The following is a 72,089-nucleotide window of genomic DNA, read 5'->3' as shown; positions in this document are numbered from 1 at the left end:
CCTGAGTCAGTTTGAGAACTGGAGCAGGATCATCAGGAAGGGGGGCATAAATTGTGGCTACAGTCAATCTACAATTATTAACCAACCCACTAATAAGAGCCCATTGTGAGATATTGGAGATAGGACAACCTGCAACAGGAAGAACTTATTCACATAAATTGCCACCCCCTTATGAGCGGCATTCGCTGACAATATACATTGATGACCAGTCCATCGCTCTAAAAAGGTTATATTTTGGTACCCTTTTATCTTGAAAATGTGTCTCCTGAATAAGGACAACATCAGGTGAATTACCTTTTATCCAATCTTCAATCACCAGGACTTTACGTTTATTGTTTAAACCGTTAACATTAAATGTAATAATACGAAGCCACATCTTATGGGATGTCATGATACATTTCCAATCTGCCTTGCAAAATAGGCCACTTTATTTAATGTGGGTAGGTATTAAAAATGTTCACAGTTCTAATGCATCCCTTAACTGTAGCCATTCCACCATGCCCTTCCTCCCTTGAGTAGCAGTATGTTGGAGATGTAAAACGTGCTTGACAGAGTGCAAATGAGTTGGAATTAAATTTTTGTAGGAACATCTACCGCTCCCACACACCGCAGTTCCTTCTGTTTGCAACTTTATAACCCCCACCCTAAAGTGCACCTAGAGTGCATTGTGCTGTGCTAACATATTATTCCTTAAAGTGCAGTGCAACCGCAAACATACCACACTGTGAGCACCCAACTATGCTCCTACCTATTCTCCCACCACGGCTACAGATCTTGCGTGCATCCTCACAGAGCCAAACCACTTTTCACCCCTGGGTGCTGATTCCTTTCTGTTTCTACCATGGTTCCAAATTTTCCCGACTCTATCTATCGTTATTTGAAATCACTTCCTGTTCAAGTCCAGTAGTCTTAGCAAATGCTGAATTGAACTCTCCCATTTTCCCCAATGCAGAGACCCTCCCTAACCCAACCACAACCTGTCCCTTCCCACCCAACCCCCACACCGACCCACAGACCTCTGGAGAAGTGTACATTGATCTGCACCTCCTCCTACATCCCCCTTTCACCCTAGGTGCCATGACACTGCACCCGAACAAACTCTGGCCCCCAAGGGTTCCGTAGGAACCCTGTACCACACACCCCAAACCACACATCTGTATACATCAGTAGCACCTCATTTTGTGGCCTTCTGCCTCTGAAATGTGAAACCGTACATTGTATATATACTTCTACTACTTTTGTATCACGTCTCAAATCTTAATCCCAGCCCAAATTGGTAACCTGAAGGGACAGCCTAACTAGATAGGTTCTGCAATAGGGCCTGAGCCTCATCAGTGCCAGTAAAAAGTTGGATCTGGGCCTTCACCAGTACTTTAAGTTTTGAATGCTGAAAGATTGATGCTTGCGCACCCTTAAACTTAAACAAATCAATCATTTTGATGAACTATCTGCGTCTGCATGTGGCCAATGCTGACATATCAGAGAAACCTTGAACTGGGGCACCTCTGGGGTGGACAATGTTCTTTTCTCTATAGCGCACAATAGAATGCAATCTTTAACTTGAAAGTCGATGAAATTCACAGTATTGTGCACGGGGACTTAGAATTTGGAAAGTGTTGAGCAGGTACCCGATGTGCCTGAGTTATTGTCAGATCACCCGTTAACTCAGAAATAGCTTTTTTTCAATTGAGTGCCAACCCAATCCGACATCTCTTGCCTTCTACCCCTTCTGGCACCCCAATGATCCTAAGGTTAGAGCACCTATTATAGTTTTCTAAGTCCTGTAGTTTATCCTCTAGTAGACATTCACTTTTTCTCAGCTGGGTGACTTCCCATTGCATATTCTCCACCTTGTCCTCCAGATTGGAAATTCTAACATCAGCTTCCTTAAGCCTTCTGGGAACCTGGCCCATCACGTCCTCAATTCTGGCCAAGCAATTATGGAGAGCCGCCATTTCCTGTGCCTGCATAGCTTTCAATTTTTTTATTTCAGCTAAAACAAGCTCAAACATCTTTCTAGTGGACTGTGTAATGTCGTGCGGTAAGGGACCAACCCGACAAAGCGGCGTAACGGCGCTTGATAAATAATGTAGGCAGACACCGGCTTGGTTGTAATTGCGGCCGCGTGGTCAGGTTCGGCCTAGGCGCATGCATCAGCGGCTCAGCGTGATGCTTTCCGACCGCCGTGCCGCTTCCTCTGCCCGCTCTGACCACGCCTCTTTTATTTTATACCCCTGGACCGGAGACCTCGGGGGAAACCATAAACAGTGAAAGCAGAGGTAATTTCTACCTTATACATCCGGGAACTACCTAAGCTGAATACACCTGGGTACTACGCCATTGCCAGAAGGTATCGGATGGTCGGTTACGTCAACGACCAGCGTCACCACATTCCTCCAAAAATTTCTAAACAACAAACGATACATAGTGGAATAGTAAAGCTTCACCCTTCACAAAAGTGATCACGCAAACATGTGGAAGGGCAGGGGTTGTTACGCAAATTGTATTTAGTGACCCCTGACCGGCCATGGGTGGAACCCAAGTCTGATGGGGCTCTTGGCAGTTCAGCTGGCGTCTGGTCTGGGGGCTCTTCTCGTCAACTCGCGGGTGACGAGTCAGGGTCGTAATCCTCGACCGGTGACGATGATGAGTCCTCATCATCATTGCTACGAAACTCTCCTGTGCGACTCTCGCCTGGCTGGTAAAACCTTTTGAAAAACAATATGTTTCGGGTAACAGTCTCGCTCCCACGCTGAGCGACAACAGCAGACCCCTTTCGGCAAATGATCGTCCAAGGGGCAGTGTCGAAAGGTGTGCAGAATTTACTCCCTGGCAGGGCGTGCTTCAGCAACACCTGGTCCCCGATGGTGAGGTCAGACGGAGTGGCATTCCTGCTCTGGCTGGCACGTTGGTTGGCTGCACGCCGCTTCTCTTGAGCTTGGTCCTGACCCAGGGCGGGAGGGTTCCACGAGGGGTGGTGGGGAATGGTGTCCACGGACGCCCTCCCAAATGCAATGTGACTAAGTGCCCTGTTTGTAGTGGAGTGGGGCGTTTGTCGATAATTGCGTAGAAATTAGAAGATGGCATAGTCAACCGCCTGATCGCCCGCAACAGCAATGCGAATTACTTTATTCAGCGTGCGCATAAACCTCTCGACCTCGCCGTTGGCCTGAGGCCACTGGGGTGTGATTCGTCGATGACGAGTGCCAGTGACTCTCAGGTATTCCGCTAGCTCACAGCTTTGGAAGGGTGGCCCACTGTCTGTCTTTATTTCGGATATCAAGCCATGAGTGGCCATGGCTTTCTCCAGACCCGATATCACCACGTCCGCCGTGAGGGCCGGAATGATTTCCACCTCGTGGTACTTGGAGAAATCGTCGATGAGAACCATGGTGTGGCGGCCATCCGGTAAGCTCCCGAAATCAAGGCTAGCGGACATCCATGGCCTTTCTGGGGATGACTCAGTCTCAATAGGGGCAGGCTTGCTGGGCTCCCCAGTGACCTGACACCACACACACGATCTCACCAGGTTCTCAACTTGTTCGTCCATGAGGGGAAACCACACCTTTGACCGCAGGCGCCCTTTTGTTTTGACCATGCCTTGGTGACAATTGTGTGCCAGCTCGATGGCTCGGGTGGTAAGGGAGGACTGAAGAACCAGCCTGTTCCCTCTCAGTATGCACCCTTCTGCATCTGTTGTGAGCTCATCTCTGACATTGTACAGACTGCTTATGACGCACTGGGATTCTGAGGTCAACAACGGTAGTTGTTTTTTTAAGACATGCCAGTGATTGCTCCTCATTGCTACCAGGACCTTTTGTGGGCACTCATCATCTCAAGTGGCTTGCACAATTTCGTCCATTGACATGGGCATTGGTCTGGACTGATCTGTGACGTCCCTGACATACTCTTCGGTCTCTCGTGCCTCATCAACCTCTGTGTCTGAAGCCCACTCGTGGATGTCTTGACAGGTAGTCTGCAGGGTTCTCAGACCCTGGCCAGTACTCCAGTTGGTAGCGATAGTCCTGCAGTTGCAACATCCACTTCTCGATTCTCGGTGGAGGTTTTGAGGCGGTGCCGTTGAAGAGAGGGAGTAAAGGCTTGTGGTCGGTGGTCACAATGAATGGGCTGCCATAGACATAGATATGATAGTGCTTACAGCCCCAGTGCACGGCAATGGCCTCCTTCTCTATCTGAGAGTATCTCTGCTCAGTTTCGGTAAGTGACCTGCTAGCGTAGGTAACTGGGGACCACATTCCTTCTGCTTGTTCCTGTAGCAATACGGCGCCTAACCCCTTTGGTCCGACATCGACGGTGATCTTTGTGCCCCTCTTTGGGTCAAAGTATTTCAGAGGGGTTTCGCTGGACAGAGCCTCCTTGATGGCTTCAAAGGTCGTTTGTTCCGCGGATTCCCACCTCCATGGTTCAGAGGCTTTTGTTAACCTCCGAAGTGGTTGGGTGAGGTTGGACAGGTCTTTGATAAAACGGCTGCACTAATTGACCATTCCGAGGAAGCTCTGTACCTCCGTGGTGCTAGTGGGAGGGGTTGCACTCCTGATATCATTCACCTTGGCCGGATCTGCGGCAACGCCACTTGCTGAGAAGGTGTAGCCGAAGAATTGTATCCTGTCCTTGAGGAACTCGCACTTCCGACGGTGCAGGGTGAGTCCAGAATCCTGGATGCGCTGTAGGACATTCTGGAGCCGAGAGTGGTGTTCCACAATGGTGGGCGCGTGGACGAGGATATCATCTCTGACGTTGATGGTTCCGGGCAGGTCAGCTAGCAGTTCTTGGATGACGTTTTGGAACACCTCTGCGGCACTAGATATCCCGAAGTTTAATCGCTTGTACCTCCTTAGTCCGACGTGTGTGGAGAACATTGTGATGTAGCTTGAGTCTTTCGCTAACACCAGCTGGTGGTACCCGGATCGGAGGTCTAGCTTTAAAAACCACTGAGATTCACTGAGCTCTCCTAAGATGTCGTCAATTGTGGGAGTCAGATGCTTCTCTCGTTTGATGGCGGCATTGGGGAGGTGCATGTCCACACGTATGCGGACCTCCCCTGGTTGTTTAGGTTTGCGTGCTACCACGAGGGTTGAGACCCACGGTGTGGGTCCGGAGACTTTTTCGATGATACCTGCTTTTTCGAGGTGGTCTAGTTATCTTTCCACTTGGGGCCGGAGGTGGAATGTGACTCGCAGGTGCCGGAGGGCTACTGGCTGTACCGTCTCGTCAATATGGAGTTTGATCTCACGGTCTCGGAGGTAGCCGATCTCTTTGAATATTCCTTTATACCTCACTAACAGGTCAGTTATGGATTCCTGATGGATGATGAGTGCAAAAGTAACTATCGCTAGTTCTTTGGCTGCTTTGCAGCCCAGCAGCATCCCTCTGTCATGTCGCGGCTGCGGGCTCAGGTTGCCGCGGCGCGGCACGTTAATTCTGCCGCGGCCGGTGCCCGGTTCGCGGTAGACGCCGCGGCGGACGCCCAGGTCGCGGGGGTTGCCGCGGCTCCGACGAGAGCCATGGAGGCTCCAGGGAGCCGGTCTGGGGGCCGCGGCGCTCGCCGCTTCCCTTCCTTCAAATTCTGCCATAAACGCAGACGCGGCAGAGCCTGAAACCCCGAGGGGGTTTCAGGCATGGCCGCACACAGCGCATCATGCGCTTAACATTTACTTTTCCTGCATGTCATTCCTGCCCACCACTTACCAATGTTCCTAGTACAAACCGAACCCTTACACTTGGGGTTTTTTATACTCACCTTTTTCTCTTCCCAGCATGCTTACCACTTCCTCTCTGCCCAGCATGCATTGTTAAACACACATACCTAATTCTTTATTGTTTTCTTTTTCCCAATCCAAGATGGTGGTGTTCTACTTCCTGTTTTCTATTTCCTGTCCAGGGGTATATAAGGGGATTCCAACTGCTTGTCCATTGCGTTGCAACACTTCTTGGTGGTAGTCACGCTCCTATTTGATTTCCTTCTGCGAATCCTGTCTGTTCCTGATCTGCCTTGTTTCCCTGCCTTCCTGATCTACGCTCCTAATACCCTGGTGTCCTCCTTTTCGTTTCAGGGAGTTCCTGTGGAGGTTTTTTACCCTACTGGGGATTTTCCTCTGGGACTCCTTCTGGAGGGCACGGACTGTAGTGGTTCGCTCATACCAAACAGCACCGTGGCTACCGGAAGGGGTCGCCCTTACCTCGGCCAGAGCAGAACCCGTCGGAACAAGGACCGTTCCCCTACACCTCTCAGCTGCGACGGTAAGACCATTGAAAACCGCGACAGATTGCAACGCCAAAAATTCCAGTTGCTGTCCGGAACTATGGATAACCCAGTGGCAAACACGGAACCTACTAACCAGGACCTAATGGCGACAATACAACAACAGGCTCAAGAACTCCAGCAATTACGTACTGAGAATACTGTTTATCGACAAGCCTTTGCCTCCCGGACCACAGATGTCCCTGCAGTAGCCGCCTCTACACCTCGATTTTCCGGGGATCCCACCACATTAAAAGAATTCCTGGATGCCTTGACGGTGTACTTTGCCTTCCGCCCCTCGCAATTTGTACAAGATAAGACCAAGGTGGGGTATTTGATTAGTGCCTTATCAGGACCAGCCTTGGCCTGGGCCACACCGCTAGTAACCAGAAACGATCCCTGTCTATCTAATTATTCCACCTTTATCACTACTTTTAAACAGATGTTTGAACGCCCTGGACTCGAGGCGTCAGCAGAAGAGGCTCTTTGCGAAGTCCAACAAGGGAGTCAAGATGTATTACAATACATCACCCGTTTCAGACAATTAGCTGCAGAAACAACCTGGGTGGAACGTACCTTAGTGACACTCTTCCGTAGAGGTCTCAGAGAGGACATCAAAGATGAACTAGTACATTCTGCCAGGATAGAAAACCTCAAAGGATTGATGGACCAGGCACTAACGATAGAATATCGGTTGAATGAGCGAAGAATGGAGAAAAAGAAGAGTCGTTTGCCTTCTCACTCAGTGCCATCTCGTCCCTTCGCCCATCGTACCGAGGAAGTCCGTCCCGAATCCAAAGGGAATACCGAGGAAGAGCCCATGCAGATTGACACAGCTCGCGGGCCTCTATCCGCCAGTGAAAGGGAACATAGACGAAGGAAGGGGCTTTGCCTATATTGTGGTGCAGCTGGCCACCTAATTCGTGCCTGCCCCATTCGTCCAACCAAACACTTGGGAAACGCCAACTCCCGTCCCCAGTAAGAAGGGTGAGGACGGGATATTGCGATATACCTTCTATTTGCTCTTCCAGGGAGGAAGGAACTGCTCTTTTTCTCTTACCAGTTACCCTCCATTTAACTGATGGCCGCGAAGCAAGAACTTTGGCCTTATTGGACTGCGGAGCCAGTGGCCTCTATTTAGATGAAACCTGGGCCAAAGAACGACAGATAACACAAATACCCAAAGAAGTACCAGAACAGGTACATACCGTTGATGGGTCACTCTTGGCCTCTGGACCTGTACAATACACCACCCCTACCTTCTGTTTACAGTTTGGTAAACATCAGGAAATTCTCTCGTTTGACTTAATCTCATCACCACACCATGTCATGATCCTGGGAATTCCATGGCTTATACGGCACAATCCTTACATCAACTGGGAAACAAAAACCATTTCGTTATCCTCCCATTTTTGTCAACACCACTGCTATCCGGCCGGGGATTACTGGTCCCCAAAAAGTCTCTCAACAGCACCTTCTCAGGTGGGAGGATCCATTAATGTCCTACAGGGAGTTCCCAGACATTATCAGGACTATATCGATGTATTTCAGAAGCCAGAAAAACCTGAACTGCCACCCCACAGAGAATACGACTGTGCCATTCCTTTAGAACCAGACACCGTAGTTCCTTTTGGGCGGATGTACTCCCTCACAGAACCAGAGAAACAAGTTTTAAAGGAGTACCTAGATGAGAATCTACAAAGTGGGTTGATAACTCCCTCCTCTTCACCCGCCGGGGCTCCTCTTTTCTTTGTACCAAAGAAAACCAAAGATCTGCGTCCCTGTATCGATTTCAGAGGGTTAAACAGGATCACTATCAAAGACCGGTATTCGTTACCCCTCATCAAGGACATCTTAGAAGCAGTCAGAGGAGCCAAGAGATTCACCAAACTGGATCTCCGAGGAGCCTATCATCTACTAAGAGTCAGAGAGGGTGATGAGTGGAAGACCGCCTTTAGAACACCTTTTGGTCACTACGAATATAGAGTAATGCCCTTCGGACTCACTAATGCCCCGTCCATCTTTCAAAGATTCATGGATTCTATCTTTTCTGATCTTTTGCAACAAACAGTGGTAGTGTATCTTGACGATATCCTAATTTATTCGGTTCATCCAGAGGAACATTCCAAGCACGTTCGCCAAGTCTTAGAGAGACTCCGACAACATCATTTGTTCTGTAAGCCTGAAAAATGCGAGTTTGATCAGATAGAAGTAAAATACTTGGGATACTGTATAGACCAAACCGGAGTTGCCATGGACTCAGACAAAGTACAGGCTATATTGAATTGGCCATCTCCTTCTTCCATCAAGGAGACTCAATGTTTTCTGGGACTAGCCAACTTCTACCGACAGTTCATAGCAGACTTTGCCCAGAGAACCAGCTTCATTACTCAAACCCTCAAAAAGGAACATCTAAAGAAGGGTTTTTGTTGGACACCAGGCGCTGAGTCAGCTTTTCAGGACTTAAAGAAAGCTTTTATTCAAGCCCCTATTCTTCGACACCCAGACACCAGCAAACAATTCATTGTTGTCACAGACGCCTCAGAAAGAGCCATTGGGGCTGCCTTGTTACAAAAACAAGACGATGATGACCTAGAACACCCTGTATTTTATCTATCACACATTCTATCTGATTCTGAGCGAAACTATTCCGTGCTAGAACGCGAATTACTCGCCTTAAAGGTCGCGTGCACCGAATGGAGACACTTTTTGATGGGATCAAAGGAGCCCTTTGAAGCCCGGACCGATCACAGAAATCTACAGTGCTTAAGAAATTTCCAGTGCCAAAATAGCCGGCAGGCTCGATGGACCTTCTTCTTCAGCCAATATGATTTCTATATCACCTACATCCCTGGTTCTCAGAACATCTTGGCGGATGCCCTGTCCCGACGTTATCCTGGGTGCGGTGATTCCGCGGTTCAAAATTTATTTGACAACAATAAAATCATAGGGGTAGCACAGACTTTTTTAGATCAAGTCAAGTCCGAATATGCCCGTCTACACGAGACAGAACTAAAAAAGTTACGTCCACAGCTGCACATAGATCATGACTACTATTATCATGATAAGGCCCTGTTTTTACCCACTAAAACAGTGCAAATCGAAGCTTTATGCATGTGCCATGATTCCCCCATTGCAGGTCATCGAGGAATGAAAGCGACTCAAGATCTTTTGCTTCGCTCTTTCTGGTGGCCAACTCTCAAAGCTGACACTGAGGCATATGTGTTATCCTGTCCTACATGTGCTCAAGCCAAGACACCCCGAACCAGACCTGTGGGGTTACTCCGCCCATTACCTGTTCCCCCAGGCCCATGGCATACCATATCCACCGATTTTATGTGCGCATTACCTTCCTCAATGGGAAACCACGTCATAATGGTAACTGTGGACTCCTTCACCAAAATGGCCCACTTCACAGCCTTGAGAAAGTTACCTACGGCAAAGGAGTTAAGTCAGATCTTTACGCAAGAAATCTTCAGGCTACATGGGTTACCCCAAGTTATTATATCGGACAGGGGTCCTCAATATGTCTTCCGTTTCTGGAATCAATTCTGCAAGACCTTGGGGATCCAGGTGGCCTTATCATCCGGGTTCCACCCTCAAACCAATGGACAAACGGAACGACTCAAACAGGGTCTCGAACAGTACTTACGTAGCTTCTGTAACGCTACACAAAGTAATTGGGCTTCCTACTTACCGCTTGCGGAATTTTCCTATAATAACTCTCTACACAGTGCCTCTAAAGTCTCTCCTTTCAATGGCTCTTATGGTTTCCATCCCAGGGCCTTCCCAACTCCCCTGAGAGACAACTCCAATCTTCCCGCCATCTCCTCCTTCGTTCGACAACTACGGGGTATACAACAAATTATCCATTCCAACCTTGTGTCCACAAAGTCCCGCATGAAGAAGATGGCAGATAGGAGACGCTGTGCGGCTCCTCTATATCAGGTCCATGATAAGGTCTGGATCTCCTCTAGATTCCTACCTCTCCGACTCACCCAAAACAAATTCAAACCCCGCTTTTATGGTCCCTTTCTCATTCTCAAGAAAATCAACCCAGTGTCTATGCGTCTTCGCCTACCCCGGACATGGAAGATCCACCCAGTATTCCATGTCTCACAACTGAAACCTTACCGTCCTGATCTTTTTCATAGGCAGTTGCCCTGTCCCCCTCCTCTGTTGGTTGACAATGTGCCTGAGTACGAAGTGCAGGAAGTCTGTGACTCTCGGTTTTTCCATGGTCACCTCCAATACCTTATTCATTGGAAGGGATACCCTTTGAGTGAGTGTTCCTGGGAGGATGCCTCTTCAGTCCATGCCCCCCTTTTGATCCGCCGCTTTTTTCGGCTCTTCCCTCACAAACCCGGGGCCTCGGGGGGGGCATACTGTCATGCCGCGGCGCTCGCCGCGGCCGCGGGCTCAGGTTGCCGCGGCGCGGCACGTTACGTTAATTCTGCCGCGGCCGGCGCCCGGGTCGCGGTAGACGCCGCGGCGGACGCCCAGGTCGCGGGGGTTGCCGCGGCTCCGACGAGAGCCATGGAGGCTCCAGGGAGCCGGTCTGGGGGCCGCGGCGCTCGCCGCTTCCCTTCCTTCAAATTCTGCCATAAAGGCAGACGCGGCAGAGCCTGAAACCCCGAGGGGGTTTCAGGCATGGCCGCACACAGCGCATCATGCGCTTAACATTTACTTTTCCTGCATGTCATTCCTGCCCACCACTTACCAATGTTCCTAGGACAAACCGAACCCTTACACTTGGGGTTTTTTATACTCACCTTTTTCTCTTCCCAGCATGCTTACCACTTCCTCTCTGCCCAGCATGCATTGTTAAACACACATACCTAATTCTTTATTGTTTTATTTTTCCCAATCCAAGATGGTGGTGTTCTACTTCCTGTTTTCTATTTCCTGTCCAGGGGTATATAAGGGGATTCCAACTGCTTGTCCATTGCGTTGCAACACTTCTTGGTGGTAGTCACGCTCCTATTTGATTTCCTTCTGCGAATCCTGTCTGTTCCTGATCTGCCTTGTTTCCCTGCCTTCCTGATCTACGGTCCCAATACCCTGGTGTCCTCCTTTTCGTTTCAGGGAGTTCCTGTGGAGGTTTTTTACCCTACTGGGGTTTTTCCTCTGGGACTCCTTCTGGAGGGCACGGACTGTAGTGGTTCGCTCATACCAAACAGCACCGTGGCTACCGGAAGGGGTCGCCCTTACCTCGGCCAGAGCAGAACCCGTCGGAACAAGGACCGTTCCCCTACACCTCTCAGCTGCGACGGTAAGACCATTGAAAACCGCGACACCCTCGTCCTTCTTCGGTCACGTAGACCTTCGCTGGGGTGGACCGAGATCCATGGGTGAGGGTGGTTCGGAACATGCCCTTCAGGGCTAGTGGAGTGCTCGGCCCATACGCGTAGACCTTCACATTTGCCTTGGTTAGCGTTGGGATTGGTATCATCCTGCAGTGTTCTTCTGCTGCTAGGAGGTTGATGGATGCTCCAGTGTCCACTACTGCAATTGTCTTGTGTGTACCCATTTGGATCTGACACATTGGCAGTGTTGCTTGACGAGAGTGGGTGTTTTTGACTGTGAAAAGGGAGTGAACTACGTGTACCGTGGCCTCGTCATCGTCCATGTCACTCCCAGGCTCTGACTTCTTTGATGCAGCACTTCCTGCCGCAGTGTTGACTGAGGCATTTCCAGTCCTGGTTCTTTTGGATCTGCAGACTTTTGCGAAGTGGTTTATCTTTCCACAGTTGGAGCATATCCTGCATCTCGCTGGGCACTCCGATGGTTTGTGTGGGACTCCACCACAATACCTGCATTGCCTTGCTTGAGTACTATTCGGCCATTGTCTGGATTAGCTCGTAGGTGCTGTGACCGTGTTGGCCATCTCTTCTTTTATGGGTCGCTGTAGGGCCGCCTCCATGTGAGATGTGCAGGCTCGTGATAGCTCTTTCGTGCGCCCCATTTGCAGGATATCCGGTAGAGACTTTCCGGATTCTTCTAAGATGCGCTCTCTGAGCTTTAAGGAGGCACACCCCTGGATAAGTTGTCCTCTCACTTCTTCTGTCTCATCATTGAACCAGCAGGTGCTGGCTAACTCTCTCAGCCTCATGTGAAATGCGTCCAGTGACTCTTCTACTTGTTGTCTGGCCTGCCTGAATATGAATCTCTCATAGTCGGTGTTGACCATGGGCTTGAAGTGCCTGTTTAATGCAGCTATGAGCGTCGTGTGTGTTTTTGGGGCGTCTTCCGCAAGATTTTGGGATATTTTATTTATGTCTCTCCCTCCTATGTGGATGAGCATGGCACGCTTCTTGTCATTCGCTACCTTGGTGGCTTCGAAGAAGAGGAGTACTCTTTTCACCCATTCCTTCCATTTAGGGGCTTGAGCAGAAGGGGCCCCTTCAACAATGAATGGCTCTACCGGAGGTATGGCAGACATAATGGTAGTTAGACCGGGGTAATACTACGGCGCCAGACAGGTATATTTCGTAGGTATTTGCAGTGCTGTAAGGTGGTGCTGAGAGGTCTTATACCACTGGCACGGGGTGCAGGGGCATCAACGTACTCACTGTTGTTTTACGTGCATCAATCTGTGAGGGGCGGGCGTCGGCTGCGAGAGGGCTGGCCTTGTAGCTGGGATCCTGTGGTTTAAGAAGTTCAGGATCCTTCACCAGTGTTTAGATGCCTCAGAGGGTAGATTACCAGGCTTGTTCTTGAAAACGGCACGAGCTCCGCGTGGTAGGCGGCCGCCGCTTTGAAGTCCCTGGAATGTGCTAGTGATTGCACCCGCCGCACGAGCACCGCATTGTATGAGGCAGCTACGGGGCAATCCTTGTGGCATGGAGCTGCCCCCTTTGTCGCTAATGTAATGTCGGGCGGTCAGGGACTGACCCGACAAAGCGGCGTAACGGCGCATCATAAATAATGTAGGCAGACACCGGCTTGGTTGTAATTGCGACTGCGTGGTTGGGTCCGGCCTAGGCGCATGCATCAGCAGCTCAGCGTGATGCTTTCCGACCGCCGTGCCGCTTCCTCTGCCCGCTCCGACCACGCCTCTTTTATTATATACCCCCGGGCCGGAGACCTCGGGGGAAACCATAAACAGTGAAAGCAGAGGTAATTTCTTTTTATCTTTAACATCTGGGAACTACCCAAGCTGAATATGCCTGGGTACTTCCCCATTCCCAGAAGGTGTCGGATGGTCGGTTACGTCACCGACCAGCGACACCACAGACTGCTCAAGTTTGTCCTGGACATTACTGAGAGTGCAGTTATCTTTTGGGGCGAACTGTGGTGAGGGGTCTGTGCTTTCATCAATTGCCTCTGTGCTCTGAGGCACAAGTAGCAGAGTACTCGCAGAGGGCATCTTCTTGAGAAGCAAGATGGATGGGCCCCTATTAGCATTCCCCCATCTATGGAAGAAGTTAAATCCTCAGTTTGTGTAGAGCCCCTCGGTAGTTTCGAAAATAAGGGATACTGTTTGAATAGAGCAGACATATCAAGGCCTTCCCCTGTAGTGGGAACTCTTTCCTCGACATCAGAAATGAGTGGCTCCAGATTGTCCCCTATTTTCCCACTCTCACCATTCTGTTTTACCTCAATCTTCTGCAGAGTTTCTGCTTGCTCGACTTTGCCACACTTCAAGGAGTTCTCTGACTTCCAACTCCATCTCCTGCTGTGAGCTGCGGCTGACCCGGGAATTGATTGGCTTTGTGGGGCCCCCTCTAAACTTTAGCTTCTGCGATGAAATAGATTATGCAGGTGCAGTTGTTAAGCCAGCCCGTTACATTGAAATGTTCTCATGTTCACTGACTAAGCTCGTAAACCAGGATTCATTCAGGTCGACGCCACAAGCAGCTAAATTTTCAGTCTATCAGTCTTATCCATGTGCAGTTCATATTGACAAATAGACGAGGCAGGAAAGAGAGAGGGGGGCCTCTATACTTTGAACTAGCCTCGACGAAAGCAGTGATTCTTGATATTAATCAAGTCCACACATTGGTTCTTTTTGTGATTCAGTATTTTATTTGTTACTGCTAAAAGCCATGCAACTAATAAAAATAGACAACTTCGCGTAAAACAGCCCTCTCCAAAATCCAATAATTAATTATTTCAGTGTAAAGGTCTTCAGTCAATTTCAAGTTAAAAAGTAAAAAAAAAATAGGTCAGCCTGGAGGCACACCATTATAGCTTTGCTTCAGAATCTTATGCTTGTGCTTTAGAAAGAGAGTAGGAGATGCTTCCTTGTCAATATAGTGTTAGTTCACAGAAACATAAAGTGTTGCAGTGTCTCTCGCTCCCTAATTCATGTTTACAGTGCTTCGAACATTCCTCATTGGTGGGCCATTTTTTTACTCATGTTCAAACCTGTAGAATTCCTAGTCCAAATATGATCTAGAGACTTCTCTTTAACTCTGGTTGTAACTGGTCCGTATTGGATTCAAATAATCTGGAAGATTACAGTTCCAGATTGGACGATATCACCCTCCATTTTCCAGGCGGTTTTTGGCATGAGAATAGTATTTTCTCATACTTTTTAAAATACTGGATTTGTTCATCAAACGTGGGCTGCCCCAATAATCCGCACATCTAATTTCTTTTAAAGTTTGTTTGATGTGCTGCAATCATTGACTTTTTTAAGAGTCTTTCTTGGCTGAGACATGCATAAGTGATTGGCCGAGATATGCATACGTGATTTTCAGTAGAGGTGTGGTGCAAATTTCTGGCCCAATAGGTTCATAGTCTGGCCCAACAGGTTTTAGATAAATTGCATTCTCGATATTGGTTATGCTATGCTCTAATTTAAATGCATCCCTAGGTATGCCCTGGACCATGTACCTTTTTGAAGCCCCAGAGTTCAGCAACATACATAGTAATGGCCATTGTTTTCATTTTGAAGATTTGCACAATAAGAATTTTAGACTCTTCACTTAAGGTATTTATGGAGTGCTTCTGTATTCTGGCTCATTGTAGTCACCTTTTTCCCCATTTGCTTCACCAAGGACAGTTTTGTGGTCAAATTGAATTCCCAGGTAGTTAAAAGTGTGAACTCGCTCCAGGGCATTTTCTGTGTCTTCAAATGGTTTTGTCAGGGTGGCTTTCGGATTTAAAACCATACGGTGTGTTTTGTTAATAACAATTAAAGTTGTTGATATCATAGAAACATTCAGAACCTCTCAGCAGTCGGTGTATAGCAAATATGTTTCATGCCAGAGGGAAAGCGTTGTCTGAAAAGAGTGGAACTTTCTTACCTCCAATCATTGGGACATGAATTTTCAGGCCAATGAGGAACCTTCCAATGTCATTAATATGGAAAGGAAAAAATGTTGGTGCTAATTTAGAGCCGCGTGGGGGCCCTAGTTGAACTGAGCAGGGGCAGCTCCTTTGCAATGGCGAAGAAGTGTCGCTCCACAGGCTAAGAGACAGCAGCTGAAAAATAAAAATTTAGATTTTCGTTTTATTTTTCAGCTGCTGGCTGAGCCAGCATGTGCAGGGGGGGCAGGCTGGGCCATGGAAGGGGGAGGAGGAGGGGAGGGCACTTAATTGCACATGTCAGATTGTCCGGCCATCTTAAGCCGACTAAACAGACATGGATACTTAGGTTTCTCCATCCCGGCTGCGTTGTACAGCCGGGTTGGAGAAACAGCACAGACTCCAGTGCACTGTCTGCGTAGCAGACCAACCCACTCAGACCAATCTTGGTGCTGTTCTCATGCTAGCTATAGCATGAGAGCAGCACCATGATTGTGGGGGGGGAGAGCCTGTGATGGTGAGAAGAGGAGGAAGGCGGGCGGCAGCGTGAGGACAGGTATGTTGTTTTTAAAAAAAATGTTATTGTTTCCCTGCCTCCCTGTGCCAGCCCTACCCCTCCCCTTACCCCTGCCCTTCCCTTACCCCTGCCCTTCCCTTGAGATTTGAGGCACCCGAGAAGCCTTTTGTGCCACGTACATTCCCTCTGTGTTCCATATCTTACCCAGACAAGAGAAAGAAGACTTCTGTCAATCAAGTCAAATGTTGGTTTTAGGTTTATGAATACTATGAATATAGTGGATTTCCTCAACTTAGTATATTTGATACACGTGAGATAAAGTTTCATAAATTGAACCATAATTTCCCACTCCTTTCTTAAACCTCGCTTGAAGTTTGAAAAAAATCCGTCCACTGTTGGATGCTTTTAACAAGCGAGGACCACACAATGCCATCATCGAAGCACATAGTAGCCCTTCTTTGGTACATTTGAAGTTATCTGATGAGAACTCTAGTACTCCCCTCACAGTTTCCTTATCAGTGAGATCTGACTCAATGCACACACTAAAAAAAATTGTTTTCCTTTTAGTTGTTGACCGTTTTTTAATGATTAAAAATTCTAAGAGCTTCAATAATATCCACCTACTGTCAATTTTCTCAGGAGGGATGAACACACTGAAAATGTCAATAATTGTAATGTCGCCTTCCAGTCTTGAATGATGCATTTTGTATTGGTTTGTACCTCACTTGGCCTTAACTAGGTTACTGTTAAGACTGTTGATAGCCAGCCTAAATCATCACTGTTTAGCCCACCTTTGCCAGTTGGACTGTTGTCATTTGTTATAAGCAGAATTTGTTTTGCTTCAATCTGTTGGTGAAATTTAACATTCAAATTTGTCATCTACAGATGCGTAGTTTGTTCAGTCCCATATAGATGTGTAGGCAACGTTAGCATTACATGTTTAGGTTTTCCCTTCTCTCCTTGTTTCATTATCTTGTGATAGGGCTCAGTTGTACTGGGGGAAGTTTTCATACCACAATTTGCTTGCCAGGGTTTCATTATTTGCCAGTGTTGTTTGTATCAAGTTGCAGCCGGGTCATGGAGTCTCTGTTGACTTTCTCTCCTCTCTCATGGTACTGTCCAGACACTTAACTATTATTATACCGTTTGAAGATTCTTGATCCAAGTATGGCAGAGCTTTGATTACTTTAAATCTATTGTTGTGAAAATTATTGTATTGATGTGTTCATTTTCATCTGTGACTCTGTCAATTATATACACCTTGATGGCCTGCAGAAATGAATACCTAGATCTTTCCTAAGGGGCATGCTGGTATTTCTCATTATGCGGGCATTTTAAACATAGTCATTCAAAAAAGATAATGTCCTTTTCTCTTTTGTATCTCCTTTATGTACTCTGACCCCTGTATATCAAAGCTAGAAAATCAAGGTTCACAAATATTGAGGGCAATATATTGGATCAAAAATATTAAAAGGAAAGTAAGTATAGACTTTCTAGACCTAACTTCACTTATATGCACTGTTAAACTTGTCCCTCTATGCAAGGTCTCTCTAGGTTTTGCCTTCCTCTGCCTTCCTTTGCTGAACCCATTTTTGTTGATTTTTAGGACTCTGTGTACTTTTTCCATGCAAAATGTGTTCTCTCTCTTAAACATGGTAAAATTGGCCTACTCCTAATTGGTACATTTAATTTACCAATGAGTCCCCTGTATATAGTATTACATATAACTAGGGCCTGAAAATGAAATGCTACTAGTGGGGATCAGCACTCATTGTGCCACTCACTAAAGTAGCCATTCAAAACATGTCTCAGGCCTGCCGCTACAGCCTGCAGTGCAGTTTCAAAACTGTCATTTCATCCTGACAATATAATTCTTTTGACAAGCCTAAACTGTCAATTTTAATATTTATACATCATCCTTAAAGTAGCCCATAATGGCTCCTGTGGAAGGGAGTATGGTAGTTAAAAATGAGTACATGCGTAGTGAAGTTTTGCATGTCCTTGCAGTGAAAAAGCCGAAGTCCTTTTTCACTGTTATAAGGTTGTCTCTCCCATTGACTAACACTGAGTTACCTTATAACATCTAATGAGTGCTAACTTCAAATTTGGAACAGCCTGAGACTCAAATAAATTGTAATTTAAAGTCCTCTTTGATGGTAAAGGTGGAATCTAAGTTATTATTCTAAAAAGGCCACTTTTGGAAAGTTGACATTTTTTTCCTAAACTTAATGCACCTTTTTGCCTTTTCCAGGATCACATGACTGTGTGTGCTGCAGGCAGGGTTCTTTGGAGAGTAATCAGGGCAGGACACAGCTCCTCCCAGCCATCTTGTCAGGAAGACCACTTCCCTCACACCTAGGTCTTCTTTATTCCCATTGCTGGAAGCAATACACAAAACCACCACAGCAGAGTCATTTGCAAAGGAACTTGACACCAGGCCTGCCCTTGCCTTTGTAACCCCAGGCAATCTGGAGCCAAATCCAGGGAAAGGGGAAAAATTTAACAGAACCAGGTTTGGAGGTGGGTCAGGTAGTTCCCCCACCAGAAAGGCTGACATCAGGCATAAAAGTGGAACCTTAAGAATCTTTCATCATAACACTCCTGGACCTGTCAAAGATTCAACAGAAAGACTTTCCTGTTGTCTGACAAAGAGGAACTGCCTTGCTTACTGAAGAAGGAAGATTGGACCTGCTTGTCTTGAACAAAGTCTGCCCAGACTGGCTCCAAAGGTCAGTTGACTGAAAGCTTGTTTTGTCCCTCCAACTCACACGAGGTCAGAGGCCTCCTTGCAATTGCCCAGCTGACAAGCACCAACTGACCCTACCTGGACCTGCCTTAGACCTGCTTGTGCCCTCTGCTAGAGAGAGTCCTGATTCCCAAGAGGTGCCTCCCAGGTCCTGGACCCTTGGCTGGCATTAGTGAGAACTACTCATGAATAAAAGGTGAAAACACAGTGTTTGGGCTCCATGACTGCAAAGTGATCTCTTTTTTCTGAGAATCGACAGCCCACGACAACCGCTATTGCACGACTTGCACTTCACGACAACAGCGATGCGCACCGCAAGACCTGCACTTTGAATCAACATTGATGGTCTGCAATGATCAACCAATGTGAAATTCCAGTGACAACTAGCTCTTCGTGTTACTGCAGCGACCATCCACAATACTTAACCTGCTCCTCTCCATTGTCAGCCTCTTCCTCGCAGCCCCCATCAATGACAAATCTGAACTCTTTGCGCATGGGCGGGCACAGAATTCTTTTTGGGAGGGGTGGTCCATGGCATCCCGGACTGTTTTGGTGGGGGCCCGGCCATACTAGTGCAGGCAGCATAACACTTTGGAGGCCGTGGTGTTATGCTGCACTGCGAGCCTGCACACCAGGCTGTACCTAAGTCCAGCGGGGCATGCACCCCCCTTCTTGTTCACCCCTGCATATGCCCAAGTCTTTGCGCCAAACTTGGGAAGATATCTCTTCAGCAGGACTAATTGCTCCTTGTATCTGACCCAGGTTCCATTGCGGGTTGGCCTGAACTTCTTGCTTTACCCGTTCTAGAGTGACCGGACAGCCATAATTGGTGCTTTGAGCTTCGTCGCGCCATTTTCACCTAAAACTTAAAAAAATCATAGTGGTGGTTCTACTAATTGGATTTATGTCATTTTGTGTAATTTTTGTTATTATAATTTACTGTATTTTACTAAATTGGTTTGGGATTTTAGTTGTGTTGTGTTCTTACTTATTACTGTTTGAGTGCTGTCGAAACACTTAACCATTTGGCATAAAGCAGTTAGGCTTAACTTAGAGGCAATGTGTAAAGTACAGGTTAATTTAGTGACTTTTATGGCTTGCCTTGAAAAGGACTGTTTCAATTATTTGATTGGGGCTACTGATGTTCGAGCGTGATGCTGGTCACAATCCTACTCACTTGGACTGTTTAATTTAAGATTGAGAGACACACCCTGCCTTGTTGGAGTCCCTAAGATGTTTTGACTGTGCTGCCTGCATAGAAAAAACTTATGCTGAGGGGGGCAAGGCAGGTCACCTGTTGGTGTGGCAAATGATTCCGCCCTCCCCACAAATCCCCACCACTCTTATTAGAACTCGGAAAGGGACTGAAGTCCACAGGCAGAAGCAAGTGAATGAATCCTTTAGGGATACTTATTTATATTCTACGCCACCTGATAGACTGGCCACTACCTCTGACGACATCTAGGACACTATTGCCATCCATTAGGTACCACAAAAGGTGGTGGAGTGTTTGGCAGCTCCTATATCAGCACAGGAAATCCAGCAAGCGAACCACACCCTCGCTAGTAATAGGACACCTGGTATTGATGTTTGCTCGTAGAATTACGTGCCACACTTGAAACTCTTTCCATACCCAGACTGCTTGAATTTCACAATGCGACAAAGGCCCTGGGCACCTCTCAAACACAACCAATATAGCAGTGATTGTCTCCATTCCTAAACCTGGACACAACCAGTTAAAGTTTATCTTCCCACAGACCACTCTCAATTTTGAATGTGGATAATACAATTCTAAATTAAATCTTAGCAGTTAGGATATTCCCCTTACTGCCTTTGCTTTCCACAACAATCAAAATGTTTTTATTCCATGCTGGAACACATCTCTCAACTTTAGATGATTCTATCAGATTTTTGAAAAAGCTTCTGAGGACTGGCCTCATTCAACTTGTACTGCTCTTTGATCTCCAACAAGCCTTCGACACGTTGGGCATACCTAATAAGGGTCTTCCAAGCCTTTGGTATTAGCAGGCAGTTAACTGACTGGATTCAGCTCCTATACACTGCGCCATTAGCCAGAGCAAAACCTGGGAGACATATCTCTGGTAGCTATGCTCTGGCCAGCAGCATGAGACAAGGATGCCCACTGTCCAAACTATTATTTACATTGGCCGTGCAGCACCTGGCTATACGGAAAGGGAAAAGGGGCATGTCAGGGGTATACCTGGAGTTCCGGAGGTACATGTAAAATCCATTTGTGAACGATATGCTCCTCTGTGTTTGAGATGTATCTGTAGACCTTAGCCCACAAGTGGATGCACAGGGCATGTGTTATAGAATAATTGGCCTGTGTGTCAATCCCACAAAGAAATCACATGCATTTTCTCTTCGGTGCATGTCCCCTACTAGAGAGATAGTCCTTGGAGGCATTTGGGGGAAAAAAGGTGCAGAGTGAGCTGAGCTAAACGGAAATTGCCACCAGACAGGGGAGGGCTGGGAGCTCCTGACTTCCTTGGCTAATTTTTTGCAGCCCAGCTTGAATGTGTGGCCTGCTGGATGGTGAGTCATCATTTGAGTGAGACTGCATTGAATAGGAAGCATATCCAAAATTGCAATTTATATAGCAGTTTATTTCTGGGATTTATAACCCCAAATGTATCTCCCTTCCCTGGTCCAAATGGTGGTTCTAACACTGAGGTGCTGTCTACACACACTCAGTGCTCCCATATAGGCCATTGCTTCCATGGAGGGTCAATACCCACTGAAACAAAAGCACTAGCTGCCATGGGATTTACTCATTAGGAGGAAGTAGGAATTCATTATGTAGGGGACCTGTATGACAATCAGATCATTTCAGACTTCCAGAAATTGATTGAGGTATATTCACTATGGGGTGTAGGGCACAGTTTTTACTGTTTAGAAAAATCACATGTGTGCTGAGAATGCTGTAGAGCACGGATCGTTCGGTGCCATGCACGTATACTGTTCTACAAATGCTGCACACTATCGGGAAGTGGCCACTGCCACAAATCTCAAGGGGAGTGGAGGGGGCTGGGAATGAAAATAAATAATACATTTATTAAAAAATTTACCTCTTCCCGTCACCGCTGTTTCCTGTCACCTTGCTCATTGTTGCTCTTCTTCTGGTGTCCCAGCATTCACTGAGACACCTGCAAAGGTTCCCCAGCAATCCTGGTGCTGCCTTCATGCTAAACCTAGCATGAAAGTAGTGCCAGGATTGGTCTGAGCGGCTTGGATTGCCGCTCAGACACAACACTGGGGTAAGTGCAGTTTCTCCAGCCAAGCTGTTCAACACAGCCGGGCTGGAGAAACCGAAGTGCGCATGTGTGTTTGGCCTGCCTGAGACTGCCGGCCAAACACACATGTGCAGTTAGGTGCATTCTCTCCTCATCCCACCTCCCGTGGCCCAGCTCGTCCGTCCCTGAACATGCTGCTGGCTGAACCAGCAGCTGAAAAATAAAACAACAATTATAGTTTCACCTTCAGCTCCTGCCTTTGCCAGGGAGGTAACTCTCCTTCGCAAATGCGAAAGAGCCACCCCTTTTATTGGGAATGGTTACAGATTGATCACATGTCTTTACAAGCTGGAGTGTCTCCTCTTTACTTTGTTTTATTTATATTTGTTTGCAAATAAATTTTAATAGGAAGGTTGGAGGTTTTCTGAATTCAACTGATGCCATACATCGTCCATACTATTTTCTGTTTAATGCACTTGCACTGCTCCCATTAATCCATCTGAGGATACTAATTTATTTTTAGCCTCCAAATTCTAATTCCTTGACATTTATAGTATCTTTTAAAATTTGAAATTGTACATTTAACCATTTTATTTATATACACTTTATTAATCTGTTAATATTATTTAATTTTCTAAGCAGTCGCGGATCGCCAGTGGAGGCTTCACGGACCCCCAAGCGTCCCCAGACCTCAGTTTGGGAACCACTGTCCTAGAATACCAATGGATAGTATCCAGGAATGCTCTTTTTCAATGTATTGCATTTCGCATACTGCACAAAGCCTACCTCACACTCCATAAAATGCATTCTATATTCCGAGGAGCGTCTGCAGCCTGTCCTAGCTGTAACAATACACCAACTGCCTTATGACACATGTTATGATCTTGTCATAAGTTCTACCAGTTCTGATAAGAGGTCAATTGCTGCATTGTCACAATAAGCAGTAAGCCATGTCTTAAAATCAGAGAAGCCTGCTTACTTGGCATCTACTCCCGGCACAAAAAGGTCAGTATGAAATTCATTGATGTGTCCCTTGTTCTTGCCAAGCTGGTGATCACTGTCAGATGGAAATCCCGCTTACCCCATAGGGATCATGTGGCATAGACACCTAGAATACTGGGCCAAAGCTGAAAGAAGAGGGCTTCATAGGGAAGAAGTGTGTGAAATGAGGAGGCACCCAACCGCAGAGCATTGGGACGCATCTTACAGACTCTTAAAGACGATGGAAAGGATAACAGCCAATCGCCATAAAATATATCCCTCTCTTCAAGGGGCCTCTTCATTTGGACCCTCTACTGTACAGTGTGAGCAGCATACGTTCCTTAGGGTCGCCTAGTGGCCCATTTGCTGATAGCCCATCCTGAACGCCTACAGTTATTAGTCACTGAATGCCAAAAACTTTGCAACAGTTCTTCCTTGCTAGTCTTCCTTTAGGGCACTACTATCCCGTATCGGTATCTACCTATCTTTGAAGCAGTTTTGCATTAGCCCTTGATGTATTATCAGGACTTTCCTAGGATGGCGGAGGAAAGAGGGACAAAAAGGGAGGTTGGGGAGGGGTGGAAAGTTCACTTTTTTTAGTACCCTTGTTACTTCTATTCTGAAATTGTCATACTACCTGACCATAATTTGACATTATAGTGTGAAACCTGAAGGAGTGATATTGCAGTACCTATACCTGTTTGCAAATAATACTGGGATACATACAATAGAATAACAGGTTTGAAAAAAATATTTGAGCGGGGCTTTCACGTCTCTCAAATAATAACTCAATTTGGTACATGTACCTTGAATATAAATTTACATACATCTTCAAGGTATCGTCAAGGTATACAAGTGTGGAGTTAGCAATAGTGGATCTATGCTTCCTCTATAGGCAGTTATTTTCTAATAGTTTGGACTTTGGTATTTTGCCCACAATATTCTTGTATCTCAATATTCTTAGCCTTATACTCAGTAGTATAGTTTTTTGCGGTTAGTGGGGACTGATTTTCCCCGTTTTGGATGCCCCATATTTTTGCCTAGCTGTTGATGAAAAGTACAGTCTGGCTGAGAGACTTCTGCATCTGGCCTTTGAGATGATATTGATATCATTATACCATTCCCTTCAGTTTGTTCAGCTTCTTCTGGAGGTTGCGATATCGTTCTGCCACACGCTGCTCTGTCCTCCAGAGCCTAGTAGAACTAGTGGTGACTCCTGCTTGTGGTTTGACTGAAGTCTTTTCCAGACAGGGTTTCAGAGTCTAGATCTTTACTAAGGGGCATATAAACAAATACTCATGCAACGCAAAGCAGTAAACCACCACACTGCGCGGCGTGAAGGGGCAGGAATGCGCTGTATTTAACATTCTACTGTGCATTACTGCTCTCCACCTGCTCTGGTGCACAACCTGCTGCCTAACACCAATGCAGGCATCCTTGCACCACTGCCCAAGAGTGCCTGTATTGTAGGCAGGATTGTTTTTGTGCGATAGGGGCACTTTCCTGCGCAAAAACAATCCTAATAGGCATTTTTCTCTTTCCACGTTTGCTGCACAATGCAGCACTCTTAGAAAGAGGAAACAATGAGGAGAACTCAAGCTATTTTTCCTTGTTGTGCCTCTGGTCAGGAGGAGTACAATTCTGATGTATTCCCAGGTCTACAAGTATTAGTAAATCTGGAAATGAGTCAGAATGCATGGTTGGGGACAAGGTGGCCTTATGTGGTGTGGTAAATCTCATTTTAGGTTTTGCGTAACCCTGAATCCCGTTGGCGAGGGCAACATAAAACCTTTCATAAATGAAGGCCCTAATTTTCATGCCTATTCCTAGACATGGCTGTATGGTCAATTGGAATTCTCTATATTTGTATGTGCTGATTGCACTTCTTGTCCAGTAGTAGCCCAGGGTCAGTGTTCACAAAGTCATTGCATTCCTTTCCCATTGTCAGCTTCTGGATGACTAAGATTTCCGATGGCTATGACTCTACAATCTCTGGCCTACTTGTCTTCACTTGCCTGTGCAAGAATGTTGCCGCTCAGATTATTTAGTGATGTTGACATATTTTTCTTAGATGTGGGCCATACTCATGTGGGGAATTTCTGTGTGCTCCAACTTCCAGAGCTCCGGGGTATCACTTTCTGTAGGATCTGGTTCCTCTTTTGGTCCTAGGTGTAGGAAGAGAGATGTATTATGGCCATTACTCTCAATGACTGCTTTATTTAAAGGTATTTAAACCCGTCTTGCAAACCTCTAGTATTGTTTGTATTACTTCTGGGTCTTCACCCATTTTGGATAGGATTTCTGACCAGCTACAGCAATCATCTTCGATGCCATAATTTTTCAGTATATCCACCACAGCATCATTCATCATTCCCATTATCTTTTTGTAAGGAAATGCCTCCTTGGCAAGGTTACCCCCTAACTTTTTGCCTTTGCTGATGCTAAGTTATGATTTGAAAGTGTGCTGGGACCCTGCTAACCAGGCCTCAGCACCAGTGTTCTTTCCCTAAAACTGTACCTTTGTCTCCACAATTGGCACAACCCTGGAACTCAGGTAAGCCCCTTGTAACTGGTACCCCTGGTACCAAGGGCCCTGATGCCAGGGAAGGTCTCTAAGGGCTGCAGCATGTCTTATGCCATCCTAGGGACCCCTCACTCAGCACATGCACACTGCTTCACAGCTTGTGTGTGCTGGTGGGGAGAAAATGATTGAGTCGCCATGGCACTCCCCGCAGAGTGTCATGCCAAACCCCACACTGCCTGTGGCATAGGTAAGTCACCCCTCTAGCAGGCCTTACAGCCCTAAGGCATGGTGCACTATACCACAGGTGAAGGCATATGAGCACTATGCCCCTACAGTGTCTAAGCAAAACCTTAGACATTGTAAGTGCAGGGTAGCCATAAGAGTATATGGTCTGGGGGGAAACATCCTGAACAACTAGGTCTAAACTTGCCTGAACCACTACTGCTAAACAACTAAAACGTCTCTACAACTAAGTACTGAACAACTACTGTCTAAACAACAATTGTGCCAGAATAACAATTGTCTGAACAACTAATTTTAAGGTAAGGTTTTCTTTTTGTTTTTTATGGTTTATTAGTTGTTTGAAAATATATATATATGTATATATGTATATTAGTTGTTCAGGCAATTGTTATTCAGGCACAATTGTTGTTTAGACAGTAGTTGTTCAGTACTTAGTTGTAGAGAATTTTTAGTTGTTTAGCAGTAGTGGTTTAGGCTATAGTTGTTTAGGACCTAGTTGTTCTGTCACATATTCGGTCTGGGAGTTTGTCAAACACAAACTCCACAGTTCCATAATGGCTACACTGAAAACTGGGAAGTTTGGTATCAAACTTCTCAGCTCAATAAATGCACACTGATGCCAGTGTGCAATTGATTGTAAAATACACACAGAGGGCATCTTAGAGATGCCCCCTGAATCCATACCGACTTCTAGTGTAGGCTGACCAGTTCCTGCCAGCCTGCCACACATCAGACATGTTGCTGGCCACATGGGGAGAGTGCCTTTGTCACTCTGTGGCCAGGAACAAAGCCTGTACTGGGTGGAGGTGCTTCTCACCTCCCCTGCAGGAACTGTAACACCTGGTGGTGAGCCTCAAAGACTCACCCCTTTTGTTACAGTGCCCTAGGGCATCCCAGCTAGTGGAGATGCCCGTCCCTCGGGCCACTGCCCCCACTTTTGGCGGCAAGGCTGGAGGAGAAAATGAGAAAAACAAGGAGGAGTCACCCACCAGTCAGGACAGCCCCTAAGGTGTCCTGAGCTGAGGTGACTCCTGCCTTGAGAAATCCTCCATCATGAGTTTGGAGGGTTCCCCCAATAGGATTAGGGATGTGCCCCCTTCCCCACAGGGAGGAGGCACAAAGAGGGTGCAGCCACCCTCAAGGACAGTCGCCATTGGCTACTGCCCTCCCAGACCTAAACAGACCCCTAAATTCAGTATTTAGGGGCTCCCCAGATCCCAGGAAATCAGATTCCTGCAACCTGAAGAAAGAAGAAGGACTGCTGACCTACAAGCCTGCAGAGAAGGAGGAAGACGACAACTGCTTTGGCCCCAGCTCTACCAGCCTGTCTCCAACTTCGAAAACCTGCTCCAGCGACGCATCCGACAGGGACCAGCGACCTCTGAAGCCTCAGTGGACTGCCCTGGACTACAAGACCAAGAAACTCCCGTGAACAGCAGCCCTGTTCAAAACCAGCTACTTCTTTGCAACAAAGAAGCAACTTCCAAGGACTTCACGTTTCCCGCCAGACGCTTGAGACTCTACACTCTGCACCCAACGCCCCTGGCTCGACCTGCATAAAACCAACACCTCAGGGAGGACTCCCCGGCGACTGCGAGCCTGTGAGTAACCAGAGATGACCACCCTGAGCCCCCACAGTGACTCCTGCAGAGAGAATCCAGAGGGTCCCCCTGACAGCGACTGCCTGTAACACGAGACCCGATGCCTGGAACCAACACTGCACCCGCAGCCCCCAGGACCTGAAGGAACCGAACTTCGACGCAGGAGTGACCCCCAGGTGACCCTCTGCCTTGCCCAGGTGGTGGCTGTCCCGAGAAGCCCCCTGTGCCTGCCTACACTGCTAGAGTGACCCCCGGGTCCCTACATTGAAACCTATACAAAACCCGTTGCCTGCTTTGCACACTGCACCCAGCCACCCCTGTGCCGCTGAGGGTGTGTTTTGTGTGCCTACTTGTGTCCCCTCAGTGCTCTACAAAACCCCCCTGGTCTGCCCCTGAGGACACAGGTACTTACCTGCTGGCAAACTGGAACTGGAGCACCCCTGTTCTCCATAGGCGCCTATGTGTTTTGGGCACCTCTTTGACCTCTGCACCTGACCGGCCCTGAGGTGCTGGTGTGGTAACTTTGGGGTTGCCTTGAACCCCCAACGTTGGGCTGCCTATGCCCCAGGACTTGTAAGTGTTTTACTTACCTCCTAATCTAACCTTTACTTACCTCCCCCAGGAACTGTTGATTTTTGCACTGTGTCAACTTTGAAAATAGCTTATTGCCATTTTTACAAAGACTGTATATGATATTGTTTTCATTCAAAGTTCCTAAAGTATCTAAGTGAAGTATCTTACATTTAAAGTATTAACTGTAAATCTTGAACCTGTGGTTCTTAAAATAAACTAAGGAAAGATATTTTTCAATATAAAAACCTATTGGCCTGGAGTAAGTCTTTGAGTGTGTATTCCTCATTTATTGCCTGTGTGTGTACAACAAATGCTTAACACTACCCTCTGATAAGCCTACTGCTTGACCACACTACCACAAAATAGAGCATTAGAATTATCTACTTTTGCCAGTTTCTTACCTCTAAGGGGAACCCTTGGACTCTGTGCATACTATTTCTTACTTTGAAATAGTATAGACAGAGCCAACTTCCTGGACTTATTGACAGTGCAAATGCAAAATGCTATCCTTTGCATGACCATACTTTGGGCATCCATTTTCATTGACTGAAATGTTAAAACCTCCTAAATTGCATCCAACGTTCTATTTAAAAAAAAAAAAAACTTTGTTTATTGGCACTACATAATCAGGAGTGCTGTCTCATGGTGGGCACTACAGTGGGGCCATGCCCGTATCAAGTGAAGGTAGTGATTCAGAGTCAGTCAGACAATACGTACACACCTGTACATCATATTATTTGGGATTACAAATCAGATATCAACTGTACAATATTGTTCCAAGTTAACGAAATAAACTTCAAACAGAACTCTAAACATAGCACCTGTGTGTCTTATTATATTAGGAGTTCACATGATATATCGTGTTGAGGGGGAGGCTTTCAGAGTAGGGAGCTAGCGCTTCATTGCAGGGTAGTCCTAGTGGTAGTGGATATCCACGTTAGCTGAGTTCGGCGGATGCTCAACTTCCGTGTGTGCAGCCTTTACGCAAGTCAGCGATGTGCGGCTGGGGGATACCATGCATCTGCTGCTTCTGCCTGTTGCGCAAGTGTGTGCTTGTAGGGTGTCAGTTAAGTATATCCCCCTTCTGGGCTCTCATCCACTCAGGAGTCGAGCCTGGCTCTATCTGGGGTGAGTGCACTATAGCATCTGTCGCACAGTCTGTGTCTCGCCCCCTTGACTCCCAAACTTCTAGCACCTCTGCTCACAGAGGGGTGATGGGGTGCATATGCACCCTCCCTCCTCAAAGCATGTGCCTCTGCCCATTTTGCCACATCCCGTCTCCTGTCCTCCAGTATCGGGCCAAAGGGGACTTCCAGGCTTTGGCTACCCTACGTCTGGCCAATACTAAGGCCAAATCCCGGAATCTGTTGCCAACCTTCTTAGAGGTAGGTCTAGGGAATAGGCCCAACAAACAGAGAAAGAGCAGGCGGTTCAATGTATCTCCTGTCATTACTAGTACTTGGAGCCAGAAATGTTGCAGATTGGGGCACTCCCAGGTCATGTGGTCAAAGTCTGGGCATCTAGGGCACTCCCTGGGTTCTCCTCCATATATTGATCTGAACCTGTGTGGTGTTAAGTACATCCTGTGGATATAATTGCATTAGAGGTACTTAAACCGAGAGTTGCGAGAAACCCAGTGGGGGTAGGCCTGGACTCTCCACCACTCATGGTCCGTGATCTCCCTACCCAATGTCGCCTCCCATCTAGCTCTTAGTTCATGCATTGACTTTAAGGTCAGTTCGTTTAAGGCTTTATAGAGCCAGGTGTCTAGGTGGGAACTTTCGCCCATGGACAAGAGGAGCTGAAGCATCCTGTGCATGTCTGGTTCTGCGCTTACCATGTCCCACAGGCCCTGCATAGTTTGTGACAGTGCACAGTAAGTTAGGAAGTGCCCTACTGGCAGTCCGGTCTTGGCAGTCAGTTCTTCAAATGGGATAAAAACGCCAGACTGGAAACAATCCCCCAATGTCACCACTCCCAACCGTCCAGGGCTTCATCTGGGGCGTCATGGAATATTTGTATTCCCAAGTATTTAAATTTGCAGGGGATATCAGGGGGGCAGGTGGTGGGACGGGCGGCATCCACAAGCAGTGGGAACACCCATGTTTTTTTCTGTTCGGGGCTCCAAAACTCTTCAAGTATTTTTAAGGCCCAGGGTATCCCTGTTATCCCATCTCGCATGTAAACTAACAAGTTTTCCGTGTACAATGAGATAACATGAATAATATCACCCCTTGGTCCTGGCCTTGCATGCAGAACTGTTCTTGAGGGGTTCAAAGGCTATAGCAAAAAGAAGGGGTAGAGGGGCATTCAAGCCTGGTGCCGCAGATTATGTCGTAGGTATCGGATATAGTTTTTCCAGTCTTCACTCTTACCACCGGAAGACTATATAGTAGATCCACCCATCGCACCCACTGTGCATCCAGTCCCATACAGACCATCACCGCCTTCAGATAGTCACACCTCAAGGAGTCAAACTCTTTCTCCAAGTTGACAGACATAAGCATAGTGTTGGGGTACTGTTGGTGTGGGTCCCTGTGGGGGTGTGTAAGTGCGAGTACATACATCTAAGATTCAGGGAGGTGCAGGTATTAAACAGTTTTGGTCTTCATGTATTAGTTGGGGCGTGAGGGGGAGCAATCGATTAGCCATGATCTTGCTCAGTACCATGAAGTAGCAGTTCAGCATTGATAACGGTCGGAAATCGGTCCAAGGCCTCCTTAGATTTAATTTTGGACAAGGGAACCACCAGTGCCTCCCTCATTGTCTCTGGAAGTATGCCTTTTGCATACACTTCTGTGTACAGGTCAACCAGTTTGGGTGCTAGGATACCAACAAACAACTTATAGAACTCCACAGGAACCCTGTCCGTACCTGCCATTTTGCCAGCTGTTTAATGGCTGTGCTATTGGCTCACCCAAGGGGTCCCCTGCTTCCAGCCCAAGAGATCGCCACAGTAATGCCTCTAAGTGACACTCTAATGCCACCAGTAATGCGTCCTCTGGCTGCCGGTAGAGGGACATATAATAGGTCTTAAACACAGTGCTGATGCTTGAAGGGGAGTACATGTGCGTCCCATCTGCCATTCGTAAACTAGTGAATGGGGCGTTCAACTTCCCTGGGCGAACCAGCCAGGCCAGCAATCTGAGTGTCTTACCATCTTCCTCATGTACAGAGGTCAGGTATTTTGGGTAGCTATGGCATTGCAATCTTTCCAAGGTCTCATTGTATGCCTCATGTGTACTTAGCACCCATTGCGGCCCTTCTTGGCTTGTGCCTTGTTCATTGTCTCTTTCATGAATCGCCAATTCTATGCGGTTAAGAGCTCGCTTGAGCGACCGTTGAATCCTTATAGTCTGGCCCATTCAGTGTCCCCGCAGCACTACCTTTAAAGTCTCCCACTCCATACCCCGGTAACGCAGTGGTCCCATTGTTAATGGTGATGTGCTCTGTCAAGTGCGTCCTGAGAGAGTCTCTGAAGTCCACATCCTCCCGAGCCGTCGGCTGGAGACGCCATGTAGGGATCGGGGCCTATCGCTTGTGCAGCGCCAAGTCAGCAATAATGGGCTGTGGTCAGACAGGGTGCGTCCTAGGTATTCAGTATGCACAACATCAGAGCTAAGAGATTTACTGCACACTGAATTATCTATTACAGTTTGAAGGCAGTGGGGACATGAATAATAGGAGTAATCCCTGTCTTGGGGGTGGGGGTGCTGGGTTCACCAAATGCCCTCCATGCCCCAGTGATCTACCCAAGCTGTCAGTTCCTTCGTCATCTTGTGGGCCACAGCCCCGTGTAGTGGGGGCGCAGAGCGATCTATCTCAGTGCCCTTCTGACAATTGAGCCATCCGGACTGAAAGAACATGCAGAAAAGGGACCTGGTCCTGGTTTGGTGCATAAATACAACACAGGGTCTCTTGCCTCCCATGAAGTCTGCCCTCCACTAGCACATATCGGCCATCTTCATCTACATCCGTAGCAAAGGTTTTGAAAGGGACTCCCGCCCTCACACATATCAGTGAGCCCCGTTCGAATGCAGAATACGTGGTGGTGCATAATTGGCCCTTCCACCTGCGCAGCAAACAGTCGGCCTTACGTGCGGTAATGTGGGTTTCTTGGAGTAGGTCCATGTGGACTTCTCGCCATCTAAGATATGACAAGACCTTATGGTGTCTAGCAATGGTCCCCATTCCTTGGATATTCAATGCCACTAGTTTGCAGTCAGCCAGGGTGTTGCACTGTGGTCGGTGTGGGACATGAGTACCCCCAAGCAGGAGCACCCCATCCTCAGCCATCGGTCTCCCACTCCCCACCTGGATCCTCGCCAATTCAACAATATTTTAACACACAGGCACAAACTAATAAACCAACAACAGGTTCCAACTCCCACAGCCCAGGGCAAGGCTGCAACTGCCAGATGCCCAAGCCATAAAGGTTAAATTTAACAGTTGAAATAAATCTTGTAGCAATCTCACCATCAGCTAAGTGTTGTGGCAAGAACTGGGGAGGGAGGTGCAGCTGTCTCAGCCCAATGATTGTAGAGGGTCCCCTTCTTGGGCTACGTACAGAGTCTATAAAGGTGGAGGTTGAATCACACTACTTCGTCTGCAGTTTGGGGTGTCACTACCGGGGCCTCATCCATGTGGTGCGAGTCCGAGTCGGTGGAAGGTGCACGCTGGTCAGCATCATTCCCGGTGGTTTCTTCTGTCAGTTTAGTGCTCTGCAGCATTGCCGCCACTCTCAAGGAAGCCTTCCTGTCCATCTCATTCTGCTGTAGGCCTGGATCTCTGCTGGGGCCTGGCAGTCGCACGACATGTGGTGCCTTCTAAGCTCTCGCCGGGTCACTTTCTCTGTTCTTGGGGTACCATCTGTTCCTGACTTGTACGTCTCCAGCCAGGCCCAGGCTTCTTCTGGTGTTTGATAGAAGTGTGTGACCTTCTAACATCACCCTTACTCTGGCAGGAAATCGGAGCGAATATTGAATGCCTTCCTCCCTTTATCTCTATGTACGAGGCCCACCAGGTTTGAACCTCGTTGGTAAAGTCTGCAAACAAGATCACTTGTCAGTTGCCCACCTTGAAAGGTCCAGCCTCTCTTGCGCGCTGCAGCAATGCATCTCTGTCTCTGTAGTGTGGCAGTTTTGCCACCACTGGACGGGGCGGATGGCCCAGAGATGGGGGTCTAAATGGTACTCGATGCGCTCATTCCAACGCAAAAAAAGGAGTGAGCTGTGATTGTGCCACTTCCATGTGCTCCAATTGGTAGATGCGATCAGTCAGTTGCGCTAGTTGAGGTTTCATGTCTTGGTGGGATGGGTTCAGGTTGGTTCCGGATCCCTGACACTGCTGTTCGCCACCTCTCCTATCAAAGAAGTGGGGCAGCTTGCCACCAATGTTGGCCGCCCGTTCACTGATTCACATTCAACCTCACAAGAGAGGGGGCCAGGTAACCACTATCTTGGACAGCTCCCTGCAATTTCAGGGTCCCATGACATATTTCTCCTGCCTCTCGTCTGGCGCAGCTGTGTAGGGTAACACTCACCTGGTTATTTGCCATTTGCTAGCCAAGCACTCCCAGCCAGAGAAGGGCTGGTGCTGTTCCCCCTCTCACTCGACCGCCTCCCTTGCCCTCACCACCGCTGTGGAGTTGTGGGTCACTGTCACCCACTCTGTAGCCCTCTCTGATCTGGGGATCAAGAAAGCTGTGGCCGGCTGTGCGGCTCCCACCAGAGGTCTCCTGGCACTGCTCACCAATCTCCTTGGGTACCGGGCAGGACCCTCGCTTCTTTGCACCACCTTTATCAGCAGAAACGAGGGGGGTAGGCTCCTTCCTCCACCTGATGCATTGCTTCGGGTCGGTTCCCATATTGGAGCTGCTCCGAAACCTGGCCACACTGATTCTGTGCCTTAGCCCACCTGGGTTGGCTGGTGTCCTCGGTCAGGGTCCCCCTCAGCAGGGCCTCCTCCGTTCTCCAGTCGTGCTCGCCCAGCATGCTAGTTGCCTGTCTGGCGAAGGCACCACGCTGGTGCCGCAGCTCCTCCATTGCTTTCATTCACCGGCTAGCTCCCCTGCGTTTCTGGGTCTGGTTTGTCTCTCCTATCACTCCCCTCTCCTCTGCAAGCGAGTGGGGACCAGGAGCAGGGCCCTGAAGGTGTGATGAGTGCAGGATTTATGTTGGCCAGGAGCTACTGTATTATGTGTCCGCCATGACAGTTGGCCAGGCCACGCCCCCACTGCATCCAACATTCTAAACATAGTCCTCATTAGTGAGTGCACTGGCTGGGCTGGTGGTGTTAACTGGATTCTTTCACTGTTCACTATGACTAATCCTCCCTTCTTTGATACTAATGTAAGTGTGAGGGTTTGAGGTGTCATATGACAGAGTGTAACTTGGCTGTGCATTATGTCTCTTAAAATATGGAAATGAAGGAGTGGTTATTTTCCCATATAACGTGAAGAGACGCTTTCATTTAACGGGATGTACTGGAATACATATGCACAGATGAACGTAATGTTTCATGCATGCTATATTTTGACATAGAAACATTATTCTTTATAATCATTCTATATTTCAATATAAGACATTTACAGAATTCATTTAACCTGAAAAAATGTATCAGTGTCTAATTAGCTTGGTCGGAGTGAAGGCCCATATTTTTTCTTGGGTTTTAACCTTCAATGTGAAGTTTGCTTTTTGCATGTTTTCTTGAAGCTGCAGGCATCATGATCTGGAACCGAGGTAATAGTTAGCTCATTGTGCAGGAAGATAAGAAAAGGTCAGATGAACATTTATCAAGAATGGAGGAGTATCCTGGGTTGGCAGCTGAACGTTTGTTAACTTCCAAATGCAAGGGCGTACCAAGGTCGAAAGCTGAAGACTTCAGACGACAAAGGTGTCAATTAACAACTTATGATTATGTTTTTGAACTGGGAAAGATATTTGCCTATGGGATAACCCTTGGATGAATCAAGATTTAAGTGGGGTTTAGTTAGCGGGAAGATTCAGATTCCCTCTGTCCTTTGCTGAGAGCGGACCTTACTGAGATACATCCCTTGAACTTTACATTTTTATGTGGCTTCATGCCACCATACCTCTCTTGATGGAAGTTCTGTTGTGCTCACCACTTTTCTTTTTGAACCCCAGATTTAGAGATAGGGCCCAGTGCTGGATCAGATGGTAGTGACAAGAATGGTTCTCTTTCTGAAGTGAAGAGAAATGGAACCAGGCTCTAGAACACTCAGTCCCCAGTGTCCAATTTAGATGCTTTTATCCAGATTTGGAAAATGGGCAGAATCAGTGTGATTCGGAAAAGTGCTGTATTGGTGAGGGATTAGTAAGTATCACGAGGGTTGCGGTTTGCATCTAGTTTGTGATGATTGTGTGAATTTAAGTGATTTCTTGCAGTTGCATGTTGTGTGAGTGCAGAGATGTATAAAGAGGTTTGAAGAGGTTTTTGGGTCTGACGTGGCGGCATAGTTAAGATAGGGTCTTTCTTTGTGTGACTGTGAGGTGATTGGTATAGTGGATCTAAATGCTCAGAAGTGAAGCTGTACTGATCTTGCTGATGCCCCACAGGTCGAAGTTTCAGAAGTGATTGGAAACTTTCTTGTAAACTTGAAATAATTCATTTTTAGCAGAGCAGGCAAAGCTTTTGTATTTTGTGTTTGTGTGATATTGCAGAGCGAGCATATGTGCAGATTGTAAAAGAGTGGACTGATGTGTGGAGCGAGGTATATGTCACAGTGTGCCACTATGGTATAGGTGGGTTGGAGCAGTGCTGCGCTGCTATTGTCCGACAGCATCATACGGTGCTGCGCTGCGACTGGTGGTTCTGTTGGAGCAAGTAATTGTGAATACAACATTGTTTGATTGAATTAAAGCCTTGTGAAAATTCTTGAAAAATGAAATGTTTTAAAGTTCTGCAAGACCTGTTCATATTCCTAGTAGAGAGGGTGAAGTGCCCCCTCCCAAAGGTACTCCTGGCCATTATATGGCAGTTAACGTAGGGCTTCACACATGTTTGCGTTGGTTAGTGGTACAAAATCACAGAAAAGGATGGTCCATTGAAATTCCCACAATACGGCACATTCAATTTGAGAATTATTGAGAATTTGAGGAGAGTGCTGTACAAAATGAAGCCGCCATATGAACAACATGAAGCACTTCATACTTGGAAACATGCTGCCCATGTGAGGGGAAGGTAGAGATACCAAGGTAGAGTGAAGAAAGCTATGCGTTCTTATTCAGATGTTAGATGGAATGCTGAGCAGAAAATGTGGAGAACGGACAGGATAGAGGGGGTTAAGCTGTATCCAACTTTGACTACAGATGTGACTGAGGGAGAAGGGGAAAGGAAGAGGACCACAAAACAGGGGCAGCTCCTCCATTAGGGCAGAGGAGCGTCACCCCCACACCAGCAGCTGCAAACCTTTTACCAAAAAACGATAATAACTGTGTTTCTTATCATTTTTTGGTAAAAGGGGCAGAGCCACAGGGGTGACGAGCAATGAGGGGGAGTGCACATCTCTCCCTCTCAGAGCACATGTCTTGAGCCGGCCAAACACACATGTGCAGTAGGCTCTTTTACCAGCCCAGCAACACAGTTGCCGGGCTGGAGAGTGCCTGCACAGGCTCCCAGTCTGTCTGGGAGCGCTTTGGCTGGGCGTTCCCAGCCAATCCTGACGCTGCTTTAAGCAGCGTCAGGCTTGGTCGCAGGGCAGGTTGGGAGCCTGAGCCAGGGGCAACGAGGGACAGAGGAACAGCGTGGCAGCAATGGAGGAGATAAGTGTTTTTTTTTAAGTTATTTTTAATTTAATTTTTATTTATCCACCCTCTATGCGCCGTCCGCCCCTTCTGCTTGCCGCGAACCGGGACTGCCAGAAAACAAAAGGAGAAGAAGCAAAAGAGCATGATGACATGAACATAGATAGCGGTGATGCTTCCAGAGATAGTGGGTGTGTTATTATCTGAATGTCCAACTTAAGTATAATAAAGCTAACAGTAAGGGTGGGGACAATGGTACTGGAAGCAGTGGCATAATTATTTTTCCTTCTGTCCCTGTTAAAACGGCTCATAGTCCTGTGGGACCTATTCATACTAGCGTGCCTTATGAACTGAGAAGTTGGGTTTTGAGAGAGTGTGTCCCAGTTGATCCCTCCATGAGTACCGTTGATGCTCTCACAGTTCTAGCTCCTATATGCCCAGTAGTTTCTATGTAAAAATCAGAAGGTTCGGGAGAAGTACTTACAATTTGGTGGTACCCAATAGTGTGGGTGGACCAACAAATACTTCAAATAATTCGGATACTAGCGAATTTGCTCCTTTGACTCCAACACACACAAGCACTCCATGTGGAGCGAGTGTAAATAGGACTTTGAATGTGTCAGGATGTAGTTCAACAGGCACTTATCAGAAGGTGCCTATCCGTACTACTCCTGTGTGGGAACCACTTTTAAATAATTCCACTCCTAAAGTTCCTACTTCTCTTGGGAAAACAGTCCACGTTGTTGGCATAGAGAATAAACAAATGGCTGCTCAAGAAACTGCTCAATCACAGTGAAGATAGGATCTCTTGGAGAGAAACACAAGTTTATAATATCTGACCGCATTCCAGTGAAGAATTTTGTTTTTAGAGTTAAATTAGATTATCTTTTGCACTCCAGCAGGAATAGAAGAGCAAACCCCTGATGTGGATAGTGTCTTCAAGCTAATGAAAAATGATCCGAGGTGCATGTTGCTGACATTACTAACACTTTATGATTTGCCTCCAGACTTGAGAGAGACTGTTCGACATGAAGTGTGAGACTTTCCGGGAACAGATAACAGACTGATTAAAGGTGTAGAACCTGTCTGAATTTCTGTTAATCCTAATGTTGAGTACCTGAGAACACAACAATGTAGTTTGACTCCAGAAACGATTGCTGGGATAACTCCTGTGATGGAATCCATGATACAGCAGGGAATTTTGAAGGAGATACTGGGAAGTCCTTGTAACTCTCCCATTATGAGTCTTCAGAAACCAAGTGACAAATATAGGATTGTACAGGACCTTAGGAAAATAAATAACATTGTTGTTCCATGTTGCCTCCTGGTACTGAGGCCAGCTGTGATACTGTTCACTGTCACTGATTTGTGTCAAACCTTCTTTTCAATACCGTTGCATGAGAACAGTCAATTCCTCTTTGCATTCTGGCTCAGAAAAAGGGTTTTAAAGTGGTGTTGAATCCCACAATGGGATACTGAATTTCCATCTATTTTTAATCAGATTTTAAAGACAAATTTGAATCTTTAGCCGTGCCTTACAGCTTAGTTTTGATCCAATATATTGAGAACCTAATGGTGGCATTGAGTAGCCAAGAAGCTTGTAAACAAGACACTATTCCATTGCTGAACCACCTGACCGAGAATGGACATAAAGTATCCCCAAGAAAGTTACAATATTGTCAAAAACAAGTCCAATATCTTGGACACCACATTGAAAAGAGAGTGGGAAAATTCTCACAATAGAGAATTTCAGCCATACTGAAAATGAGTCTGCATGTAAGTCATAATGTTTTTGGGAATGGTGAGCTACTGTAGACGGTGAATACCCAACTTTTCCCTGATTGCCAAGTTTTTACAGTGGTTGGCACACAAGGATGTGTCTGATACAGTACCATGGGATGATGTCTGTCTTGTCATGTCCCTAGAGCTGAAGGAATGTCTCTGTCATGCCCCGGCTCTAGAGATGCACAAATATAACAAATCTTTTGCACTTTTCTGCAGTGAGTGAGTGCTGTGCTCTCTCAGTGCTGACTCAAATGCATGGAAATGCTAAGAGACCTGTAGCATATTTTTTAGCCACATTAGATCCTGCTGCTTTTGCATTGCCTGGCTGCCTTAAATCTGTAGCAGCGGTCAGCACTAGATTGGAGAGGTGTGAAAATATTGTTATGGGCAACCCATTAACTGTGTATGTACCCCACTCTGTTGAGCTTTTGTTGACCAGAACACAGCACAAGCAGTTGACTTACTAAATATGAGTAGGTGATATTGGCTGCAGAGAATGTGACTATCAAATGCTGTGGGATTTAGAATCCTGCCACTCTGTTGCTAGTATGGAATCAAGAAATTGCTGAAGATTATGAAGGAACCAACAATTCTATTGTTGATACTGAACTGTGTACCAAGCTGAGGCCAAACATACGAGATGAACTATTATCCGAATCTGATTATGTCCTCTATATTGATGGTAAATGCTTAATAGACAGTGGAGGAAGACTATGAGCAGCATATGCTGTTTGTACCCTTTCTGGAGTTGTTGAAGCTTCCTGACTTCAATGGATATTCTCTGCCCAAGAAGCCAAATTGATTGTTTTTACTAGGGCATGTTGTGTTTCCGATCAATTGAGAGTCACAGTCTTTACCGATAGTCAGTACGGCTTTGGTGTCGTTCATGACTTCGGACAACTTTTGTCCCAGCAAGGCTTTCTGAAATCTTTTGGATTTCCGATCTGAACAAGTGAAAAACCTCTTTGACGCACTACAATTCTACATGCATATCACAGTGGTTTAGTGCCCTGCACATCGTTCTGGAGAAGATTGTGTGACTTTAGCAATAGGTAAGCCAAGCACAGAAGGTTACAAAATATTGGGCACGCAATGTTTGTACTTTTAATGATGAATTCACAAATGAAGGAATGGATGAAACCAACTTTAACCTCTTGTTGATCCCTGGGATGAAGTGAAGAGGCTTCAGGAGGAAGTGTCTGAAGAGGAACAACAAAGTTGGGTCAGAGCAGGTTGGGTCAAGAGAGAAGATGACATTTGGGTTCCAAAGGATGGATGACAGGCATTGCCAAATACTCTGTTACCCCCTACAAGCTAGACGTTTCCATGGTCCAGCTTATATTGGTTGGGATGCTATGGTGAGATTTTTTAGACAGCCCTGGTTCAACCCTAAATTCAGGTTGATGGCTGAAGCACTGTGTCATAGATGCATTGTATGTTAACGGTACAAAGGTGGAAAAATAACTACAGTTACACTGAGTCACATCAGGAAGGTCAGGAGGACCTTTTAACAGTGTACAAATAGATTTCATTGACACGCCTGTGTACAATGGATTAAGATATGTTTTGATTGTAGTGTGTGTCTTTTCCTTTGAGGGCAAGGCTTACCCAACTAGGTGAAACAATAGTTTCACTGTAGACATTTTGTTATTGAGGGAACTCATTCCTAGATTTGGTATCACAATCTCTTTGGAATCAGATTGAGAAACCCATTTCAACAATGAGGTCCTGAATTTGTTGTGTGCAGCTTTGCTAATGGAGCAGAGATTGCACTGCAGTTATAGACCTGAGGCTTTGAGTCTTGTGGAGCAGGTGAATGGCACGCTGAAATTAAGACTGGCAAAAGTGTGTTCTTCAATGTCATTAACACAAGAGGCAGAGCATCAGGCCATTTCAATGAGTCTGCGGAGTGTACCTGATTGTAAGACTGGAAAGTCCCCCCATGAAATCATAACAGGGAAGGCGATGAGACTGCCAGTGATTTGTGCGAATGCACTTGTGAATATTACTGATGACATGGTCCTAGACTATTACAAAGGACTAGCTGATGTAGTGCATTCTGCGTCTTATATGTGTGGAGCAGCCACAACGCCTCTGCATCAAATACAATGCCATCACCTTAACCCCGGCGATTGGGTCTTGGTGAAGAAGCATGTCAGAAAGACATGTTTAGAACCTCGTTGATGTGCCCCTTACCAGGTGAACCTGGTTACAATGACCCCTGTAAAGTGTGGAAGTCTACCCAACTGGATACACGCTTCCCACACTTGCAGAGTTGAGTGTCCCCTCAAAATGACAGCACCTGTTCCAGAAGAAGAGCAGGACAGACAGGCTGTTGGGGACCAAACTGAGTGTAAAACAGCACTTGATCATGCTGAGGGGGGTCTTGAGCAAGTCACGACAAACAGAGACAATTGAATCTTGCCCTAAGGTGAATGAGTCAGACTCAGAATCAGACAATTAAGAAGGTGCTAGGAAGCTGGAGACCATTGGCCCAGAATGAAGGAAACAGGGAAAGTGAGTCTGCCTAAAGGGTGTGTGCCACCAATGATTGCTAAAGAAACTGAAATCTCTGATCTGAGTGAAAGTGAAGATGAAGGCGTGGCACTAAGAAGATTAAAGAGGACAAGAGTGCCTTGTCATAGGTATTCTTCACCAGAGTGGACCTACTTTATCTGTGAATGTGTCATCTACAAAGCGTTATGGATCGACATACATGTTCAGCTAAACCTTCATGAACTGAATATGTTTGGTCTGGATATATCTTGAATTTTTGTCATCAATGATCTTGGTTTGTTACTGGTGATCAGAAACATTTACATTGATTGGGAAGATTTCCTAGGCCCCAGTAGAAGAAACAAGGTCGTCATTTAGAAGACCACGGAGTAGGGGTTATGAAGTCTCACAAAGATTTGTATGTTGTTGATAAATTAACTTTCTTTTGTTATTCGCATTACTGAAACCAACATAGAAATATCTTGTGGCTGCTATGTTTACCTGATAATAGTTCTGATTTTAAAGACAAAGTTGAACTGGATCAGAAAATTTGAAGCATATTTATATAATAGGTGCCCTTTTGGTTTATTTTCTTTATAAGATTAGTAGTGTTGTTAGTAGGACAGTTTTCCACGTCCCGTCCTGTAGAAGGAGAGATATCTTCTAGTTTTTCCCCGCAAACTATTAATCCTGAGAAAAGCAATACGTTTAATGAGAAAGCAGTGCACTTAGATACATCTAGAAGAGATTATTCTGCAACTGTATATTTCCATTTATTACATGAATATGTTGATGCTATGAAGGCAGGAGATTGTTACGTCTGCACTCAATTGCCTGCTTCTGTTTCAGAAGGTATTACCTATCATCATATTCCTGTGACCTATGGGATTTCATGTAGTCTTTTGCTGAGTTTGTTTTATCAGACTGGATATTATTAGTATTTTTTTCAATTTACAATTTAATTCTTTCAGAAATTCCTATAGTTGATCATTTGAACAGATGTCCAGTTCCTTTGGAAATAAAGATAAGTGCAAGGTTTTTTAAACCTTCTGCTACTTTAGACACAGTCTATGCACATAGACACAATATAACCTGTATATTAAAAGAAGTTGAAAAGAAATTCATAGTTGAGGACAGAAGGAGGGAATTGGAAGCTAGTTCCAAACTAGATGAGCATTTTTGTAGTCAATATAGGTCAACCAAAGAAGAAATATAACATCAGTTAGCTGGAAATCTAGCTGCTTTCGCTCTGGATTGGAAGCCTAAAGGAATGTTGTTTATATGGATGGAAAGATCTGATGGTGACAATGTATTTGTGGGAAAGAGTGAATGTGAACACACTTTGAAGTGTGAGGAAACGACAAGTTATATCTAGAAGGAGATGACACTTATCGCTGGAGTTTATTTGTGGAGAGCGTGCTTATTTCAAACTGCCAAAAGGATGGTATGGTGTGTGTTATTTGGGGATTGTTTTTCCCAAGATTTATCATGTGGAACATCTTAATGATCAAGGGTTTTGATCTAAGCGAGGTGTGAGTGCAAGGGAAGTGGTAGGTGACATTTTTGGTGCATCTGTGGGAGAGATTTTAAATAATTTAAAGATAAGAAGGTTGTCTACTATAGTGAATAAATTAGCCACGAATACTGCTGGAGCTTCATTGGTTGTGAACACTGAAATTATAGTGACCAGATCAATGGTTTTACAAAACTGACTTTAGGTAGATGTGTTGCTCACAAAAGAGGGCAGTCATTTGGATGCTGAAGGTTCAACAGTGTTGTGCCTTTATTCCAGATAAAAGTAAGGATTTGGGCAAGTATATCTGGAACATTTCAGGGTTGATAAAGGATTTGAAAGAGTTGGAAGCAACTGGTTCTTGAGAAGCTATTAGAAATGAAATTTCTGCTATAAGCAGATGGTTTGGGAATTTAGGAAGTTGAATTGTAGGTTTTGTGTTGAGTCCACTGTTGATTATTTCAATAGCATGAATAGTTCTGTTGCGTGGATACAAAATCTTTCAGAGAAAGAGGATTCAGAGAGGTCGGAAGAGAAGGAGAGCAGAGGTTGAATTGGAAGATAGTGTAGGAAAGTACCATCTTGCCTGGCATGTTACCCCCATTTTCACTCTATGTATGTTTGTTTTTGCCCTTGTGTCACTGGGATCCTGCTAGGCAGGCCCCCAGTGCTCATAATGTATGCCCTGTATGTGTTCCCTGTGTGGTGCCTAACTGTATCACTGAGGCTCTGCTAACCAGAACCTCAGTGTTTATGCTCTCTCTGTTTTCCAAAATTGTCACTGCAGGCTAGTGACTAATTTTACCAATTCTCATTGGCACACTGGTGCACCCATATAATTCCCTTGTATATGGTACATAGGTACCCAGGGTATTGGGGTTCCAGGAGATCCCTATGGGCAGCAGCATTTCTTTTGCCACCCATAGGGAGCTCAGACAATTCTTACACAGGCCTGCCACTGCAGCTTGAGTGAAATAACGTCCACGTTATTTCACAGCCATTTTTCACTGCACATAAGTAACTTATAAGTCACCTATATGTCTAACCCTTACTTGGTGATTGTTAGGTGCCAAGTTACTTAGTGTGTGGGCACCCTGGCACTAGCCAAGGTGCCCCCACATTGTCCAGGGTGAATTCCCTGAACTTTGTGAATGCGGGGACACCATTACACGCGTGCACTACACACAGGTTACTACCTATGTGTAGCGTCACAGTGGTAACTCCGAACATGGCCATGTAACATGTCTAAGATCATGGAATTGCCCCCCAATACCATTCTGGTATTGGGGGGACAATTCCATGATCCCCCGGGTCTCTAGCACAGAACCCGGGTACTGCCAAACTGCCTTTCCGGGGTTTCCACTGCAGCTGCTGCTGCTGCCAACCCCTCAGACAGGATTCTGCCCTCTTGGGGTCTGGGCAGCCCAGTCCCAGGAAGGCAGAACAAAGGATTTCTTCTGACAGAGGGTGTTACACCCTCTCCCTTTGGAAATAGGTGTGAAGGGCTGGGGAGGAGTAGCCTCCCCCAGCCTCTGGAAATGCTTTGATGGGCACAGATGGTGCCCATCTCTGGATAACCCAGTCTACACCGGTTCAGGGATCCCCCAGCCCTTCTCTGGAGTGAAACTGGACAAAGCAAAGGGGAGTGACCACTCCCCTGACCTGCACCTCCCAGGGGAGGTGCCCAGAGCTCCTCCAGTGTGTTCCAGACCTCTGCCATCTTGGATTCAGAGGTGTTGGGGCACAATGGACTGCTCTGAGTGGCCAGTGCCAGTAGGTGACGTCAGAGACCCCTCCTCACGAGCGTGGTCCCTGGAACACAGGCGTTGGGTCCAAGTGCCTCCCACAGTCCAGTGACCCTTCTGTCCAAATTTGGTGGAGGTAAGTCCTTGCCTCCCCACGCCAGACAGCAAACCTGTGTACTGCGTGATTTGTAGCTGCTCCGGCTTCTGTGCACTTCTCCAAGGATTCCTTTGTGCACAGCCTAGCCTGGGTCCCCAGCACTCCATCCTGCAGTGCTCAACCTGCTGAGTTGGACTCCGATGTCGTGGGACCCTCCTTTTGTGACCCTGAGTTCACAGATCTTCTAAGTGCCTGCTCCGGTACTTCTGTGGGTGCTGCCTGCTTCTGCGTGGCTGAGTGCCCCCTCTGTCTCCTTCTCCAAGGGGGCGACATCCTGGTCCTTCCCGGTCCCCAGCAGCACCCAAAAACCTCTACCGCGATCCTTGCAGCTAGCAAGGCTTGTTTGTGATATTTCTGCGTGGAAACACTTCTGCAACATCCAGCACACCGTGGGACATCTTCCATCCAAAGGAGAAGTTCCTAGCCCTTTTCGTTGTTGCAGAATCTTCGGCTTCTTCCATCCGGAGGCAGCCCTTTTGCACCTTCAGCTGGAGTTTTCTGGGCTCCTGCCCCCCCTGGACACTATTGCGACTCTTGGACTTGGTCCCCTTCCTTTTCAGGTCCTCAGGTCCAGGAATCCATCTTCAGTGTTTTGCTGGTGCTTGTGGTTCTTACAGAATCCCCCTATCACGACTATTGTGTCTTTCTGGGGTAGTAGGGTAACTTTACTCCTACTTTCTAGGGTCTTGGGGTGGGGTATTTTGGACACCCTTACTGTTTTCTCACAGTCCCAGGGACCCTCTACAATCTCCCATAGGTCTGGGGTCCATTTGTTATTCGCATTCAACTTTTGGAGTATATGGTTTGTGTTGCCCCTAGATCTATGTTCACCTATTGCATCCTATTGTGATTCTACATTGTTTGCACTACTTGCCTTACTGTTACTTACCTGTTTTGGGTTTGTGTACATATAACTTGTGTATATTACTTACCTCCTAAGTGAGGGTATTCTCTGAGATACTTTTGGCATATTGTCACAAAAATAAAGTACCTTTATTTTTAGTAACTCTGAATATTGTGTTTTCTTATGATATTGTGCTATATGATATAAGTGGTATAGTAGGAGCTTTGCCTGTCTCCTACTTCAGCCTAAGCTGCTTTGCCATAGCTACCTTCTATCAGCCTAAGCTGCTAGAAACACCTCTATGCTACTAATAAGGGATAACTGGACCTGTCACAGGGTGTAAGTACCACAAGGTACCCACTATAAGCCAGGCCAGCCTCCTACAGATAGGCAGTGTAAAAATTATGATGATATGAAGTTTGGAGGAGTCAAGGGGAAAACTGTTCAAAACAACCTGTTTTTACAAAGTCTTACTCGAGAATTAAAGGGATTTATGATTACTCTAAAAGTCATCAGAAGGAGAGTTGAAAGACCATAATCTGGCTGTGCTATTACGTTTCTTAAAACATGAAAATGAAGGGGTGGTTATTTTCCTATATAACTTGAAGAGATGCTTTCATTGTACGTGATGCACTGCAATACATAGCATCAATGTGCACACATGAACGTAATGTTTCATGCATGAATGCCATATTTTGTCATTGCTTTGAAAGAATGTTCATGTTATTGTATTTTAGAAACATTGGCCCTCATTATGACATTGGCGGTAAATTCCAAATACCGCTGCTGTGACTGCCGCCAGCATACCGCTACGGAGACGAACATCCGTCCGCCAGATTATGACGCATACACACAAAACTGACAGAAACCAGCCACAACCACAAAACCCCCAGACCCACTGAACGCGTTAAACTGTCGGAACTTGCACCCATACCATTAGGCCACCAAAACAACACCCTCCAAATAATGACCCACGAATCACCACAGCAGACATTCAATGGCAGTAAACTATTGGTGGCGCACACCGCAAGGGCGGGAATGGCCACCCAAATACAAAACATACAAGATTGTCCAGAACAAAAAAAAGAAACCTGACACAGATACACACAACCTACACACCCACCAACATTGCTATAAATCACCCCCCACATCACCCACAAACCTTTCAAACACGAGAAGACTGCCACACCTTGCCACGTCAATCCCAGAGACAAGTGCACACACATACCACAACTACCCATACATCTGTCACGCACCACACACCACACACCACATCACATATCACCCTCTGCACAACACAAACACTACACAACACCCATGTCGCCACAAAGGCTCCCCCATTTCACTGATGAGAAGTTGTGGGTCATGGTGGAGGAAATAGGGTAGAGCCACAGCTGTTTAGAGCACTGGTACAGCAGATCTCCATTGCCAGGAAGATGGAGCTATGGCAGAGAATTGTGGGCAGGGTGAATGCCGTGGGACAACATCCACGCACAAGGGACGACATTTGGAAGAGGTGGAACGGCCTACTGGGGAAGGTGCATTCCATTTCAGCAAGGCACCAGCTCGCTATCAGGAGGACTGGCGGTGGACCCCCACCTCGACCCCCACCTCCTCCCTCACAGCTGACAGCATGGGAGGAGCAAGTCTTGGCAATACTGATTCCTGAGGGACTCACTGGAGTAGCCGGAGGCCTGGGCACTGGTGAGTCACCATTAATAACCTATCACCCCCATACCTGCATGCCATCTCACCCCCTCACCCTAACTTCCTTCACCCCACTCCATCCCACACAGCACTCCACACCAATTACCACACCTAAATGTCAAACCCTTCATGCCATACCCATAGCAAGGACATCCCTTCCAGCTCTGCATGCACACCCGCCACTAATGCATGCACAGCATGGAGAACTACCAATCCCACAATACATCACCTTACACAACCAAAGGTGGGAGGACAACACCAATAACATTGGGAAAGCTAGAAATGCAGAATATGGCACAGACAAGTACCCTAACACATCACTTACATCCCCACAGGTACCCCAGCCAATGTCAGCGGTGAAGAGGTGCCACTGTTAATCAGTTCCCCATCAGAAGATGCCCCCAGCGATGACAGCAACTCAGGAGGTCTGGATCTGGATGAACTCCCTGACCCATCTGGGATCACTGGTCAGTCAGCCACCCCATCCCACAGGCAGTCCACTACAGGACCCACACTCTGAATCAAACACCACAGCAGCCAGCCAACACCCCCAGACTTCTGTCCATAGGACACGTCAATCAGTAGTGTGCCCGTCTGTACAGGGACCCGAGTCCACACCACACAGGCAAGACAATGAGGGTCCTGGTGTCAGTGACAGTGGACACACTGCCCTCGGCCCTCTGTGCTTGTGCCCCTTGAACAGTCGGAGGACAGCTGTGTGCCAGGGGGAGGACAGGCCCAGGGAACCCCCTGCCCAGGAGGCACTCACAAATGTCCTGGGGGCATACCAACAATCCCAGGACAGGATGGGTCAGGTGCTCAACATCATGCAGGAGAACCAGCAGCTGCAGGGGTAACACCACCAGGAGATCATGTAACAATTGCAAGCCTTAAATACCACCATGGCCTCCATTACAGGGGTGGTGGGTGACATGGCCAACATCATGCAGGAGTATACAGCACACCAGCGGGCCCCTACCACTAGCCAGTGTACTGACCAGCCCTTCACATCCGCTGCAGCTAGTGAACAGGAGGCCCTGCCACAGGACTCCCAGGCCACCAGCACCACTCCCCCTGCAGAAGGTGAACCACCCCACAAACGTTCCCTGCGACCCAGACAGACAGTTGCCAAGACCAAGACCACCGCCAGGAAATAAGCCCCTCCAGAATGTCCCCCTTGTGTTCCACTGTGTCACCTTGTTCACTTTGAACTGCCATAACTTCTCTTCCTATGGCCCTGTGGACAGTGGACCTGTGCTACAAACAGGCTGGCCCACTACCCTGGACTTTTCCCAACCATCACCCCATAACTATTGCACTTTGCATTGTATCCCTAATTTATTAATAAACACCCTTGGACACAACTTGAGTAGTAGTACTTTATCAGAAGGAGATGTATAATGTATTGAAATGTATTGAACTGCATGATCCTGTGAAATTGTCCTGCAATGTGTGAATCCATTCTCCATGTGTCCCAGCAGTCTGTACACATCACAGCATTACACTGTTGTAACCACACCAACATCTGCAATAAGGGAAGAAATAGGTGACAGTTGGGTTGCAAAGGTAATGACTGGCATGATAGTACAGCTACACAGCACATCACTTAAATGGAGAAATATATAGCTCAACAGTCTTACCTGAGTGTCATTGAAAGTACTGCTGATTGATATGTGTCCTGCTTTCTCCTCCTCACTGTCCTCAGTGTCCACTGCTGCCACAGGTGCATTGTCTCCCCCCTCCTCCTGCAGATAAGGCGCATGGTGTCTGAGGGCCAAATTGTTGTGGTGTGCTGCATGCTGCACAATCTTGCAGACCTTCTCAGGGGAGTAGCATAGGGGTCCACTTGTCAGATGGAGGCCCCTGAACCTGGCCTTCAGGAGACAGAAGTTGCTTTCAACTATCCTCCTGGTACGCCCATGAGCATCATTTTACCTATTCCCAGCTCCTGTTTTCAGATTCCTAACAGGGGTCAAGAGCCAGGACAGGTTTGGGTAGCCAGAGTCACCTGGAAGAAGTGAGGGACACACATTAGCCTTGCATAGTGGCATGGGGAATGACTCCTGTAGGAATACAGAGACATACTTTGGGTGGGGAGTCAAGCTCAGTTATGAGCCACACTCTGTGCCTCTGTAGTCATGCCATCAGCTGTGGGATGCTGCTATTCCTCAGGACAAAGGCATTATGCAACAGATCCAGGATACTTGGCAGTGATGTGGGAGATGTACTGGTCAGCAAGGCACACCATCTGGACATTGAGAGAGTGGAAACTTTTCCTATTCCTGTACACCTGTCCATTGGCCCTGGGAAGGACTAAGGCAATATGGATCCCGCTAATGGCCCCAATCACATGTAGCATGTGTCCCATTGTGTAGAATCCAGCCTTCACAGTGGGCAAATCATCAATCTGGGGCAATGAGATGTAGCTGCACATGTGTTTGAGCAAGGCAGCCAAAACCCTTCCAAGCACAATAAGGAACATTGTGGGCTTGGCTGCAGGAATGTCACAGCCAGTCACCTGGAAAGAACCAGTTGCCAGGAAATAGAGCACTGATAGTACCAGCACAAGAGGAGGAATTACTGTGGTGCAACGGATAGCAGGTAGCAGATCGGGCTCCAATTGTGACCCCCTGACCTGGTTCTGGCCAGGAGTCCACTTGGCTCCACCTGCCTGCCTCCGTGCCCCTGACCCTGCCGTCCGGCGCGAGGAATAGAAGTTCGAGGCCCTCCACCACCCACAGGCACCTGCCTGCGCCTCATCCAGGTGCCTAGTGGTGGGCATATCTTGTTGTGCTCTGCTTTTGTTGCATTTTGTGTATTTAATTTTTTCATATCGTTTTTCGTTTTCTGTACAGTTTTTATCTGCCACTGTGCCCTTTCTGTATTCCGCTTAGTTTTTGCCCGTATTGTGTGCTCGCCCGTTTTCCAGCCTCCTCTCGCAAGTCTCCTGATGCCCGCTGCTGCGCCCCCTGCGGCCCCACCCCCCTCGCGCCCCCATTGGCCCTTCCCTCCCGCCTCCCAGCTGCTCCACCCTCCCACCTGCCCCTCTTATTGACGGCTGCTGTGCGGCCACGCCAGAGGCGCTCCTGAGGCAAGCCCGTCTGCGCCCGTCCGTGTCTGGACCGCGCCCAGCGCCGGTCCCTCTGGCCCTCGCTGCCCCGACCCCCCGAGACAGCATTACTCCTCCACCAAACTCCACGCCCTCAACCCAGGACAGCACCCCGCCTGCACCCAGGCCAACCACACATGGACCATTCACATGCCACTCATGCCGTTTTTCCTGCACTAACACAAACACCAACAACACGCACCACAACAACGCGCACCACAACACCAACATGCACCACAACAGCACCAACACGCACCACAACAACACCAACATGCACCACAACACCAACATGCACCACAACAACACCAACACGCACCACAACACCAACACGCACCACAACAACACCAACACGCACCACAACAACACCAACACGCACCACAACAACACCAACATGCACCACAACAACAACAACCCCCGCAACCACCTTAACTGCATAATCCTAAACACTCACTCCGTTCACAAGCACGCCATCGAGCTCTGGGACCTGATCACAACTCACTCCCCTGACCTCGTCTTCCTCACGGAAACATGGATGAACTCCTCATCAGATCCCAACATAGCCATAGCCATCTCAGAAAGCTACAAAATCTCCCATAGAGACCGCATAAACAAGCCAGGAGGAGGCATCGCCATCATACAGAAAAACACCATCAAAATGTCCACCAACACCCACGATACCCTAGACAGCGCAGAACACCTACACTTTTTAATTCACATCAACGCCAACACCACCCTTAGAGGAATCCTCATTTACAGACCACCTGGACCCGCCCCCCATTTTGCGACTCTATCGCTGATACTATCAGCTCCCACGTCCTCACATCCACAGACTACATACTCCCTGGTGACCTCAACTTTCACCTTGAAAGCAACCACGACCGCAACTCCACAACCCTAGACAACCTCATGAACCTCGGACTCACGCAACTGGTCATCTCACTCACTCACTCAGCAGGACACACGCTTGACGCAATATTCACCTCCAGCAACCATGTCACCTTTACCCACACCACTGAACTCCACTGGACTGACCACTACTGCGTCCACTTCTCCTTCATGAAACCCCCCACCCACCACCGACAACACACCGCACCCTACAGAATGTGCGACAAGGTCTCCAAAGAACACCTGAATGCCAAACTCACACAAGGTCCACCCCCATCACCAACGACCCCAACATTGCTGCCCACAACCTCACACAATGGTTAACAACTTGCACAGACTCCCTCGCCCCACTAAAAAGAAACAACACCCGCACCATCAGGACCGCCCCCTGGTTCACCACAGAACTCCAAGCCTCCAAACGGGATTGCGCAAAATTGAGAAAGCATGGCGCCAAGAGCCCTCAATGAGCAATTTCTCCACCCTCAAAACAACCATACGCAAACACCACCAACTCATCTGGACCACCAAATGGTCATTCTACAAAGAACGCATAGATAATAACTCACACAACAGCAAGGAACTCTTTACCATTGTCAAAGAGCTCACCAAACCCAAATCCAATACCATCGACCCCCTCACACCCAAAACATTTGCAACTCTCTCTCCAACTACTTTCACCTCAAAATCATAGACATACACAACAGTTTCACAGCATCCACACCAAGCGTCACCACCACCGACACCACTGACATGACCAACAGCACAACGCCCCCCCACACCAACCAACTACACACCTGGGCCCCAACCAATGACGAAGAAACACACAAAAAAAACATGAAATCCATCCACTTCATCCACTCAGGCGCCCCCACCACATATTCAACAAGGCCAGCCAAATCATTGCTCCCCAGCTACGCGCCGTAGTCAACAGCTCCTTTGACGCCGCAACCTTCCCAGACACCTGGAAGCACACCGAAGTCAACGCGCTCCTCAAAAAACCCAAAGCAGACCTGGAAGACCTCACGAACTACCGTCCCATCTCTCTTCTCCCCTTCCCGCCAAGGTCGCTGAGAAGATAGTGAACACCCAACTGTCTCACTTCTTAGAGGAAAACAACACACTCAATGCCTCCCAGTCTGGATTCTGCAAGAACTACATCACTGAGACCGCCCTCATCGCCTGCACAGACGACATCAGAAACCAGAGTGGACAAGGGCGAGACCGTCGCTCTCATCCTTCTGGACCTCTCTGCAGCTTTCGACACTGTATGCCACCAAATCCTCCGTGCATGCCTTTTCAACGCAGGAATCTGACACAAGGCCTTAGACTGGCTCACCTCCTTCCTCGCCGAAAGAACCCAAAGAGTTTGTCTCCCTCCCTTCCAGTCCCCAGCCACCAAGATCACCTGCGGGGTCCCCCAAGGATCATCCCTCAGCCCTACCCTCTTCAACATATACATGGCCCCCCTCACCAACATCCTCTGCCTCCACGGAATCACCATCATCTCGTATGCAGATGACACCCAGCTCATCATCTCCCTCACCAGGAACCCTTCCACCGCCAAGACAAACCTACACGCCAGACTCCTCGACATCACCAAATGGATGACAGCAGGCCACCTCAAACTCAACTCCAACAAAACAGAAATCATCATCTTTGGCCCCAACAAGACAGTATGGGATGGGATGACTCCTGGTGGCCCACCACCCTCGGACCACCCCCAACACCCTCCACCCACGCACGCAACCTCAGCATCATCTTAGACTCTTCTCTCTCCATGGCCCAGCAAATCAACACCACATCGTCCTCCTGTTTCAACACCCTTCTCATGTTACGGAAGACCTTCAAGTGGATTCCCTTAGAAACAAGAAAAACTGTCACCCATGCCCTCATCAGCAGCAGACTGGACTACGGCAACGCCCTCTACGCTGGTACCACAGCCAAGCTTCAGCAAAACTCCAGCGAATCCAGAACGCAGCCGCACGTCTCATCCTCAACCGCCACTAACACATTTCCGCTCACCTCAGATCCCTTCACTGGCTGCCCATCAGCAAAAGGATCATCTTTAAAGTCCTTATCCACGTTCACAAATCCCTCCACAACACTGGACCAGCCTACCTTAACAAATGAGTAAACATCCACACACCTACTCGACTTCTCCGCTCAGCTGACCTCGCCCTCGCCACAGTCCCCCGCATCCAACGCACCACCTCCGGTGGCAGATCGTTCTCCCACCTCGCCTCCAAGACCTGGAACTCCCTCCCCACCAACTTACTCAAGACCCAGGACCTCCTAACTTTCAGAAAGCACCTCAAGACATGGCTTTTTGAGCAGTAAACGGCAACCCTTTCCACCCTTTCTCTCCCCCCCTCAGCACCTTGAGACCCTAACGGGTGAGTAGTGCACTTAATAAATTTTTTGGTTGATTGATTGGTTGAATTGTGCACACATCTCTGTGATTGTGGCCCTGTCCAGACAATAGGTGAGTATGATGTGCCTGTCCTCCAGTGTAGCCAACAAGGGATCTGTACATGGGTGCTTGCCTCCTCCTCCTATTCCTCCACTGTGGTTGGTACCTAAGTGAGCCAAAAGTAAAAAGGGAGTGACAACAGGACCTATGGACACACAACATCAGAGTACACAGAGCATGTATGTATGTTGGACACTAGAATTGCCTAGGTGTGTACAGTCAACACCAATGACGCACTTTTAAATTCAATATATGAGTACTAGCAATAGGAAATGGCAACTGCCTGTCATGTATGCAGGGGCAGGTGGAAGTGACTTCACTCTGTCGGCGTTATGCGTCATGGTGGAAGGCGGTCTGTAGGAACCAATGATGATCAACACCGGCAGTGACGGTGTTCACCGCCGCGGACGTGACTGCAATTTTCTTTCCACTACTTCAAATCAAATCAAATCATTAACATTTATAAAGCGCGCTACTCACCCGTGCGGGTCTCAAGGCGCTAATTCCTGACTTTCCACTGGACTACATCTCCACTGCATGTGCTGCTGTGTCTGGAACCTGCCATGGAACGTGCAACAAGGGAAAGGGCCCCAGCTTTCATGTTGGAGGAGTTGGAAAGGCTCGTGGATGGGGTCCTACCCCTGTATGGGCAGTTGGATTCACCTTTTGGTCTGGAGGCCCATTCATCATGGGTACATTGCATGCGACATGGCTGCATGTGGATGTATGTGTGTGCTGGCAGTGTGTCATTTGGGGGTATGGCTGCAGGCAATGTGAATGAAGAGGTACAGGCCATGTGTGTGCTTGATAAGAGGCAAATGCAGTATGTAGGCCATATGTGTGACAATAGGACACCATGAATCATACAATCCAGCCTGTCTGTGTTTCCTCTGTAGGTCCGCGCCCATCAGAAGAAGGGATTGTGGTGTGCCATCACCAAGGATGTGCGGACCCTGGGGGTCCATAGCCGGCGAAGCACCCACTGCAGGAAATGGTGGGAGGACCTGAGATGCTGGGCCCGGAAGACCACAGAGGTCCAGCTGGGGACAGCCTCCCAACGATGGAGGGGTACTCGTCAGCGCCTGACCTCTCTAATGGCTTGCATACTGGTGATGGCCTACCCAGAGCTGGATGGGCGCTTTAGGGCAGCACAGCAGCCACAAGGGAGTGAGTACAGTGTGTGTGATATTCATCATTTGTTGCCTGGCATGGGATTTCGGTGCAGGGTTCTAGTCAGTGGATGCCCCCAATATGCCAGTTTAGACATTGCTGTGTGGTCCTGCTTAGGTATGTAGGGTGGTATGCATATTTTGAATTGCTAGGTAGCTAGCTTTTCATGGCAGACAGGGCTTAGTTGGTCCCAGTAGGTGTGCAGATGGAAGTGTTTGGGTCCTACCTGCTGTAATGCCTAGCCAATGGTATGCCACTGTGGTCCATACTGCCCATTCTTAGTTCCAGTGAGTGATAGTGATGTATATGCCATCTGTGCTGTTGGTGCTGTAATTGACCCTGTGCTCCCTTTCTCCCCCCTCTCCTTTTGTCATCCTGTTCATGTTTGCATTAGCATCATCAGGCGAAGGAGCAGGGGCTCCGGCGAGTGAGGGAGCTGCAGCCCACAGGATCCAGGAGGATCCACTGACGCGGAGGGGACCAGTGGGATGGAGGGCAAGGGGAGCACCACGGAGGAGACAGGAGTTGATACAACTGATTCTGATGGAAGCTCCCTGGTGGTGGAGGACCCCCCTGGAACCACCCCAGCAACTTCAGCTTCTGCCACCCTCCGTACCAGCATCAACCTCCAAGTAGCCCCCCACCGAGTTGCATGTGCCTGCTCCCACAGGGGGGTTGGGCGTCTCCTTCACCCCAGGCACCTCAGGCCCTGCTGCCCTCAATGAGGGGGCTATTAACCTCCTGAGATCCATCTCTGTAGGGCAGTCAACCATAGTGGATGCCATCCAGGGGCTGGCATCCCAGATGCAGCAATGCAATGCCTTCCAGGAGGACATTCACGGTGGCTTGGCAGCCCTACAGAGATCGTTTCAGGCTCTAGCCTCCTCTCTAATGGCAGACAGTCTCCCTGTATCTTCCGTCCCCCCTCCAACTACCTCTTCCCAGTCCCTGTCACCTCTACCCCAAACCATCTCACGCACACATTCTGACAAGCATGCACCCACAACAACAGACAGGACTTGCACAGACCAACACAGGCACCACACTTCAATCCACAAGCACACACACAGCCAACACACAGATGCACACACAGCATCAGCCACTGCCTCCACTGTCTCCCCTTCCTCTTCCTCCCTCACAGTCACATCAGCACTCACACCTGCGTGTACAGCATCAACAGTCCCAGGTCCTGCCACCTGCACAGCCTTGCCCACAGTCACCACAACAGCAGACCTGCAGACATGCATGCACCCCACACACCACATGCTCAGTCACCACCACCACCACCTCATGCAGCACACCCACCTCACTTACAGACACCACCACAACATCCATACACAGGTCCTGTTTGGAAGGGGGCAGACAGGGTGAGGGAGGACAAAGACAATCAAACACTCCCACTCAGACCCCCAACAGCCATCCACCTCACACACGCACATTGTCCATGCACCTGCACCCAAGTCCAGCACAACTCCTCCTCCTACAACCACTCCCTCTACCTCCACTCCGGTACCTCCTCCCACATCCCACCCCACTGTTCCTAAGAAGCTTTTCCTTTCCTGCCTTGACCTCTTCCCTCCCCAAAGCCCCATCCTTCCTATAAGAGGAAAGTCCCACCCCCCAAGCCCAGTACCTTCGGCTCCAAACCGACTCCTGTTTCTCCCCCTAAGTGTACATCTGCTACTAGAATGAAGAAGGGTGGCACTCCGACCCCCTGCCCCAAGGCCCCTCCTCCGCTCCTAAGCTGGAACGGCAAGGACCCACTCCCTCCCAAACCCAAGGACCCCCCTGCGAAAAAGAAACCCCCCATTACACCCCCAACCACAGCCTGTCCCCTGAGGTGCCTGCCTACCGTTACAATGATGCCCCTGCCTAATGGAGTGAGTGGGCTATCAGCAGTCAAGCTGGGCCTTGGATGTTGCCCTGTGGCATTGTGATTCACTTGGACTGGCCCATGGCCCTATGTGTAAATATTGGTATTTACAATCTTGGGGTCACTATGCCCAACGTATTACAGTGTGCTTAGACCGAAGGTATGTATCCTGGCTTTCTTACCTTCTGGATTATGTTGGTGTGCGATTTCTCTGCAGTTGATTCTGGGTGTGTGGTGTGTGTATGTGTGTGTGGCGTGTTGAGCATGTATGTGTTACACTCCCCTCCCTCCCTTGTGTGCTAGGCGGCTGTACTCACTGTCATCCTCTCAGTTGGCATTGGTACTCCTGGACTGCCATCGCATGGCACATCGGGAAGACTTCCAGTTCTGGTTCCATGGCGGCCGCGGACGCCTCTGTGTCCCTGGAGGTGAGTGTCTCCTTTTATATGTTGTGTTTCCACCAGGCTTTTGGTGGAGTTGCTAACGCACTGGAAATCCTGGTGGTCTGCTATGTCATAATATGGTGGGCGGATCTTTGTCTTCTGCCTGCCTGGAGCTAGCTTCCGCCGTGTTCAGTGGTCGTACTGCACTGGCGGTTGGGATGGTACATTGGCTGTCTATGGGAAGGATCACCGCCATGGTCACAATTTGGCAGTCATTACTGCCGGCCTGGTGGCGGTACTACAGCCATCGCCGGCATGGCGGTCAGATGACGGTCAATGTCATAATGACCACCATTATTATTTTATGTCAAAATATAGAATGACTATAGACACAGATAGAATTCATTTAACTTGAAAAGTGAATTTGTGTCTAATTAGTTTGCCCGAAGTGAAGGATTATTTTTTTTCTTGTGTTCTAACCTTCAATTTGAAGTTTGCTTTCTGCACGTTTTCCTAAAGCTGAGGGTGTTAGGATCTGGAACCGAGGTAATAGGGATGTGATTGTGCAGGAAGATAAGAAAAGGCCGGAAGAACACTTACCAAGGTAAGGAAGAGTATCCTGGGTTGGCAGTTGTAACTTTTGTGAAATTCCAAAGTGCAACGGTGTACCAAGGTTGAACGCTGAAGACTTCAGAAAGCGAAGGTGTCAATTAATAACTTGTGATTATGTTTTTGAACTGGGAAAGGTATTTGCCTATGAGATCACCTGTGGAAGAATAAAGACTTAAAAACTTCAAGTTGGTCTTTGGAATTGAATGTGTGACATTGAGTTACACTGTAATTATTTTGAATAATTTGATGCATTGTCTCCTCATCCTTCGGAACAGAGAAATAAATATTTATTGAACCCCAGATTTAGAGGTAGGGCCCAGTGCTGGATCACATACAAGGTGCTGTTCAGAGCAATGGTTGCAGAGGGAGTGAAGCATAGCGAGACACAAGAACTCATCTTTTCTATTTCATAGTCATCTGAATGGAAGGAATCCTCTGCTAGATGCACTCCCTGGGTTTGGTCACAGGTTGAGGCCTTGTACTAAGAAAGGCCAGTGAGGCCGAAGCTCGAAGTATCCCTGTGCATACTAGATGGTGCCCTGTTAAGTAAGAAAATTAGGAATTGATTTATAGTTAGCAGCATCCTTTGTAGTCTGCCAATAACTATGTCACCTACCTTGTTTAGCTGTCCTTGCACGGGCCTCTTGTCAAAGGAAATTGAGTTGGCTGGGGCCCATCTGCAGCTTTTAGCATCTCCTCAGGTAAAATGGCATGATCACTTTTCCAAATAATGTCTCCTTTGTGATTTGCAAATTAACATTGTTTGAATCAGGTATTTCACAGCATGATTTTTCAATGTTTCCACTTTTTAAATATGCTGTTATTTGGGTTTAAAGGTGGATTTATAGTTATAGGAAAAGAGTTTCTAGTATCTGGCTGTGCTAACTTCATTTTGCAGGGAGGCTGAGACTTGGGATGTAAAGGATCCAGAGGGGGGACACTCATTACCTTTAGCAAGAGAAGCCTCCACTGTTTCTTTCTGCATTATTGTTGCTATCATTGCAGTTGGTGGAAATCCAGCATCAGCCACCACTTTTTAGCCTAGTTTGCACACCATCGACTTCGACCTTGTTGCTCACATTATGTAATAAAACAAATGCAAAAACAGCAGAAGTAATAGTAATGAGTCACACTCATGTCACTTGCATATCACTGGTCAAGTGGATGAGGAAAGCCAGTCTGCAGATGTCCTGTACTAGGTAGAGTAAGTGACCACAAGTAATCACAGGGGAGGTTTGTTAACAGTATTACTCAATGACAATTTTCTGTATATACTGATAAGTATATGAAGATGTATTTCCGTAAATTCCAGTATACTTAGACAACAGACGACACAGCAAAAATTACAGGGGCCTGCAGACCTTCAGGATAAAAGAGCCTCTCCCTAACACAGTCTCAGTCTCACACTTAAATCCAGGACAAGAGCACAAGAAACAGGGTCCAAGTGGACTTTCTACAACCTTCCCCAGTGCCTCCCAATACCTTCCTCTCTATGTATTCTATGTAGCTTATATTCATTCGTAGGAAGGCTAAAAAAACACCACCATGTCTGGGGAGGAGGGAAAGGCCAGTTCCTTTACTGCTACTCCTTCAGAAGATGCCGTTTTCGGCCTTCCTACTTTCCCTCGTTCGTCCCCTCTTATTGGCTTTGCTTGGTCCCTGCTTTTCCTGGACCCAGAGGGGGGACACTGAGCCTCACTGACGCCACATTCTCTCTAGGCACCGTCTCCTGCAGCATCTCCTGTAGCCGCAGGCACAACACATGGCTAACCCCCAGCACCCCACCTGGCGGGTGCAGTCAGTGGACACACAGGTCAATGGATCGAACGTCACCAGGAAAGACACCCCTGGAGGTGGTGGCAGAGAGGCACTTGCGCTCCTGGCTATTTCCGCGGTCTACAGCACCAAAACGACTGAATGTACGTGTGTGGCAGGTGCAGAAGAGCTTTGAGAACCCTTTCATCGATCCTGGCTTCTCGAAGTTTGCAAATTTCACAAATTATAGTAGCCCCAGATGTCTGTGCAATACAAAACGTATGTGAATGCACCATATGCCTTGTTAATTCATATTACTTGCACTTATTTCAAAAACTAATTTCCCCTCATATGACCTCAATAATTCCCTTTGAAATCGGCAGCTTCTTTATAGATTTCTCAAGATAATTCACAAATGGACCTCAGAGAGGAAGCTTCGAAGAATTTAACATTCTATGGCAGAATTGTCACGAGTTAGGCATTGTTTAGAAAATACACTTTCTCTTTCTTGTATCTTGTGCTGCTCATTCTTTCATGTAATTCTCTGTTCTCCCATGTGTGCTCTGTTCTCTCTCGCGTGTGCTTCTGGTCGCAACAAATTTACCCACCCAGTGCTCCATATTGGCCTTGGCTCGTATGCTTCTCCCACACTCACTGTGCTGCTCTCTCCCTTGTGTGCTGCATTTGAAGAGTTTGCGTTCCTGGAATGTGCATCCTGAGTATCCGATGCCATGCAATCTGTAGTGTCGCGAGCCAGTGACGTAAATGGTCACCAGATACTACCATTACTGCAGAGGCTGGAGGGAATGATAGTCATTAATGTTGTTACTGTATTTCCCCTTTTTAACCGCCTGTTGTGGTATGCTCTGGTTCACGGGGCAGAGTGTATAAATAAAGGGTGTGGACCTGGGTGTGGCAGATAGCGGCGACACATGTATGCAACAAGAAGCCGGGTCGGCAGAGTGTCCGCTGGAAGCAGCCCCTGGCCACGAGATAAGTCACATCTAAAAATGTGTGCCATGTCATTTGTTCACCGCCAATGCCGTTTGCAGCTGACATTACATTTTGATGACGAGGGCTTACCTGCGGTTCCTCCCATGGTGGCCGCTTCTATGGCAGTGCTCGTGCCACATGGGACGACGCTGTTTGGTGCCGCCTGCCCTGCCAAGTAAAACTCCAGCGCAGTGTCATTGCTGCCGCACGCAGACACCCACGCTCGCTCCTGACACTTCTCCCGTGCACAAGGCCTGTACAGGCCAGAAGAGTGTGCTGCTCTCAGTGCAGCCTGTGCGGTTGGCCGCGCCCACCACATCTGAGAAGCCCCGAGCCTGTTGTTGACACGCTATGACCCTCGCACAGCCAAACGCGAGGCTCTCCTTCTCGGCCTACGGCCCCACCTGCTCCAAGTTCCTGCATGTATACCTGTACACGCCCCCAATCCTCGACTACATCAGCTCTGAGGTTCACCCCAAGTCTCCTCCAACACACATCCAGGCAAGTGGTGGCCCGGTGAGTGCAGCACAAGTTCAACTGCCCTGCTACTGACTTATCACGCAACAGGCATACTTACCAGCCTCTACAATGTCAGCAACTCCACCCGTAGAGCCCTTCCTTGTTGATAGGGCCCCTTCTGCTCAGACCCCTAGGTGGAGAGACTGGGTAGAGAGGGTCCTACTATTTTTTGAAGCCACCAAGGTGGAAGACGCTCAGAAGCATGCCATGATCCTGCATTTAGGGGGTAAGGACATCTACAAGATCTCTGAGAACCTCCTTGAGGATACTCCCAAAACGCACACCACTTTGATCGCTGCGCTAAATAGACATTTTGAGCCCATGGCCAATACAGATATGAGCGTTTCGTCTTTAGACAAGCCCGTCAACAAGCAGAAGAGTCAATAGACTCATTCCACATGAGGCTGAGAGACCTAGCTAGTACATGCAGATTCGCAGACGAAGTGGAAGAGATAAGAGGGCAAATAATTCAAGCATGTGTGTCGATAAAACTCAGAGAACGGATCCTAGAGGAGTCCGGTAGGTCCCTACCAGACATCCTAATGATGGGACGCACAAAAGAATTGTCAAAAGCCCAGGTGTCTCATATGGAGGCAGCCCTACAAAGACCTATAAAAGAGGAGGCCATCAATGCGATCGTTTCACCCACGAGCAAGACCAAGTACCGCACAAACAAACCGCCGACAAGACAGTGTGGATACTGTTGCGGACCTTCACACAGACCTTCCGAATGCCCGGCAAGGGTAAAGAAATGTGTGGGTTGTGGAAAATTACACCACTTTCTAAAGGTATGCAGGTCGAGCAAATCCCGAACTGGCAGTGCCTCCATCAATGTAACGACATGCCAGTCAGAACACGGCAGCGACATTGATGACGATGAAGCTGTGGAGCACATCATTACACATTCGGAAACACTGCCCAATCATCAACAAAATTACCAAGGTGCCAAATCCAAGTAGGCACCCATGGGATTCTAGCAGTTGTCGACACTGGAGCATCAATAAACATCCTGGCTGCAGAAGAGCACCGTCAAATGATTCCAGTCCCCATGTTGACCAAAGCCAAAATCAAGGTGTATGCCTATGGGCAGAATATGCCACTGGCCTTGAAAGGTGATGACCATCACTTATGAATCCAAAGTCATCCCCACAAGAGTGTATGTAGCAGAGGAAGGACATGGAATGTTGCTAGGTTGTAAGGCAGCGGAAGAACTAGGGGTGGTCACCTTTGCATTCAGCATACACCAGGAATCGGTGACAGAACTCCTCACCCAGTTCCAAGGAGTGTTTGCCCTTCAAACATCCGATTCCTTCAAAGAGGTGAAGTTACACATCGACAAGACTGTGCAACCTGTTGCCCTTCACCACAGGCTCATCACGTTCCACCTAAGACCCCAGGTGGAGAAGGAGTTGGACCACCTTGAGAAAGTGGGCATCATAGAAAGAGTGACAGGACCAACGCCGTACGTTTCACCAATCATCGTTGCACGAAAACCCAAGCAACCTGGTGAAGTCTGCATCTGTGTAGACATGCGCCTCCCTAATGTTGGCATCAAACGAGAGCGACACTTAACACCCATGATTGACGACATTATAGGTGAACTCAGCAGGTCTTGCTGGTTTTCAAAGCTTGACCTACGGTCAGGATACCATCAGCTGGTGTTGTCAAAAGAGTTGTGTTACATCACGACGTTTTCCACTCAGGTAGGATTGAGGAGATACAAACGTCTAAACTTCGGAATCTCCAGTGCAGCAGAGGACTTCCAAAATGTGATACACAAACTGTTGGCAGACCTGCCAGGTATGTTTAATGTCAGTGATGACATTCTGATTCACGCACCGACCATAACGGAACATCACTCACGACTCAGGAGTGTGCTACAGAGAATCCACGAGTCAGGCCTAATGCTACATCGCAGAAAATGTGAGTTCTTGACGAATCGGATACAATTCTTTGGATACGTATTCTCAGCCAACGGAGTAGCAACAGACTGTGAAAAAGTGCGAGATGTCAAAGACGCACCCCCTCCTACCTGTGTGACGGAGTTTCGAAGCTTTTTAGGCATGGTGAACTATTGCAGCCGCTTTATCAAAGAATTGTCATCTCTCACTCAACCTCTCCGACATTTGACTAGATCGTCAGAACCATGGACTTGGAGCTAGTCCAGCAGGCAGCCTTTGAAGCCATCAAAGATGCCTTGTCCAGTGACACGACCCTGAGGTACTTTGACCCCAGGAAAGAGACCAAAGTCACAGTTGATGCGGGGCCGAAAGGACTGGAAGCCGTGTTGTTCCAGAAGCAAGATGGTGGTGACTGGTCCCCAGTAGCTTTTGCTAGCAGATCTTTAACTGAAACAGACAAAAAATATTCTCAAATAGAGAAGGAAGCAATCGCTGTGCACTGGGATTGTAGACACTTGCACCTTTACGTATACGGTCGCCCCTTCCTAGTAACAACCGACCACAAACCCCTCATACCCCTGTTCAACAGTACAGTGTCAAAGCCCCCTCCCAGAATAGAGAAATGGATGCTCCAATTACAGTACTACAGATGTCAGTTGGCGTATCGCCCCGGGCCTGACAATCCTGCCGACTATCTGTCAAGACATCCCCGAGCAGCCTCCGACAGTGAAGGACGTGACACACCAGAAACAGAAGAGTATGAAAAATATGTCTCAGACCGGTCCAGGCCACTACCCCTCTCCGTGAATGAGGTAGTTCAAGCAACAGCCAGTGACGAATGCCTCGAGAAGGCATTGACCGTGATCCAGACCAACCAGTGGTACATGGTGAATAAACAACAGCCAACCTTAAATTCTAGCTCCCAACGTGTTCTAGGGAGTTTATACAACGTTCGAGATGAGCTCACAGTGGATGCAGATGGGTGTCTTCTCAGAGTGTGCAGGCTAGTAATACTGTCAAATCTCACCACCAGAGTAGTGCAGCTGGCTCACAATGGTCACCAAGGCATGGTCAAGACCAAGAGTTGCCTGAGGTCCAATATATGGTTTTCCCTCATAGATGAACAAGTAGAGAGTGAGGTGAGATCATGTGAGTGGTGCCAAGCATCCGGAGAACCCAGCCGACCAGCTCCAGTTGAAACCAAACCCAGTCCTGGGGCACCCTGGGTGTCAGCTAGTCTTGGTTTTGGAAGCCTCCCAGATGGCCGCCATACTATGGTCATGATCAATTACTTTTCAAAATACCCAGAAGTAGAGATCATACATGCTCTCACAGCCGAAGTGGTGATATCCCGCATTGAAAAAATCATGGCCACCCATGGTCTCATCTCCGAAATCAAAACTGATAACGGCATGCCTTTTCAGAGTCGAGAAATGGCAGGGTATTTTGAAAGTGCTGGTGTTCGACATCTTTGGATTACGCCACGGAGGCCCCAGGTCAACGGTGAAGTTGAGCGCTTCATGAGAACCCTAAACAAAGTAATACGCATTGCTCATGCTACTGGTCTGGGAAAAGGCACAAATAGGGATAAAGCCTGGCCCCTACTAACACGACGGGAGACCTAGAGTGCTCCACCCAGCTGGCTCTGAGCCTATCCTTCCCTCTGACATACTCCTGACTCCTTGGTTAACTCACCAGAACCTGTAGTAGCACTTCCTCCTATTTACCACCTCCTCAAGCAGGTGGTAAATTGGAGTGGAATGTCCTCATAATCAAAGATAACCATGCAGAAATTAACCCAGTAATTCTGGGCCTTTTTGGTTACTCCCCACTCTAGTGACCTCAACTTTTATTTGTGTGATGCAGAGTGCAGTTTCCAGCCAGAAGTGATAATCAACTTACTAATTTACAGAACCAAACGTTGGGTAACTCTGTGAATACAGATTCCTTCAAAATTTACTCTGCCAGCCAAGTTAAAGCCTGCACATTTTAGAATAATTATGTAAGTTATGCTCCTCAGACTTAACGAGGTTGTGCTAATTTTGAAATCCTACATAAACCACTTCCAATGAGATGCTCTTGTTTAAACCAATTCACTTCTGAAAACCAGCCTGCAAATACACTGCGCAGTGCGATCCAGTATATTGTGTAATGTCAAATTTACCTGGTGCATTTAGGAAAACATCGAGTCACATAGGGGCATATTTATACTCCGTTTGCACCGATTGTGCGTCAAAAAATTTGCCCCACAATCAGAGCAAACATTGCCCCATATTTAAACTCTGACGCCCGAGCCCGCGGATGACAAATTTCCGCCGTGTGCGTCATTTCTTGGATGCGGCAACCCCCCCTGCGTTAATGATATGCAGGGTAGGCGTTCCCGTCCAAAAACGACGCAAACGGCCGTGCGTCGTATTTATGCTTTCGGGCAAAAATGACGCACGGCCGTGAGGCGGAGCCAGAAAATGAGGCACAGCCCGATTTGCGTCAAAATTTAACGCCTGGGTCAGAGCAGGCGTTAAAATGGGGCAAACACACCTGTATTTAATCAGAACACACAGAACAAACAGCAGAGCAGCAGAGCAGCAATAGGGAGACATGGAGGTGATTCTTATCCAGCGTGCACGCAGACGCAGAGCCCAGCAGCAACAACAGCAGCTACAACAACACCAGCAGGGACCCCAAAGGCAGCGCAGAAGGCAGGAGAGGATATTCCGCCCAAGAACAACCCTTCAGGGCCTCAGGGAACACGACATCATACAGAGGTACCGTTTGAAGTGGCAGGCCATCCAGTAGCTGCTGCGAAACATTGAACAGCAGTTGGCCCCCACTTTGGTGACACCCTGCACCATACCAACAGAAACAAAGCTGCTTGCCGTACTTCACATTCTGGCAAGTGGCTCATTTCAAACAACTGGTGCCCTGGTTGGCGGAATATCACAAGTCATCATTCTCCGCATTTCTGCCAAAAGTACTGGATGCCATCATTCAACTGACACCCCGCCACATCTGCTTCCCTAACACACTGCAGAAGCAGCAGGAAAGAAAACAGGGGTTCTATGCAATCAGTGGCTTCCCACACGTCCTTGGTGCAATCGACTGCACACATTTACGCCTTGTGCCACCTGCTGCGACTGAACACCTCTACCGCAACAGGAAGCACACACATTCAATCAACGTGCAGGCCATAGTCGATCACCAGGGATTGATCACCAACATTGTGGCTAAATATCCTGGGAGTGTACATGACTCCTTCATCTTCCGTCACTGCACCATCAACCAACACTTCCAGGATGGACGGTATGGCAATGGACTACTTGTTGGTAAGTACAAAAACCTACTTATATATATAAACTGCACAGCAAACCTCTAGGACACACAACACATACACCACAACAGCAACATCTAGACAGGAACACACTGAGGTCCTGACATCACTAGCCATGTTTCTTAACTCACCATTGAACCTGTCACACATCGGAAATTACTGTACAGCCTAATGTGAAGACGTCAATGAGTGTGGTTGCCGAAATGTCACCTTGCAAATTGTAAGTCTCACAATGACCTTTACATTAATACATTGCCTAAGTCTAAGGGTATGGGATGTCCAGGGTACTTCCATATAAACGTGCTAACAACACTTATAAATTAAACTCTACATTGAACTATCTACTCACCCCAAGTGAAGACACAAGGACACCTGTATCACAAGTCACAATGTTAGGGAGGGCACACTGCACTGAAAATCACAAAACATACTGATGACAAACGGTTAGCAGATAAACACGTGCTCAGCCAAGGTAAAAACACAATGCAGATGGTATAGCCTACAAGTATAGGATGTCACATCAGTACACAAAAGAGTCACAGACAACACAAGACAACTACTGCCATGGATGGTCATCAACATTATCCCATTCAGTTTTTTTCTTTCAGCTGATCAGGGGTATGGCATCCAGCCATGGCTAATGACACCATTTGGGAACCCGAGTACTGCTGCAGAGCGGGCATACAACAACGCCCATAAGAGGACACGCAGCATTGTCGAGCGGACCTTCGGGATCCTCAATTCAAGATTCCGCTGCCTCGACATCACTGGTGGTAGCCTACTATATTCCCCCGAGATGGTCTGTAGGATCATACTCACATGTGCAATATTGCACAACATTTGTGTCAAAAGGAACATTCCCCTCCTCGAACCAGACCCATACATGCCTGAAGACGAAGAAGAGGAGGATGCTGGCCTGCAACAGGAGGGGGAACAACCAAACACGGCTACTGGAGTGAGTAGGCGCCAACAGATTGTAAATAATTTCTTTTCATAATTATCACCATCACCCCTTAATGCACTATTGTAAATAAACACTGATAACAAACACCACATTATGGTTTGGCCTATTCATTTCTGCCCACCTTTAGCTTGAAATATCAGAAGAAGAATGTCGTCTCATTGAGCAATAATGATATAACAATCAGGACACAGAAAAATACACTACAAATGTAATGGCCACCATACAATGGTCACATACACACACAATGTAAATGACAGACATCCTGTACAGTTCACCTTTGAAGGGCAATAGCTGAGGACCACACATATGACACACATACATGTAGGAAACATGGATCATCGCAGCAGATGGCACACAACTAAAAAACCATCACTCAACTAGGGGAAAACAGGCCTCATACATCAGCCATTTCACATGCTTATGCTTCAGGAACAGGAATGTATTACCAGACTCTTGGCAACAGTAATTCCAACTACTTACTATCTTTGCAATGACTATCTGTCACTAGAGTTACACATAAGCAGAACATACACAGCACAAGTGCTACACCTATGACAAGCATCCAGCACATCACTACCCATCTACATGTCAGCCCTTTTCTAAAAACATTACACACACCTGCGGCTGGTCACACCCCACCTGTCTGAAGAGGTCCCTGGAATGCTGATATGTGTACACTGAGATTCCCTCATCTACACACACACACTCACAAGAGTCATCCAGTATGCCACACCCTTTCCTATGCCTACCATTGTCATAGTACCATCTCACTGCATGGAACTCAGCTCATATAATACACTGGCTTGGAGTTTTTAAGGCCTGGTATCACCTGTAGATTGATTCTCGTGTGAAAGGTACTGTAGGCTAATTTTCAGCAAATCTCATCTGACAGGACTAGTGAGACACTGATGGAGGCCACACCAGTGATCCCCTCCATGCACACCACCCAAATGTACATGCCCCGTCCCTGCTGATGCCTCCTACAGCATAGATATTGGCAATTGGGCAATTACATCATTAAGCATTGCTACTAATGTTGCCGTGTAACACTGTATATGGTTTCATGTGTCACCTTCAAAACAACACAGGACATACACAGTGTGACATGTCAACTGTCTACTGCTCCCTCTGACCAGTCCTAGTCAGAACACTGATCATGTAATTACTGAAAGAACTTGCTCCTGATTGACCCAGCATCCTGTCAGCCTGACGGGCACCTGTCCGTGGGTCACCCTAAAGATACCTGTGGTCCACCTATGGACCACACGTGCTGTCCAAACCCTCTTGTACCTCAGACACTAATTTGTCATTAGCCTCATCAATGTATACTCAAATACATAGTATTGCATCATCTGACTGTTATTTGTATCAGATTTGTGACAGTGCCCTTGAATAGCTAAATCATGGCCCTTCCGTTCTCTGGCCCTCATTAATGCCTAAACTACAAAGTGTGACAGTGGACCTGGACCATAGCGTTTGATGGTGTAAGTGGCCTCCATCCGAACCAGCAACCTCAGATAATGTCCATGAAAAGTCAACACATATGAGGACCCTGACAGTTCACACACAGAGTTACATTGTTCAAATAATAAAGATGAGTCATGTGTGCTGAATACCAGCCATTTACTTCTGCACAGAGGCTATGATGTTTCCTGATACATTACCATCCACAGAGGCCAACTGGAGTTCAAATGTTGCAATGACACATGCCGGATCCAGACACCTGAGACATTCTCTCACTCAGCACACCAAGGTTGCCCAGTTGAAAGTCTCATTACACGTCTTCAGTGACAGGGTGGGACCATCCACGTGTAGGTGACCATGTCCTCAATGACTTTTCTCAAATTTTGCTACAAACAATACTCATTAGATACACGATTAGCTGCCTCTAACTCATGAGGAGACCTGGATGTTACAGTGACAACATACACCTTGACAGTTGATAGTGGATCAATATTGGACCACACACATGTACATGTACCATCCAATCAACAAAATGGTTGCAAGCAGCCGATCACAGTAGTGTCCCAGTGTAACCTAGCAGGAAGAATGAAACATGCCTCTAAACCAGGTAATGCATAAAGGGCCACATACATCAACAACCTATTTGCTATCATGACATAAGGAACGTTGAGATTTTGCAAAAAAATCAATGCAAAATGGTATGTCAGAATTCTCCAAAGAATCAATAGGGCAAACGTCAAATAGGCAAATGGGATTACAGATTAGCAAACAGTGAATCATACCCAATTTGCTTCCATGGGCCTGCTGCTGAAGGTTTAGCATTACTGAATTTGGGAAACCCTTGGATAAAGTTGCAAGTCTGGAAGAGCAAACCCTAGGGTGCTGGGGGCCTAAGTCCACCTCTGCTACCCCCCAAACATGCATTTTTTATGCACATGTGAAGCACACACATGCATAAGGCGCATGTGTGCCCTACATGTCAAAAGTGAAACACATTATAGATAAATTAACTCGTAAATAGGACATGGTTACCCCCCAAAAAAGTTTAGGCGACAATTCCACTACCTAATTGGCCTTTATTTAATTTTGAATAGCTTGATACATGTGGACACAATTTTGCTAAGGAATACATCCTGGTATCTCATTCATATTTTGAAATTAGCAATCAGCAATTACCTAGATATGTGTACAATTATGAGTAATATCCATTCTGGCCAATCATTACTATTGCACTGTGAATACCTTCTATACATCCTATAAGGGACATTTGCTATAGCTAACCCCAAAGTTTATCACTTAGCACCGTTTGGTCATGACAAAATTCATTTCTCAATTTGACAAATGAAAGACATATTTGTCATAATGCGTCATATTTCCATGCATACAGCTTGTGCGTCATAATTTTTGACGCACAGGAGTGCAGATAATGCACAGTCAAAAATATATTTCATAAATAGATATCATAATATCCTGCATAACATGGCCTCCGTTTTTTTCCATTATGCGTCATATTTCCACGCATACAGCTTGTGCGTGATTATTTCTGACGCACATGAGTGCATATAATGCAGAGTCAAATATATTTTTCATAAATAGATATCATATTTAGCTGCGGCTTAATTTTCAACTCTAGAACTGTAAAATATGCCTCAAACAAATATAATCTACCAATGATGAAATTGTTTTTGACTCTGCATTATTTGCACTCCTGTGCGTCAAAAAATATGACGCACAAGTTGTATGTGTGAAAATATGACGCATAGTGGAAAAAAACTGCGGCCATTTTATGCAGGATGTGATGTAATAGGATATCCTGTTTACAGAATCTGTACAGTGGGTGTACTTTCACTTTCACTTTGCAGTCTCAGATTATTCTAGACTGTGTGGCTGTGTGCAAAGTGTTGTCCTGTGTATTAGTGCTTTTGTGTCCAGTGTGCCATCTCACTTGCGCTTTTGTCATCATTGTCTTGTTGTAGAATACTGTCTGAGTCTGTGTTGTCATAATTTGTCAAGTCCAGTGTTTTATTTATTGTCTGTGGGAGTCTGTTGTGGGTACTGTAATATAGGGGATAGTTGGGCTCTTCTTCTTAAGTTTTCTTTGTATTTCCCCACTCTACCTTTCCCCATTTCTCCCTTTTCCATTTTCTACTACTTTTTCCCCTTTTTCAGTGCTGACATGTCTGGTAGGCCACGGCTTTCCAGGATGGGTGAGGAGGAATTGGGGGGGTTTATATGGCTTGTTTGCCATTTCCTCCCACTCATGCTGGAGGCTGGGGGTAGAGTGATACAGGGGTATCACACGGAGGCCTGTAAAGTCCGGTGGGGGGAAGGTGCGCCATCACTTGGTGCGTCTATATGGTAGCCAAAGGAATGACCATCAATTGAGGCACCGCTGGGCTGATCTGATCTCCAGGGAGCAAGATCTGCTGGACCACCTGGGAATCAGGATTGGTGGCCATATTGGTGAGTACAGATCAATTAAATGTGCACAATTTAAAGCTGTGTAGTGACATGTGATGATTGTTACCCAATCTGCCAGATAAGTAGCTGACTTTGTGTAATGCTAGGGAAACATACTGGGTAATTGATGCACAATGTGAAGGATGACAAATGCTAGCAGTCAGGTAGCTCATGTTTTCTACACATACCGGTTGCCTGTAGCAGAATGTAATGTAGTGCCGCCTTTGTGTCAGACAAGCGACACATTAATGACGCAATTAGGACTCTACAGGTCACAATAGCCAGTGAAAAATGGATGTTGAAACATCATACCTACATATGTAGACGCCATAGCTAGACTGACATTTGTGAACCCTACATGATGCTGAAAATGAGTGCTGCCTTCACGTCAATTGAAGTTAGCAATGTTGTCCACACATATGTCACATGTGTGTCTGGTTGGTGTGTAGGGAAAATGTTCTTGGAAGTGCCATGCCTTGTCGTGATAAATGTGCTCCTTCAGATTTAATTGTTACATGCCTGATCTGAGCATGAACCATATTTGTTAAGGACTCAGGTGCCCTCAGCTAACATTTTAGACAGGTATTTATTGTCACTTGTGCCCAAATCAGAATAGGGATGGCAGTCCAAAGGTATGGACTAGGGTACAAACATCTATGTTTGGTGCCAATCACTATTGTTTGGACACATCAATGTATGAAACTGTAACAACATGAGGTATTGCCAAAGTACCTGGCCCTCTGTACCATGTACCTATCAGTCACATATATGTCATGACCACATAGGCTGTTTGAGAGGTCAGGCAGTCCTCAAGTAACCAGCGTTTGGATGTCTCTCTTGGATGCACATGATGAGATGAATGCACACCTATATTGTTGGTGCATACTAATGGAGGTGCATCTTTGCCACCACATGACTGTCCGGGCCACTGCATGTGTGTAGTAGGGTGTGTAACTGTAGCAGGAGACTCATCCGATGTAAATGTTGCGCATGAATAATTCCATGCAGTATGAGCATGTGTGAAAGTGTTTCATTACTCATGTCATATTCTCACATTGTCTTTGTATTTGTAATTGTTCGTCAGTGCACGGATTCTGAGTATATTCTTCCTTCCATGCTTTACAGGTAGACCTGCACCGTACACAGTGGGAGAGGTGGCTCATTTTGAGGACCCCGACACCTACAGTGAGTGTTGCATGTGTGGTATTTTTTATGTTTGCTGGTGATGCATGATG

Source organism: Pleurodeles waltl, chromosome 1_2, assembly GCF_031143425.1.
Source record: "Pleurodeles waltl isolate 20211129_DDA chromosome 1_2, aPleWal1.hap1.20221129, whole genome shotgun sequence".
Classification (NCBI taxonomy): Eukaryota; Metazoa; Chordata; class Amphibia; order Caudata; family Salamandridae; genus Pleurodeles; species Pleurodeles waltl.
This window is presented reverse-complemented; position numbering follows the sequence as displayed.